The 72,089-nt window shown below is 37.0% G+C and overlaps 1 long non-coding RNA gene and 1 pseudogene across 2 annotated transcripts; both read left to right on the top strand.

Moving 5' to 3' along the window:
* The first annotated feature begins 24,337 nt into the window (after positions 1 to 24,337).
* LOC132306386 (uncharacterized) lies at positions 24,338 to 32,829 on the top strand. Of its 2 annotated transcripts, XR_009481951.1 has the most exons (4): positions 24,338 to 24,719; positions 25,689 to 25,736; positions 31,871 to 31,918; positions 32,307 to 32,829. It is a non-coding gene; the product is annotated as an uncharacterized LOC132306386 (long non-coding RNA). The 2 variants fall into 2 exon arrangements; XR_009481952.1 differs by lacking the exons at positions 31,871 to 31,918; positions 32,307 to 32,829 and adding an exon at positions 26,388 to 26,522 and having other exon boundaries at positions 24,340 to 24,719.
* A 28,862-nt stretch (positions 32,830 to 61,691) lies between these two features.
* On the top strand, positions 61,692 to 61,790 carry LOC132310785 (small nucleolar RNA R71; annotated as a pseudogene).
* The last annotated feature ends 10,299 nt before the right edge of the window (positions 61,791 to 72,089 follow it).

The following is a 72,089-nucleotide window of genomic DNA, read 5'->3' as shown; positions in this document are numbered from 1 at the left end:
TTTGTTGGTTTTGGGCCATGGTGAGGTTATGGACCTCTTAGGATCTTTGTTTGTTCGAGAAGGTTCCTCTGAGATTGCAATTTTCGTGGGCGGGTGCATGGCACTGTCATGTTACCGTGCTGGCTAGCTACGAGATCAGTTCGGATGGAATCAATTTTGGCTTTTGTTCTGATAGGCATAGTCCTTTTGATCGATGATAATGATGGTTATTTTGAGGATTAGTCATAGTGATTGATTTGGTTATTGTTGGTATGGCAATGACAATAGTTGCCACTTTCTTTGAGTTCCCCTTGCATGATGACACTTTTAGGATCAAGTTGATTGATTGATGTTCAGGATTGGTGAGAGCATTGCACTGTTAGTGTCACTTGTAGTGTCACCTTTAGACTAGAGATGGATTATTAGAGTCTTGCCATTGTGGTAAGGGATCACATTTATTTTAAGACAGGTTGTTGTTACATTGGTTTTTGGAGTCAGATTATGGCTAGGATTGGTCCTTCCTTTTTATCTAGACATTCTAGGACACGATTTCCACAGGGTTTATTGTTGTATCATTCCATTTTCTGCAGCTTCATTTACTACCGTGTTAGTAATATGATCTGTGTTATTACGATGCATGAGTAGATAGAGGTCTATCCACATTTGCCTTCTATTGTGTGACATTAGAATGCCCTGCATATATGCTTAGAGATGACATGTTGTTGTTATGCCTTAATGACATGCTTTTATGTTACATGGAGACGTGCTACATGTACCTTCGATTTTATCTATGAGAGTAGATTTACTTATCTGGTAGTTCCATTTCTTTAAGGTGGGAAGAATGCTTCCTTTTTGTGTTCGTCGTGTTGACCCTTGTGGGAGAATGGGATTCCTCTTCTTTCTTGGTTCGTGGTTGGGACTTCACAAGGAGTGAGTCTTTTCTCTTCGTCGCCTTATGCGTAGTTTGGGGTTGGTTGGTCCGTGAGGATCATCGTTGTCGTTTTGAGTCTTTAGTGAGGATTTGTTGGATTTTAGCCGACTTACTTCTATGTAGGGGATGAATTCTTTGACCTTATTTGTGACGGCCTAAGTTTTTCAACCCGGTGCGTTAGTGATGAACCGAAAGATGACTTGATAACGGATCCGAAATACGTAAGCAAAAGACAAACAATGGTCTCTAGAGATACAACATGACTCTAAGACCCCAATGTGACCTTCAACGAGGTCACGGAACCCATAGGAATCAAATGTGGAAGCAACGTTTCAAAAACGAACAAGAATGAACCTAGGGGCAAAAATGTCATTTCCAACCTAAAAGTGGGTGCCACCGAGCACACCATTGGAAAGACAATGAAAAATTAATGAACTTAGACTAAAAAATTACTTGATTTAGAGTCCGGATGAAGAAGAAATGGCTAATAGAAGAGGAAGGGGCAAAACGGTCAAAAAGTGCCAACCCAAGAACATCTAACCGGTTACCAAGCCTTCCTAACCGGTTAGGAGACCAAAAAATTTGACCAAAACACTGCCCATGTACATATAACCGGTTACGAGGCCCTATCTAAACGTTTACATGTGAAGGAGGCAGAATGGGCAGCCCAAAAACCTGGAAGCAGGGGTTTTCCGGGAAAAAATGAAAATTTGAGGCCTTAGATGAAATTTTCTGGAAAATCACAAAGCATAAACCCCCCTCAAAATCGAGTTTTCTATGTGCACTTTAAGAAAAATTGAAAAATACACACTGTGAAATACCGAAAATGCCCTCCCAAGAAAATTGGTCCAGAGGGTCCAAAAAGCTGCTAAATTGAAAAACAGAAGCTGAACTTCGGGATCGATTTCCAATGCCAAGATAACATTTTCTGGAAAAAAACGAAGAAGAAACCCCCCCAAAAATCATGTTTTCTATTCAACTGCATGAAGAACGGAATTTATTTCCCAAAGAAAATTCCCAAAATACCCTTAGGTCAGATTATGCAACAAAAGTGTAAAATGAGTCCGTTGGAGGCTCACAACACAAACGATGAGGTTTTGCCCGGAAACGACTATGCATGCGAACATAACTTACCTATTTAGACGTGTTACAATGGTCCATGGCTTAAAAATATAGCCGATGCAAAATTCGACCCCCCAACGGGCAAAAAGGCAAAAAATGGAACTTGGAACGAAAACTCGGAATTCAAAATTATGAAATGGTTCCAAAATACTGTTTCACCCTTAGCCAGACTTCATACAAGATGAACAAGACCCTAAGGAAGAATCAAAATAGAATTCCCACACCCAATGCAAACATGGTGAAGCAATAACTCAACATTTTTTAATATTTTCATAATATTCCATGAAGTCAAAAATTACATAGGATACAAATTACATGTCATTGGCCTCCGGCCTCGTCTCATACATGTCAAATACATTGTAAAGAGTGTACTCATGTACAAACTACATATATGGAATCAAATAATACATATTTTGATACATAAGGTTACAAAGAGGCATTTTATGCTAACACTTGCATAAAATGGAAACTTAAAAACTATAAGCCATCCAAGGAGCAATGAGTACTACATATTTTGATACATAAGGTTACAAAGAGGCATTTTATGCTAACACTTGCATAAAATGGAAACTTAAAAACTATAAGCCATCCAAGGAGCAATGAGCACCACGAGCCAAGTCTTCATACCTGAAAAATGTCCCCACTATGTGGGTGAGTAACATAAAGCTGCTCGTAGGAAGTGAGCATGCATCGACCTAGCATTTTACAAATTATCACCTTATGGTAAACATGTTAAAGGGCTCATGCCACCTAACGTCTATATCAATGTGTGACTCGGGGAGCATCCTAAGCTACCTAAGATCATTTCTAGCATGAAACACATCATTCATGCAATTCAAGCAACATGGAAGCATGTTATACAAAGCAACAAGACATAGATTTTCAAAGTTATGAACTCGAAATCTAAAACATAAGAATTACCAAAATGGGTCATGCCACCTAACGTCTATGTTCCAAATGAAATTATAGGATCATTCCTAAGCCATATTTGAACATCAAAATACGAATCATGATATCAATACACTTTAACCAACATTGGAACTTCCAATAGAACGCATAAAGCATGATTTCACAAAGTTAACATCCTGCAACAAAATATGGAGAATAAAATAAGAAACAATAAGTTATAACATCATATAGTTATCAACTTGAAACGAAATGTGAAATCAACCAAAGTGGATACTTGGACGTCACGCCAGATCAGACCGACACCATAGTTACTTTAGGGTTACTAGCCCATGGGTAACCTCCCTATGTGCGCACTAGACTATATAGAGGGATAATCCCCTATACCAGAACCAAGTCCTAGCCGTAGCCAAACAACGACATCCCTAAGTTTCCAAAATCAACAAGTTGTGCAACAACGTATATATCAACATGTATATACAAGATATCAACTATCTACCAAGCACAACCAAATTTGGAAACATATACAATACATGCACAAAGTCCACAACTACTATGGCATGAAAAATGTCCAATACAAAGAGTGCAATTTCTTACATAAGGCAACAACATATTCATTAAGGAAAACACATTCTCATGAATATTAATATAACAACTATGTTATCCAATGCTCAAAATATAACCAAGTGAACTTATAAGAAGTCTAAGTCCATGATTTAAACATAGAAACAACTTCCAAAACGTAATAAAATCCATGGAGCAAATATATAGAATTTAATTAAGCAAAAATAATCAAATTCTCTAGATTCTAAATTAATTCCAAATAACCCCAAATTAATATATGTTGAAGGACATGTCATGGTCATCACATATATAACTCCAAACGACCAATTAAGTGATTAAAACATTTAAAACAAAATTAATTAAGCTAATTAATTAATTTCCTCTAGATTTTTAAACAATTCCAAATACTCTCAATTTAAGATATGTTAGAGAACATGCCAAGGCCTATCTAAATATCACATTACAACTTGATTTCATGCTTGTTATGACCATGTGAATTAAACTTTAACCAAAGATAAATATTAAATAAAATTTGTAATTCTTAACCAAATGATCCAAATTTAATATATGTCAACAACCATACCAAAGCCAAATTTCTAGCATGTCACAATCTAATTCCAATTTACATATCATCATGGAAATTAAACCTTAAACAAAGAAATTAATTAAATTAATTTCTAGATCTTGAACTAAAGCATGCATACAAGTTGTATAAGCTCATATAATCATCAATACAACACAAATATAATCCTAAGACACCCCCTACCTCCATTTAAGATGAAATCTCAAATCCCCACTAAAATAAATCGGCTTCGAATCCGACGAAACTCTTAGGTTTTGTCGGGGACAACACCACGAACATGAATCCCAAGGAAGCCCCATCAAAAAAACAACTTGATTTCAAACCCAAACTCAAGAAACGGCCAAAACAAGATTCCAATCGGTTGGAATCGAAGGCCTCGCTGAGGGGAACAATAAACACAAAGGCATCACCACTTTTTAATGAAGGGAAGAAGTCCAAAAGAGGAGAGAGAAGATGGCAGTTATGAATGGAGCTTGGACCGGCCATGAGAGAGGAGAGAGAGAGAAAAATCTGATCTTTCTTTCTAAGACCTCCTATTTATAGAAAAACTCAAAAAGTGCCCCGAACGGGCCCCGCCGGGTCCGAAAAAGTGGAATTCACGCAGATGCACTCAAATGGAAAAACTCTGTGAATGAAAAAGATTTCAAATGATAAAATATGAACAACAGAAGAAACGGCGTCGAAAACCGAGTCCCGAGCAGAGAGTTATGCCGAAAACAAGTTTGGCACAAACCGAGGCCAGAAACCCTAAAACTGGAAAACATCATCCAGGAGGAAATTCTAAGAGTCCACGACTCGACAAAATATGAAAATGAATCCCATACGAGGATCCAGGCTCAAAATAAGGCATTGAGCAATAACTTTCATTAATTGAACAATAACCCCTCCAAAAAGTGAAAACTGCGAAACTGCCCCAGAATGAAAATATCTTCCAAAATATATTTTCTTAGTTACCCCTGAAATAAAATATCTTCAAAAGGTATTTATGAAAAACACCCCAAGAAAAGAAAAGGTTTCCAAAGAACTTTGCATTTATGCCCTTTTGGACTCCGGGAGCAACCAGAGTACTTTCTCACGAAAGTAAAGATACGTATCTCATAGAAATAATTGGGAATGAAGATACGTGAAGTCAGAAACCAACTCTGAACACAAGAAGTGTGGTTACGCAAACAGAGTGACCAATGAGGAAAAGACGGAATAGGGAAAAAGACAAAAAATGAATAGTGTCGAAAAATGAAAAATGTGGGAATGACTTGGTCCTCAAAGGAAGTTGTCAGTCCACAGAAAAGAGTCTCGAAAATCACTCCAGAGCACTTGAGACGACACTAATCGACAAGAACCCAAACTCAGAAGGGAAAAGACAATGGAAAAAAAAATTTATCCGAAAAATTCGGGTCATTACATTATTGTCATTCGTTTCAGAGGTGGAGTCGTGGTGTTATCCTTCTTAGGACTGGTGGTTTCCTTTCCTTTGTGTCTTTCCTTGGGGAGTTTTGCCATGGTTGTTGAAGGAGTTGTGGTGCTTAAAGTGAGTTGATTGGTGTGAGATCATTTTTCGGGGACTTGCATCCAATTGATTGAGGATTTATTTAATTCGTGAGGTGAACTCACTACTCTTTTGAGAATGTCCTTTGGAGACTTGTTATGGTTTTTGGGAGACCTAGATGTGGTTGACTCTTAGGAGAAGTTTTAGAAGATCGCCATTGGATTTGGCTTGTTTATGGAGTTTTCTCATCCTAGCTATGGCTAGGCATAGTTTTGAGAAATTGTAGATTCGATGATTGATTGTGAATTAAAATTAAAGGATTTTGATTTAGCTTGGTGATGCCAAGCACAGTTTTGAGAGATTCGTTTTGTGACTTTGGTTGTTAGGACTTGATGTGTATACCACTTAGTGGACTTTTATTTCGAGGATTTGGTCATCCATAGTAGGGATTTTGATCTGATGTTTGATTTCAGTGTGGTTTCATAGTTAATCTATTTCAGGATGATATTTGGGATTTCGGAGATGATTTTTTTTTTTGTTAGGCTTTGTATTCGTGATTTAGGTTGTTAACAGGAGTATTTTGAGGCATTGGAGTTGTTGGTTTTGTTGTATTGAGGACTTAGGACCTTAAGCTTAGCAGTGCCTATGACATTGTTGTCAGAGTTTTGGGATTAGCTACCCCAACTCTCACAAGATGCCTGGTTCCCGTAGTGCTTTTGGTAATGATGATTCATGACATTGATATCATTTATATCGAGAGGTTTCATGGGTAGACCTAGTGGGGGGCAGGTTATGAATTAGTGCCTTATACTGTCATGGTACCTTACTGACGAGTAAGTGTGGGCGAGTTCTGGTCGCTATTCGTACTGCCACGTTGTCTTTAATTTGTACTTTGATTTGATCTGTGATGATCTTGGAGTTCTTTTTTGGGTTGTTTTTGGATCGGTATGATGGTTCATCAGGATAAATGCTTACGGTTGTTGTCTTCCATTCCTTTGCCTGGTGTTGGGTTCTGTGAGTGACCTTTAACTTGTTGTGTGGCCGTGCGGTCATTTTTCTTTTGAGATGTTGTCCTATTGTAAGCACGTGGGTGCAAATGTAGTTGGCTTGAGCGTTGTCTTTCAGTCTTGTGATTGTTTTTGTTGCATGTTGTTTGGGGTACTCGGAGATATACTCCGTAGTTATCCTAGTTTCGCCTTTTGTTTTGTTGGGGCTGGATTTCAGGGACAAAATCACTTTAAGGTGGGAAGGTTGTAATGACCCGGTCATTTTCTTCCTTTTCTTTTTTCCTCAAATTTTGCGGATAAATTTTTTCCATTGTCTTTTCTTTTCTATGGATGGTTTTTCGTCACTTAGTGTCACCTTGAGTGCTCGAAAATGGTTTCTGAGACTCTTTTCCGTGGATTGACAACTTCGTTTGAGGACCGAGTCATTTGCACAATTTTCGTTTTTCGACACTATTCACCTTTTCGTCCTTATTCCTATTTCGTCCCTTTCCCTATTTCGTCTTTTCCCCGTTTGTCACTTTGTTGGCAAAACCTCACTTCTTGTGCTCGAAGTTAGTTTTTGACTTCACGTATCTTCGTCTTGAGTGGTTTCCACGAAGTATGTATCTTTACATTTTTAGAAAAGTACTATGGTTGCTCCCGGTGTCCATAGGGGCATGAATGCATAATTCTTTGAAATTAATTTCTTTTCTTGGGGTGTTTTTCGTAAATATCTTTTGAAGATATTTTATTTCAGGGGTCTAAGAAAATACTTTTTTGGAAGATATTTTCATTCTGGGGCAGTTTTGCAGTTAACCCTTTTTATAGGGGCCATTGTGCAATTAATGAAAGTTATTGCAAAATGTGTCGTCTAGATCCTTGATCCTCGTACGGGATTCATTTTCACTTTTTGTTGACTTATGAATTCATAGAATTCCGGTCTGGTCGTTTTTCTCCAGTTTTAGAGTTTTTGGACCGGTTGCCGCCGAACTTGCTCGGGGCATAACTTTCTGGTCAGGACTCGGTTTTTGACGCCGTTTGTTCTGTTGTTCATATTTTCTTATTGTGAATCTTTTTCATTCATAGAGTTTTGACATTTGAGCACGTTTCCTCAAATTTTTCTTTTCCAGACCCGGCAAGGCCTATTCGGGGCACTTTTTGGATTTTCCTATAAAAGGGAAGTGAGATATTTCATTTTTGGCCATCTCCTTCCTTGATGCATGACCAGCAGCTCCCATGGCTTCCAAAAGGGGCTGCCACCCTTCTTCTTCCATTTAAACCCTCTTCCCTTTGTTAAAAAGTTGAAGTGGCTTTGCGTTTTGTGTTCGTGTTGACTACGCGCTTCTTTTACCCTTATTAGAACCCATTTCCGACCAAATTTTGAGTTTGGATTTGAGTTCAAGTAGTGATTTTCATGGGGCTTCTTTGGGATTCTTGTTCATGGCGTTGTCCCAGACAAAACCCTGAAGTATTGTCGGATTCAGAGCCGTTTCGTTTGATGGCTTTTGAGATTTTCATCTCAAATTGAGGTAGGAGGTGTCTTAGGATTATATTTATATTGTATTGATTGTTATATAAGCATATACAATTTGTGAGCATGTTTTGTTTAAGATTTAGAATTTAATTTAATTAATTTCTATATTTGAGATTTAATTCATATGGCTTTGTGTATAACATGTTTCCATGTTGTTTGAATTGCATGAACAATGTGATTATGCTAGAAATGTTTTAAGAAAGCTTAGGATGGTTCCTGAGTCTCATTTTTACATAGACGTTAGGTGGCATGAACCCCTTCGATATGTTTCACCTTAAGGTGATAAAATTGTAAAATGCTAGGTCGATGCATGCTCATCTCCTACGAGTAGCTTTATGTTACTCAACCCTACGATATTGGGGCATATTTTAGGTACAGGACTCAAGACTTGAAGATTTCATTGCCTTGGATCGTTTGGTAGCTTTATGTATCAAACTTGTATTCTTTGATTCTACGTATGTAAAGTGTACATAAGTACACTCCTTTTAATGTATTTTACATGTATGACATGAGGCCAAGGGCCATTAACTTGAAAGGTTACAAGTATGTTTCCTCTAAAACTCAAGTATTGCCATTGTAGCTTATTTGTGAGAAATGGAGGCTTTGTATGTTAAAACTTGTTAATGGAATATAAAGAGGCTTTAGGACATGTTGGTACATCTAATTTATCATATTGCATGCACTTGCATACTCACTTTGGCAAACAACACCATCCTTGATGAGACAAAAACTCTAAGTAGCATTTTTAGGGAGTTTTACCCTATACTATTCCAGGGGTATTTTGGGTATTTCAAAATACATTTTTTTCATTTTTCCTCATGAGACACATAGAAAACTCAATTTTGAGGGGGGTTTCTTCTTTGTGTTTTTCCAGAAAATGCCATCTTGGCCCTCAAAAATCCATATTTGTCCGGAAAATCCTTATTGCCAGGTTTTGCAGATTTTTAGTGCAAATGTACTTGGTACTATTCATCGACTTTTTTTTGAAAAGTGTGACGACCGATCCGAAACTTCTGGGAGTCTTGTGGGTGTATTTTAAGATTGCATTTTCAATTTAGGCAATTTAAAAACCTCCTGAAGCCCTATTTCCTTTCCTTGGGCAGCAACTCGGAGAAATTTTTACCCCCTGACCAGATTTTCTTGGGGGCATTCTAGGCATTTTACAATGCATATTTTTTTGTTTCCATCCATGATTGGGGTAGGAAACTCGATTTTAGGGGGTTTTCTTCTTTGAGTTTTTTCAGAAAAGTCCGTTTAGATGCCCGTTTTTACTCTCAGTTGCAGTAGTAGTGGGCTGTCCTCGTCGGGCCGCCATGACATCATTTTTATTTTTGACCTTTCTCCTTTGTCCGGACTCCAACTAATGAAATTCTTGAGTGCATTATGTTAAATTTTTCATTGTCTTCCCAACGGTGTGCTCGATAGCACTTGAATCCACTTTTGCAAAATGACCATTTTGCCCCTAGGTTCCTTTTTGTCCGTTTTGAAACGACACTTCCGCATTTGTTTTCCTTTGGGTTCCATGACCTCATTGAGGGTCACATTGGTGTCTTGGAGATGCATTGTATCTCTAGAGACCGTTGTTTCACCTTTCACTTTCGCATTTCGGATCTGTTATTGGGTCATCTTTTGGTCATCACTGAGGCACCGGGTTTACAAAACTTGGGCCGTCATAGATGGTGGGCCAAAATAGCCCACTTTGAAGAACCTTCAAGGCAGTCTTCTTTGCACTAAAATGCCTACCACATGCAAGGGTATGACAAAACATAAAGACACTTGGAACCTTACTCTCCAGAATACATCTTCTTATAATTTGATCCAGACAATATCGAAACAAAATGGGATCTTCCCAATAATATTTTTGGATGTTCGCAAAGAATCAGTTTTTTTCTTGCCTTGACCAATTAGTTAGAAGCTTGCCAATTGCGAGAAAATTCACAATGTCGGCAAACCAAGGCATTTTTCCATTAGAAATTTGGAAGAGTTGTTCATCCGGAAAAGAATTAGGAATTGATGGGCTTGGGGAAGATTCTACCATCAACCTTAAAAGATGATCAGCAACCAGATTTTCGGTGCATTTCTTATCTTTGATCTTGGAATCAAATTCTCGAAGAAGCAAAATCCATCTCATAAAACAAGGTTTTGTTTCTTTCTTAGTCTAAAGATACCTCAAAGCGGCATGATCAGAATAGACAATGACTATTGGCCCTAAGAGATAGGACTGGAATTTATCAAGAGCATACACTATGGCAAGTAATTCTTTCTTGGTTGTGGAGTAATTTAATTGAGCTCATGAGAAAATCTTGCTTGCATAGTATATAGCGTATGGAAGTTTTCCTACCCGTTGTCCCAAAACTTCTTCCATGGCATAATCAAAGGCATCACACATGATTTCAAACGGTAATGACCAATTGGGAGGTTGCATAATAGCGGTAGATGACAATAAACCATGGAGTGCATGAAAAACATCTAGGTATACTTGATCAAAGACAAAAGAGGTCTCCTTGGAGAGAAGATTACACACGGGTCTAGCAATTTTGCTAAAGTCTTTGATGAAACGGCGATAAAATCCGGCATGACCTAGAAAGGAGCGAACCTCTCTCACCATAGAAGGTGGAGGCAATTCAGAAATGAGCTCAACTTTTACTTTATCAACCTCGATACCCCTTTTTGAGATGACATGACCCAAAACAATACCTTCTTGAACCATGAAAAGGCTCTTTTCCCAACTAAGAACAAAGTTTGTTTCACGACATCTTTTAAGCACCAAAGATAGGTTTTTAAGGCATACATCAAATGAAGACCCAAAAATTGAAAAATCATCCATAAAAACCTATAGATACTCTTCCACCATGTCTGAGAAAATATACATCATACACCCCTTTAGAATGTGGTTGGAGCATTGCACAAAGCAAATGGCATCTGTCTATAGGCAAATGTGCCAAAAGAATAAGTAAAGGTGGTTTTCTCTTGGTCTAAAGGGTCAAGGGCTACTTGATTGTAACCCGAATAGCCATCAAGAAAGCAATAATATTGTTGCCCGGCCAATCTTTCTAGAATTTGGTCAATAAATGGCAAAGGAAAGTGATCTTTTCTAGTGACGGCATTTAACTTTCGGTAATCTATGCATACACGCCATGAATTGGCGGTACGCATAGAAATTACCTCACTTTTTGAGTTTTCAACCACCGTAATCCCTGATTTCTTGGGAACTACTTGAGTTGGACTCACCTATTTGTTATCAGAGATTGGATAAATTATACCAACATCTAAAAGCTTGACAACTTTTTTTTTAACTACTTCTTTCATGTTTGGGTTCAATCTCTTTTAGGTATCTCTAAAAGGTTTCTCATCCTCTTCCATAAGAATGCGGTGCATACAAATGGAAGGGTCAATTCCCTTTAGATCGGATATGCTCCTCCAATAGCTTCCTTATTTTCCTTAAGCACATTCAAGAGATCATTCTCTTTGTCTTTTTCAAGACTTGAAAAAATGATGATCGGGAGAGTCTCTTCCTAGCCTAAGAAGGCATACTTAAGATTAAAAGGAAGAGTTTTAAGCTCAAGAGTGAGTGGAGAGATTAAAGATGGAATAGGTAGAGTACTAGAAAGTGAAGGAAGAGGTTCTTTTGGAGCTTTCCAAGGTGGAAAATCCAAGCTCGCAACGAATTCCATTAAATTGCTTACTTCACTAATTGATCCCTCATTGTCAAACCCATAATTCCCATACATTTCAAGAAGATAAGATGCAAGAGGGTCCTTGGAGAAAAGAGATGAAAGATTGTCCTTGGTTGGCTTTTTCATAATCATAGAAGGAAAGGACTCTTCAACAACCTCATTTAAGACATCTGTAAGACAACACTCATCTTCATTGATAGGATATCGACTTGCATTGAAAATATTAAGCTTAACCATCATATTACCAAAAGAAAGGTCCATAACCCCAGATCTACAATTATTGGTAGCATTTGCAGTGGCAAGAAATGGCCTTCCTAAGATGATTGGGATGTGGTTGGTAGGATTGGCAACTGGTTCGGTATCAAGAACCACGAAATCAACTGGGAAATAGAACTTATCAACTTTGATGGGTATGTCCCCAACCATGTCCCAAGGTGTTTTGATGGATCTATCGGCTAATTGAAGCACCACCAAGGTTGGCTTCAAATCATTCAAACCTAGTTGGACATACACGGAGTAGGGAATAAAATTAACACTCACTCCTAAGTCAAGAAGACCTCTACGAACTTCATGGTTTCCAATCACAAATGAGATAGTCGGAGCACCGGGATCTTTAAACTCTGGTAGAGTGTTATGTTGAATGATGGAACTCACTTGCTCCATGAAGAACACTTTTTTAGGGCTTTGTCCCTTGTTCTTTCTCTTTTGTGTGCAAAGGTCTTGCAAAATTTTTACATAAGGCAGAATTTGCCTAATTGCATCCAAGAGAGGAAGATTTATGTTAACTTGTTTTAACACTTCCATCATGTCATGGATTTTTCCTTCTTGCCTTCCAAAAGGTGAAGTTTCTCTCAAAGCATATGGAAATAGAGCTTTTGGCTCATAAGTTTTTTCAACTTAGGGAGATGATGAAGAAGATTGAGAATTCTTAATGGGAACATTTTCTTCCAAGGAAGTAGGAATAGGATTGGAAACGGGATAGGTATTAACTTTGGGTTGCACCGGTTCACTATCTTCACTTGGTTTTGCAACCCTATTGTCAATTTGCCTACCACTTCTCAAAGTGGTAATGACTTGCACTTGCTCTTGGAAAGAGCACCCTGATGTAGGGTTTGCTTCCACAAAGTATTGGACATTTTGATTCCTTTTGGGTTGGCTAGGTAGTTTACCAATTTCCATTGGACTTTCAATTTGGCACACTTTCAAGCTTTTCTTTTTTTCATTATAATCATGACTCACTCGAGAAGTGTGATATTTATGCAATGAATTTTCACTCATTTTTTAAAAAATGTGCCAAACATCATCTTTATGCTTTCCAAAATATAAACCTCCACATGATATATCAACTATGTCCTTATGAGTGTCAGATAGGTTTTCATAGAAATATTGGACCATTTGCCATTTTGGGATGCCATGGTGTGGATATTTCCTCAACAAGTCATTTAATCTTTCTCAAGCCTCATGCAAAAGTTCTCCTTCCCTATAAGAAAATTCTCTAATGGCGGTTCTCATTGAATTGGTCAAACTTATGGGATAAATTTTTTTAAAAAACTCATTTTGCATTTGTATCCAAGAAGTTATTGAATTTGCCCCCAAATTGTTGAACCAATGCTTCGCCTTATTTTTAAGAGTAAAGGGGAAGAGGAGTAACCTAAGAACTTCTTCCAGGACATTCATGTATTTTACGGTAAAACATATTTCCAGAAATTCATTAAGATGTTTATATGGTTCTTGATCATTTATGCCATAGAAAAGTTGACATATTTGAATAGTCTCGGACTTAATTTCATATTGATCGGCCCCAAAGTTAGGGAGCATGATACAAGTTGGTGCATGGTACTCATGGAAATTGTAATAATCATGAAGGATCATTGGAGGAATTGGAGCTTGAGGAGGATGTTTCATGAAATTCGGGTCTAGATAACCAAAATGACCCTCTAGATTTTCCATTGATGCGGCTATAATGAAAGGTGGGCTAGGACCGCACAAAATTCAAGCAACATACCAACAAAAACAAGCATTTCTCCTTCACAACAAGTCAATCAACAACAATCCTCCACATACATTGATCCCATACTCCCATGCTTTCAACAACATGTAAGAAAAATTAATTGCCTCCATGCGGGCTCACGATCTATCTAAGAAAATAAAAAACTTGCCACCACGTGGGCCGACGATTTAACTAGGGAGAGAGTCAGAAAAGCTCACAAAGGGTCCTTAGCAACTTCAAGTTATTTTTCAATTTTTTCTTTGCCTTGCTTTGCTTTGCAAATTTTTTATTTTTCGCTTTTTATCCTTTTGCTTAGCTTTGCTTAGCTTGCTTCTTTTGCTTTAGAATTTCCCTTTGCTTCACTTCCTTTGGCTCAATGCACCTAGCCAATCAAGAACAAACGCAATAAGTAACCAAAATAAAATAAAAATCAAAATAAAGATAAGATCAAAATAGTACTAATTCCTAATTGATTTCCAAAATACGATGTTGCCAAATTCTCGGCAACGGCGCCAAAACTTGGTGTGGTCGCGCAGCCAAAGCACAAAAAGTGTGTAGCGTAAGTTTAAATTTATAGAATGCCACTACCACTACTAATTATTAATGTAGCTAGAGTAAGTTGGGATCGTCCCAAGGGAAATGGAGCATATTTTTGGTTGGAAATCAGTATTGGATTAGTAGGTCGAATGATCAAAAGATGGTTTGATTGATTAATTAAACTAAGGTTCAATTAAAACAATGCAAGTAAGTAATAATCTAGAAATTATAGAAAGATATAGGAGAGAGAGGTCTTGAGGCTTAGAGTTCACCACTAAGCTTCACTTCACCAAACACTAGCAATTGTAAATTAATGGGAAAATTTAAGTTGTAACTTATGTGTGTGTGCCAATAATTGAAAACTAAGCATGAATGACAAATAAGCATAAATTGTCTAATCATTCTAGTGAGCAGCACAAACTATCAAATAAGGCCATTAACCATTCAATTAAACTACAATTAATACACATACAAATATATAGAGAAATGTACTATTTGCATTCATAAGTATGGAATATCAAACAACAAGAATGAATTGTCCACCTACCTAAGAACTTAAAGCAATTACACTACAACTAAGCTAGTGATTTTAAAATTAAACTAATTAAACTAAAGGTGTGACACAATCCATCAAGAAATAAGTATGAACCATCAAATAAACCACAAAAGTGTTCAATTAAGCACCATGTCTTGACCATCACTAGATTAACAATATCAACACACATTGACATGCATCAATTTTATTAAATCTAAAGACAAAAACATGAACATCAATTATAGCATACATAGACATATGGATAGAACTAAATGATTAGTTGAAAGCATTAATCCATACAAATCAAGTAAAAATTATAAGATCTATATTTATTCATGATCAAAACATCTATTATAATTAAAATCCCCAAAAATACAAAAAAGCTAGGTTTAAGAAGCAAGCCTAAGGGCTATCTCTAGCCCTAAGAGAAGGATTTAGCCACTCTTTATAGTGGTCATGGAACCCTCAAGGGATAGCTTGGAGGTTGGCATCATCATTTTCATCCTTGCTTTCTCCCCAAAACCCTCGTTCTAGAGAGAGAAATATTTCTATATTTGGTAATGTTTTCTATGATGATATTTTTACAATAATGGTTCAATGAATCAATTACATTATACTTTGAGTAGGCACCAAGTCAAAAAATAGCCTATAATTAGAGGAAATTCACAGTTACACAAGTTAGGTAGAAATCGGCGTGCTCGGGAATCAGACAGCTCACTGCTTGTAGCATTCTCGATCGATCAAAGATTCTTGATCGATCAAACACTTAGCTTCGATCGATCGAAGCTGACGTGGCATCAAAAATATCTTCTGGCCTTATTCACTTTGCTAAGCTGGCACCGCCTCATTTCGATCGATTATAGACATCTTCAATCAATCGGGATTCCCTTTGATCGATCGAAGCTCCTCTGGTGTATTTTCTTGGCTTCTTTCCAACTTTGCTCCTTAGCTCTAAATTTGAGCTAAATGGCTCTTATTAGCCTGTTTGAACTTTATTGACCTGAAATATGCAAAAACACAAATAAGTATCTAAGACATGAAAGTCAAATAGATGAATGGACTAAAATACCCTAGCTTAGGTGCTAAAATGCGTCACATTTGAGCACTTATCAACAGTGATCGGATTCCATTTATAGCTTCAAGATCTGGTATTAGCATAGTAAGTAAGCCTGTTTTTAAATCTTTGATTCGTCAAAAAATATGATTTGATCTCTCATGAAATTTTGATTTTTGCCTATTTTCTATCGCTCTTTCTGTAATCTGGGTTTGTTGGCATTTGCTTCATTTTTCTACCCATTATATGATCATCATTATTGGAATTATATATATTTTTTTGGTGTCTCTCTCTATTTTTCAATCTGATTTGAATTTTCTACATTAGTTATTTGAAAAGTTTGCTGAATTCAACTGAGTAATTTATAAAATTTCAAATATGAACTTTCTATGATAGTGCTAAATTTAGTAATAAGAAAATTTCAGATGCCCTATAGAAATAAAAATTAAAAACATCATTGTGAAGGGAAAAAAAACCATTGTAAGAACTTGGTGGATACCACTACTTCTAATTATTTTGTTTCAATTTTCACTAATTCTAATTATTTTGTTTTTCCATACACCAGTTTTACTTTCAGCCTCTACTGCTACCGCTTTTCTACTTTCTAAGGCATATGTTTCATTCTTCTTCTTTTTTTATTTTTTTATTTTTTTTTCTTAATTGATTAGTTCACATCTTGAATTAATACACTTATACAATGTCTAAGAATTATTTTGAAACAATGGTAATATTTCATTATATGCCTCTTATATCTTAATTTTTTGTTTTGATTACAGGATATTTAAATTGGATAATTGGCTCGATAAAAGGTATGTCTTATTCCCCTTGAAACTTGAATTTACCTTGTGTAATTTTTATTGTTCATTATCAATTGGTCTCGCCTTGTATCAAGTGTTTAGTTGTATATGAAACAATTACTTAATTTTCTGAGAAATCTGTGTATGAGTTTTCTATATGAAGTCATTCTCTATTCAAATTACAAAGTCCATGCATAGCCAACAATATCAATATTTATTGAGTTTCTGGATACAAGCCTGCCGATACTAAGTAGTCATGAAATTTTAGGAGTAATGTCTCTCTGCATCCTCAAAGTAGGACTTTATATGTGAACCAAGTTCTTTGTCCTTCAACTCCTCTTCTTTTTATTAACAGTTATGCATGCCTAATTCTGTTTTGAGTTATTGATAGACTTTGAAAACTTTGAGCTCTTAATAGGGAGTTCGTAAAATTTAATATTAATATACTTGTAACTTATTTATAAAGATATAACATTTTTAAGTTAGGTTTTGACTATAAAGTATTTTGGTGAACATAATTTATGGGACCATTGTTGTTAATGACCCTTTTAACCCATTCTTATTAAAACTATGTAATTAGATGGATATCAATGGTGACAATGTGGTGGGAGAAGAAATAGAGGACCTTACAGACAATACCGATGATGGAAAACTAGTATGGGATGATTTTCAGCTCGAAGCTTTCATCATCTGAATGGAGGAAGAAGTGAGGGCTAGTAATCGGAATAACACAACTTTTAGTCCAACTGGTTGGAAGAATATACTAAAAGGCATGACGGTCTATACAGGGAAGAAATATGCACTGAAACAACTTAGGACCAAATTCAACCATGTGAGGGTAGAGTATAAAGCCTTTGTGAGTTTGATAGCAGAAACAGGCGTGGGATACAATGGTGAGATGGGCATGGTTATAGTTGAAAAAGAAATATGGCCTAGATTGATCAAGGTTAGTTATTCAAATAATTGTATGTTGATTTTACAAACCTATACTTAACTTAATATTAATAGCACTTTAATAATTTGTAGGTGAATGCCCATTATGGTAAGTATCGAAAAAAGCCATGCAACTATTTTGACAAGCTTACCACCATATTTGGAGGCACACTCGCTACAGGTGCACATGTCCATACTTCGACTAATCCACCCATTATCAACCAAGCCCCGCACACCATGCAACCATACATAGGTCATTTGAAATTGATGATTTAGCTGAGTTAGGCAATCATGAGATAAGTCCCTCTCCTGAACCTCGTGGTAAGAAACCAAAGAAAGAAAGTTTTGCCTCCACAACGAGCGATGTCATGCGTGAAATGAAAGACACTGCTAGAGAGAAATGTGATCGAATTGAAAGGGCCATAAAAGAAGCTTCATCATTTAATATGAAAACAGTCCCTGAAGAATGTCAGGTTGAAGTAAATTCTCCGGACAAGACAAAAGGTGATTTTAAGTTATGTTATAGTATTTTGAATAAGTTGGAGGGTGTTGAGATGAAACAATATGCTAAGGTCACCTAGATGTTATGTAATGATAAAGTTTGGAGGGATTTCTTTCTGAATGACCTTCATAATGATAAGAGGGTTGGTTGGATCAATGGAATTTGATTTAGTATATTGCTTTTATTATGACTTTGGATGACTGTACTATTAAGTATACTTTATTTGGTGTGTTGCTTTTATTACTTATTTGTTTTGTTATGATTTTGGATGATTGTAATATTAAGTACACTAGTATTTATGTTATTTGGTTTGATTGTAATGACAATATCACTATTTGGCTTGGGATGATTTTATTTGTTGTCTTGCTTTTATTTATTATTTAGTATTTGTCTTGGGATGATTGTAATTTATGTCGTTTATTACATTTTGTATTATATAGATGGATATTAGAACAATAATTGAGTTGTATGATGATGATGATGACAAGAATGAATGTGTCACATAATGGCATATATGTTGGATTATTATATGAAACATTACTATAAACAACCTTATAGGGATTATCTTTTAACCGGGGACGCATATATAATGGAGATCTTGCATGGGCATAGAAGTAGATGTTTTGAAAACTTCAAGATGTCCACCCTTGTTTTTTTTAAGTTGTGTGGGGAGCTTAGGTCATTAGGGTTGAAAGACTCTACAAGTGTAAGTGTTTATAAACAAGTTGGCAAATTCTTACTTACTTTAGCTCATAATGAAAGGAATCGTGTGGTCGTAGAAAGATTTCAACACTCTACCTATATAATTTCAAAACACTTTCCATTCGGTTTTACAAAAAGTGTGTGATTTAGGGAAAAAGATTATTGTCCCCCCAAATTTAACCAAAGTTCCAAACCATATAAGGAAGTAAAAAAAGTACCCTTTTTTTAGGAATTACGTATGAGCAATTGATGGAACTCATATCCCTGCGAACGTGCCTGTGGACCAGCAAATACCATTTCGTGGTAGGAAGGGGGATACCACACAAAATGTAATGGATGTTTGTGATTTTGATATGATGTTCACGTACGTCGTAGCAGGATGGGAGGGGTCTACTAATGATTCTAAGATATTGAACGAGACCATTAATAATGAGGATATGCATTTCCCAAAGCCTCCAAATGGTAAATGTCATACTTCCTACAATTTTGCAATAGTTATTTTAAATATCATGGCACAATTGTTTATAGTTTGTAAAATGCCAGGAAAATATTATTTGGTGGACTCCGGATATGCCAAACAACCGGGTTTCTTAGCTCCCTACAGGGCCAACGATACAACTTCTAAGAGTACCATACTTGTCTTTGCGAAATATCATTGAACGTTATTTTGGGATGCTTAAGATGATATTCCCCATCTTGAAGCAAATGCCCCCATATAAGTTTGAAGCTCAGGTTGTTATTGTTTTAGCCTGCTGCACACTTCACAACTTTATAAAAAAGGAGGCGCATGTAGATGCAACTGTGAAGGCGATGATAGATAAACTATTTGAAGATGGTAATGATGATGTTCAGGCTAATGTGTCACTATCTCGGTCATGACCAATGGATATTTTACGTGATCATATTGCTAATAATATATAGAATGCAATTCAGCACCCTTGAAATTGCATTTAGATGTTTATCATGTTTGGATAACTGTAATAACTACTTTATTATAATTATTTGTTAGTATTTGGAGAACTGTAATAACTACTTTATTTTAACTATTTGTTAGAATTTGGATAATTGTAATAAGTTATGGTAACTATATTTTGCACATTTCTTTATGATTTAGATAACTATAATAACTTGTATATGCAGTCATGTAAAAGATACAAGGTGACAAGCCACTTTATGCATGTGGAAGGGGTCAAATGAATCTTTATACGGTTGGAACTTCAAAGAATTATGGACGTTCATTCTATAAATGTCCAGCTTGGGGGGTTTACAATTTTCTTTGCATTAATAATTTTTTTTACGTACATCTTATTGTCACAGGGACATTATAATAATATACAAGTCTTTGATGTTTTAGTCACATACTCGTGCATTTATATGGTTGGATGACATGCACCAACGTCTGCAAGTGGGTGGCCATGTGGAGCAAGAGTTGGAGGATGTAGTTGCTATTATGCAAGCTCAACAAAATCGGCAAAACTACATTATCTATGGTTGCTGTTGTTGTCTTACTATAACTATATTATTTACGTTATTCCTTATGTTGTTGTTATCGGTTATTGTGGCTGTTGATAAATGATGTAATATATTAGTTCAATTTTACTTGATGAACTTTATTGTGCCTGTTGACGAATGATGTAATATTTATGAAACTCGTGTCTGTAATATTTTTAAACTCATGTAATGTGTAATATGTTGAAAGTTTATTTCAGTTCGATAGTGAAACAATGTTTTCTACAACTGTTAAAACAATATACAGCATTCATAGGTTTTACAATTTAGAATATATTTTATTGGTTTTTATAATAAACTAAGATAAACTTTTAACAATACATATATTAAAATTTAAATTAATTGTATACTAAAATTATACAATAATTAAATTTGACTTTATATTTAATAAAGTTATAAATAATGTATTGATGAAAACATTATTTAAAAACACTCTTTACCAAACATATTTCATATTTTTATTTTACTTATTTTGGTTACACTTTCACTCTGTCAAATATGTTTTGTTCTCATATTTCTTGGAACGAAATACCTTGCCAAACATGTTCTACCATGTTTCTGTTCCAAAATTCTCACCGCAAATTTTCATCGCCAAACATGTTTTGTTCTCATTTCAGGACACCACATTACAAAACACTTGTTTTGTTCTAGGCTAAAACAAAACACAACACTTAGTTCATTAAAATGCATTTGAAGTGGTCTTAAAATTTGATTATACAAAATATCACATTCTTTGAGAAGTGATAGCATTAGGAAAATGTATATTTTATACTCATCTAATTACAACTGCATTACACTTCCGAGTCTGTACATTACAAAATTCATATCATTATTGTTATATATCCTACTTGATACATTACATAAGCCAGAATGAGTTCTTTCTATGATCTTTCTATACTTAATTAGTTTTCTGCTGAGATAATGAGTCCTCTATATATTAAGAAGATGATGACTCAGGTGGATAAGGTTGATAGCTGTTACAACTCACTATCTGACTTTTTTTGAGGTTTTACGTTGCTGATGAAAAGGGAGCCTCTCTCTCTCTCTCTCTTTAGTATTTTGGCGGCATTAAAGATATGACATAAGGGCCCTAGTGAGTTCAAATTCTGCTTTAGCACAGAGAGGACTATAAAGACATTCTCCAATGATTGGAGCACTCTAGAACTAATGACACATGGCAGAGCACGTGAGTGTAAACCTGGGCTTACAAACACAAAGATTAAAATGCCCTTGAAGGGCTGTTAGTGCATACTTGCTTATGTAATGTATCAAGTAGGATATGTAATAGTGATGCTATGAATTCTATAATGTAAGGACTCAGAAGTGTAATGCAGTTATAATTAGATGAGTATAAACTATACATTTTCCTAATGCTATCATTTCTCAAAGAATGTGACATTTTGTATAATCAAATTTTAAGACCACTTCAAATGCATTGTAATGAACTATGTATCAAGCATTCAAGTCCACTGAAATGAGCATTGTAATGAAGTAACTTCAGATACACTATAATTAGCAATGTAAAAATCAAAATTCACACATGATTAAGCCCTTTTGCACTTGACATTAAAACAGCAAACAAAGCCTACACGAGGCAAAGATCAACAATTACAGTATCAGTTGAGACCTCTTCAGTTAGACTCACTCCTAGGCTATCTAATAAAATATTTTTTTCTTAGAATCAAAATTAGGGTACTGAAAAAACTTAACTCCATTTTTACTTAATTGTTTGATCCACCGGTGGAAAAGTTTTGAAGTGTTGGGAATTGATGAAACTACAACTTTAGGGTATATTTGGAGCTTTTGGGACTCCTTGTTGCCAATCGAGACACAAACCAAGGGTCCGATAATCCTAATCGATCCCAATTTGTGGGAAATATCACAATCTGGTGGCGGAACCTAACTTAGAATGATTAGGAGCAACAAAATCCACCTTTAGGGTGAACATAGAGCCTTTGGGATACAGATTGATGGACTTTATGAAGTCAAAATATGATAGAAAATAGTGGAAGTAAGATTATATTGCTAGATGGGATACTGTCTTTGGGCATGCACCACCACCGAAGATTATTGCTGGAGGACAGAAGGAAGACCACATGCCACCGGAGCACATCAATTATATCCAGTATCCCAAGTCAATGAATCTTTTTTCAAATTCAAATGAGAGGTTAGTTCTTTTCCCGGTCTTGGGGGATTTGACCTGCACTTTACCTGCCATGACAGTGCACCCTAACCTAAGTACTAATGTATCAAGTCCAGCCAACAGCCTATCCTTTTCATTCCATTATAACCAGACAAGTTCCATGCCCCAAAGAACCCAACTAAGGGAAAATTATGACCAAGCAACCAAGTTTAACCTCAGTGAAAAACCATCATCTCTTCCATCACAACCAAACCAATTGGACCCCCCTACCAACCCGAACCTTATCCCTATTCCAACCATCCAAAACACATCCCAACCAAATATTACCTCTAACCCCATTTCACTATCTGTTTGTCACCCTAATCTAAACACCACCTCAACCACTGTCCCTAACTAACCTGAACCCACTCCAAAGACAACCACACAAGCTTCTCACCATAACCATGCTATCTCATCTCCCACTTGGGACTCTATTGTTAAAAAGCCAAAATGCACCCCATTGCAATTCATTCAACAAGCTGACAGTTCAAACACTATCATCTCTTCACCTTCTGATATTGAAAATGCCGGAATCCAACTAATAAGAACTAGCCTTCTTGGCTACTTTGTCCATAAATGCCTTCCATTTAGTATGGTTAAGGATTTATGCACTGACCTCTGGGTAAAAAAGGGTCTTATAAAAGTCACAAGCTTAGAGAAGGTCTCTTTGAGTTCCATTTCTCATCCATTGACCAATGTAACCAAGTTCTTACTAAATGGCCATGGTTTCTTTTTAACAAACCCCTGATTCTCCACCTCTGGGAACCAAATTTCCAAAAATATCAACACTCCTCCATTCCAATTTAGGTAAACTCTATGGTTTGCCACTGCATTACTGGACATGCTGGTTTAAGCTACATTGCAAGTAACATTGGTCAACCCCTCTTTGCTGATTCTTACATTGAATCTAGGCAAAAAACAAGGTTTGCAAAAGTTTGTATCAATGTCAAAACCTCTGATGACTTCCCTTCCACTCTTAAACTACACATGAGCAATGGAAAAATGCCTAATGTCAATGTGGAATACATAAACTGCCCTGTAATTTGTTATACCTGTATGAATTTTGGCCATACTTGTCATAACTCTTATCAACAGCTTCACTCTTCCAAATCTAAACATCCCTCTCCAAGTAAGGATTAACAAGCCATAACCCCCAAGAAAGTGACCATGTTCACTCAAACCCTACCCCCTAAATCAAATTTTCTCCCACCTTTACCCAATATTCCCCTTCACTCATGCCAAAATGTGATCACTCACTATGTGACAAGCTAGATTTTTTTTAGATTATAATTTTTTTCATTATATTTTTGGCTGTCATAATCAATTATTTAATTATGGTTGAAGATTTACCCACTTAAGATATTTAATGGGTTTTGATATGATCTGATTTTTATATGTGACATATTATATATATATATATATATATGTATGTATGTAGCAGCTGAAGGTGTATTGGTGGCTGCCGAAAATTAGAAGGTAAGAAAGAGATTGTTTGTCTATTGGTGATGTTATTTTCATGGGGCTCACTAGAGAGATATCTAAGGATTTAAGTTTTGTGCAAGCATATGATATATATATATGTATATATCTCGTCTATTGGAGAATGAAGAAGAGAGCAACAAAATTGAAAAGAGAAAAGTGATGGTGATGATTTGATAGGTCCTACTTGAATGATATTTTAATGGGATTTGAAAAGTATGTGCATATATATATATGATATATATATATATATATATGTTTTGTCTAATAAAAGGTGCAATAGCAGGTGGACGAAATTGAAGAGATAATGGAATAAAGAAATTGTAATGATATAGTGGGACCCATGGCTTAGATATTTGTTTGGCCAAAAATTCTTTGGCTTTGGCTTTTTGCATGTGGTGTTATCTTTTGGGTGAGCAGATTCAGATTTTGTATCGGTAGAGGCCTTTCTATATATCGGTATTTGTTTTATGACCTTGGTGTGAGTATTCGGTAAGAGAAAATTTTGATGAAAGACAAAGAGAGTTTTGGGGACAGAGACATAGAGCCGAGAGGATGGAGATTTGATATTCTAGTGATTTATTTTTTTTACAGTGGATTTAGACTTTGCCACATATGGCAAAATTGAAGAGCTCGTCGTGGACTTTATATTGATCGGAGTAATTTTCAGTTTGGAGCACTTGGGATTTCGAATTTTTTGGGCAGAATTGGGCATTTTTCTTCTCATTGAGGTAGGGGTGTTCTAATTCACAATTTCTTTAATTCTTTGTGAATTTTCCTTTCTAAAGTTGGCTATAAGCATGCTTAGTTTTGGTTATTTTAAATATGGTGATTGTATTTAGTTGTGTTCATGATGATAAGTGGTGTGGTGTGTTAATTGAGCCTATGAACATAATTAATTTGTTGTGATGAAAAGCATGCTCAATAATAAAAAGTTATATGTAAAATGTTTACGAATTGCTATGTAAATTTGGGATTATAGGTTGTGTAAATAAATGTTTAGAATTTCTTCTCAAAATGTGAATATGATGTTGATGGAATGTGTAGAATTTAATTGTGTGGAAATTCATGTTTTAAACTCGCTTAAATGATGTGGATGATATTTATGACATTTTTATATTGTCATGGCATTGAAGAAATTACATAATTCATGCATTGTCATTGGGAAAGTAAAGGGAAAAGTTTGTTTTAAAAACAAATGAAAATTATTTTTGGGAAATTTTTTTAAAAAGTGTTTACGAAAATCGGACGCCTAGGAGGTGCCTGGTGGTCCGTGGTGTTAGTGTAGTCTAGAGGGGATTAAGGAGAGACCCTAGCATGGTTGAGCTAACTAGGCCAGATACGACGCCTTGGAGGTGCCTTATGGTTGTGGATGGTTAGCCAATCCTCCTTTCGTGATGCCTTGGAGGTGCCTTGGGTCGGATTAGGCTAACGGTTTGGAAGGTGAAACGGTAGTGTTTCGGAAATGGGGAGCGACATTGCATGGCTTGCCATTTCATTGACATACATTGCACACTTGGTGATTGGACGACTTGCGTGTGTATTTGTTGGTGTTATCATTATTTTGCTTGTTTTCCTCGAGATATGATCCCGTTCTCTCATATCTTATTCGTTGTATGGATTCACAGTGTCGTAAAAGGTGTGTCTTAGATGCTTTCTACTGAGCTTTATGCTCACCCCATCATTTTAACATTTTTCAGGTCACGGGAAGGAAGTGGCGGACGACATTCCTCCATAGGTTTGAATGGGTTAGTGGACTATTTTATCATCTTTTATATTTATGATCTTACTTGTTTTGTTTAAACCGTGGGATGACACGTATATTATGCATTAACATAGGAAAGGTTGGTAGTCTCCATAATTGACCTTGGGTTCGGGTAAGGACCCGGTTAGTGATTCGGACCCTCGGGTTCGAGTCGTTACAAATATGGTATCAGAGCGATGGTTCGAATATCATTAGGACGAAGGGTAGAGGCCAACCTAGGATTGTGTGGGAAGTTGAATTGCATGTTTATATGCTTCTGTATTAAGGTGTTTAATTGTTTGAAAAACATGTATAACTGATTATTTGCTTTATATACTTGTGTGTTTATCGTTTTAAAAGGGCATGTTTTCTTGATAAGTGTTCACATGTTTACGTGTTTACATGCAAAAATTTGTGTTACATGGCCATGTATGTGGTATAATTGTATGAACCAACTAAGTAAATGAAATGTGAAAGTATTTGAAAGCATGTTATATATGATAAAGTGGAAAGTATGTGATACATGACGATGACAAGTAATAGGCACGGTTGGTGCAATTTTCTTTTATGATTAAGTGACAAGTAATGAACATGGTATTGTGGGTTTCATTTATTTTGTATATGTGTATATCTTTATTCTTATATATTTATGCAGTTGAGCATTGGGGTGGTTGCTAGTATGGCAGAGTACTTGTCACGGCATTGAAGGTTGTGTAAGTTTTCATCTGAGTAGGAAAGGAGCTCGGTTACTCCAGGGTTGTTGGGTACTAATTCTTATAGAACTACAAGTGTTGACTTCTAGCTCTTGGATTGAGCTATTTGGTGTGTATTCATTTCGATCTTCTTATTGCAATTTGTGCGGTTCTTAGAGCACGACTTTAGAAGGAGTTCATATTTCATGGCATGGTGTCTATGTTGTGTGTGAGTTTCATGTATCATTGTGTGGGTTCTTATAAACGTAGAGGCCAAGTGCACGAGAGAGGGTTTCGTTAGAGAAAAGTATAACCTTAAGAGGTTAGTGTCTGCGACTTGGGTCATGATTAAGTACTAAGGTTCTCTTCGAACCAATTTGTGGTGGGTGTGATAGAGATTGTTTGAGTCATTAATGTAGTCTACGGGTTGTAGAGGTGTATTTCGGGTATTCTGGTGCAGTCTAAGGAAACGTGTTGGTTATGATTGTTCAGGGGACCTACAGGAGTGTGTTGCGGGTAATTAACTCTCGGTGAGTCGATTGTATGGCTCGGTTGATGTTTAGGGCAAGAGATTGGCACAATTATCGAGAGAGTCTCGAGGTGATGTATAGTGGTAAGTTTTAGCCGTGTAGTGCAAGATTGCATAATAAGTCAAGTAATATGTGGTCATCGGTATGTTTGGTCGTCTACGGATGAGGTGATAGAGGGTAAGTACTGTGTTACCGTGCGCAATGTGTTTTAGAAATTGAAAGTTATGGACTGGAGTTGAATTTCATGCTACGTCTCGGGTAGGAAGAGATAGTGTTGGTTGTTTGAGGATCCAAAGAAATGGACTGTCGATTGGAATGATTGGGACGAGGGTGATCCCGTAGGTTTAGTTAGTAGCCCCATTAGACTTTTGTTGGGGGCAAGGGTATTCTGAGGAATGGTGAAGAGGGGAATGGATGATGTTTAGCCTAAAGTGTGAAGTTTTCTTGTTTAGGCACGTAGGTTATCTTGGGAAGAATGGTCGAAGTGACCAATTAAGTGTTATTGGGATTTGTCGACATGGTATTGCTATATAGAGATTTTTTTCTGGTGGCAAGTAGTGGTTGTTGTGGGAGGTATCGAGAGTAATGTTTATTCTTTTGTTATGATGGTGTCATCTTAGGGATGTTTAAGGAAGAATTGCTTGGTTGTGGCTTAGTGATCTGGTACGATGAGAGGTTTGAGTTGTCATTCGGCAAGAATGATAGTGGAAGCGTTATGACGTGATGTTTAGTATTGATGAGCAGAATGGTTTAAGGTATGATCCGAGGGTGGATTAGGGAGTATAAATTGTTTGTTGTGTGTTGTCAGGTAGGTGATGGGATTGTGCACCAGTCTAGCTGATTGTGGGCTGTTTAGTCTTTTAGAGTTAGTGAGGACGATGTTGCAGGACGATGTTGCTAGATAGGCACCTTTTTTTTTTTTTTTATGAGTAATGGGTTGCTGTGACTAAGGTCACGGGTCTTGTGTGCATGGTCTTTGAAAGAGTGTCGCTTAAAAAGGTAGAGATGGAATGGGTGATCATGTGTCGTTGTATAGCATAGAGGTTATCATTTGGGGGTGACTAATTCTAGGTAGAACGGGATGCGATGTCCAACTTACTGTGATCGTTCCAAGTATTAGTGCACTGTGAGCATTGACGCTCTTATCTGATGGTCATGTTGTGAACTATATCCTAGTACTCGACGAATGGGTGGTATGAATCCGATTTGTTTTGATTAGCATGAGTTTCGCGGTGTAGCGTATACGAGGTTCCGGTGTTAATATTGTGCAACGGTCTGTTAGTGGAAAAATTACCTAGATTTAGGTTCGTAGTTTATATGGGTATCCAGTTGGCTCTTCTCCTTGTATGTAAGGAGTTCAGTTCATCTCGGATGAGATTAGACGTCTACGGTTGGACGATTGGTGAGCAGCATGTGACAGGGTGTCAGGTGCAGTTAGGTACAAGTAATCAGTCTCTTATGAGAGCGGGGTTCGTTACCCTTTCCGTTTGTTCTAGTCCTGACAAAAACGTTGTTTGTTGTAAGTCTTGTTCTCTATTTAGGAGTTGTGCGTGTCTGCGGATGGATAAACCTATGGATGGTTTCTTACGCTGTTAGAGTTCACCGATAAATGTTTGGTTGTATGGGTCGACTTACTCCCACGAAGGGAGGTGGAGTCTTTGGTTTTAATGGTGTTTATTCTAAAAGTGGTTTTGACTAGTGGCGTATGAGACACGAGTTGTCAAATAAGGATTGTATGTTTCTAGTGTCTAGTACTAGTGGTGATGGCTAGGGGATGTGTTGTGAATGGTAAATTCGAGGATGGTTAGGTGATGTGATGAGAGTCATGTACTTAGATATTTTTATAGATGTTTGATTTGACCAGTGTTTTGAGGACTAGTGTCGGTATCGTCTCAGGATTATATGATTTGAAATGTGAGTGTATGATTCCTTTGAGGAGTAATCATAGTAATTTACTCTGGTTTCGAGATTTCAGGCATGAGATAGCCTTATGAAGTATTTTAATGAGACAAGAATTGGATTGAATGATATCATGGGGTTCATTTCTAGTACTGGTTGTTAGAAGCGGACTGGAAAGCTTTTAGGCTGGTCGATGATTGTGGTAATTGATGTTATGTTGCTTTTAGCTCTTTATGAGTTGTATGATTGAGGCATAATTGTGATTTTTAGAGTAGATATGTGACTGTATAGTTGTTAAGGATTATGTAGAGTGATGGATTATTAGTGAGTGGATCTCATGGTTGTTTTGTGGACTGTATGTGATTGTGTTTGAGGTTTGGACCTGAGGACAGGAACGATGATTGTGTTGAGACCGGATCGATGATGAGAATGGCCTGGACAACCATTTTTCCTGAATCAATCCCTCTTTAGCACGATGTCAGGTCAAAGGTTAATGATTGTTTCAACTTGTTAGCGATATGAGAGTAAGGTGTTGTGTGTTATGTCAGTATGATAGTGTGGATCTAGTTTGGGAAAGACCTTCATTTGAGATAATGGAATTTTATAAATTCAGATGATTTATCTTGAGTGACGATGTGTGTTAGGTAGGACCAAGTGTCTTATAGAGGGTTATGGTTTGAGAATTTAATTATCGAAGATCTCTTTTTGAGGATTTAGGTCCTGGGTACAGGACAATACGTTTTATTGTTTTGGTGGCTCATGATTATGTAGTCATTGGGAGATTTGTTATTAAGCCATCTTGTAGTTGTTTAATATGATGATTGTAGTATAGTGCGGTTGGTAGTTGCTGGTGCAATTATGCGATAGTGTAGCTATGCAGTAGATAACGAGTGCTTGGTCTGATAGGGATGTGTAGATTTGAGTTTAAGCTTGATTGTGCGACGGACGAGATTCTTTGTCTGGGGTTTTGTGTATCCTTTAAGGGAAAATTTGGGATTGGATGTTTTCGGATATGCGGAAACCGTTGGATCTGAATTTCGGGACAAAATTCTTCTTAAGTGGTGGAGATTATGACAACCCGGATTTTTTTTAGATCATAATTTTTTTCATTATATTTTTGGTTGTCATAAATAATTGTTTAATCATAGCTGGAGATTTACCCACTTAAGATATTTAATGGGTTTTGATACGATTTGATTTTTATGTGTAACATATTATATATATATATATATGTAGCAGCTGAAGGTGTATTGGTGGCTACCGAAAATTTGAAAGTAAGAAGAAGATTGTTTGTCTATAATGTGATGTTATTTTCATAGGGCCCATTAGAGAGATATTTAAGGATTTAAGTTTTGTGCATGCATATGATATATATATGTATATATCTTGTCTGTTGGAGAATGAAGAAGGGAGCAGCGAAATTGAAAAGAGAAAAGTGATGGTGATGATTTGTTGGTTCCCACTTGAATGATAATTTAATGGGATTTGAAAAGTATGTGCATATATATATATGTTTTTTTTTTTAATAAAATGAGCTATAATAGGTGGACGAAATGAAGAGATAATGGAATAAAGAAATTGAAATGATATGGTGGGACCCACGGCTTAGATATTTGTTTGGCCAAAATTTCTTTGGCTTTGGCTTTTTGCACGTGGTGTTATCTTTTGGGTGAGCAGATCAGATTTTGTGTCAGTAGAGGCCTTTATATATATCAATATTTGTTTTGTGACCTTGGTGTGAGTATTCAGTAAAAGAAAATTTTGATGAAAGACAAAGAGAGTTTTGAGGACAGAGACACAGAGCCAAGAGCATGGAGATTTGATATTCCAATGATTTATTTTTTTACAGTGGATTTAGACTTTGCCACTTAAGGCAAACTTGAAGAGCTCGTTGTGGACTTTGTATTAATCGGAGCAATTTTTAGTTTGGAGCACTTGCGATTTCAAATTTTTTGGGCTGAACTGGGCATTTTCTTCTTATTGAGTTAGGGGTGTTCTAATTCACAATTTCTTTGATTCTTTGTGAAATTTTCTTTCTAAAGTTCGTTATAAGCATGCTTAGTTTTGTTTATTTTAAATATGGTGATTGTATGTAGTTGTGTTCATGATGATAAGTGGTGTGGTGAGTTAATGGAGCCTATGAACTTAATTAATTTGTTATGATGAAAAACATGCCCAATAATAACAAGTTGTATGTAAAATGTTTGCCAATTGCTATGTAAATTTGGGATTATTAGTTGTACAAATAAATGTTTAGAATTTCTTCTCAAAATGCGAATATGACATTGATGGAATGTTTAGAATTTAATTGTTGGATTTGGGAATTTAAAGTATGTAAAATGCCATGATTCAGAAATATGAGAATGCGATATTGTGTGGAAATTCATGTTTTAAACATGCTTAAATGATGTGGATGATATGTATGACATTTCTATATTTTCATCACATTGAAGAAATTGCATAATTCATGCATTGCCATTGGGAAAGTAAAGGGAAAAGTTTGTTTTAAAAATAAATGAAAATTATTTTTGGCAAAAGTTTTTGAAAAATGTTTGCAAAAACTGGACGCCTAGGAGGTGCCTAGTGGTCCGTGGTGTTAGTGTGTTCTAGAGGGGACTAGGGAGAGACCCTAGCGTGGTTTAGCTAACTAGGCCGGATATGACGCCTTGGAGGTGCCTTATGGTCTTGGATAGTTAGCCAATCCTCCTTTTGTGACACCTTAGAGGTGCCCTGGGTTGGATTACGCTAATAGTTTGGAAGATGAAACGATAGTGTTTCAAAAATGAGGAGCGACATTGCATGGCATGGCATTTCATTGACATACTTTGCACACTTGGTGATTGGATGACTTGCGTGTGTATTTGTTGATATTATCGTTGTTTTGCTTGTTTTCCCCGAGATATGATCCTGTTCTCTCGTATCCTATTCATTGTATGGATTCATGGGGTCGTAAGAGATATGTCTTAGATGCTTCCTACTAAGCTTTATTCTCACCCCATGATTTTAACATTTTTTAGGTCATGGGAAGGAAGTGGTGGACGACGTTCCTCCATAGGTTTGAATGGGTTAGTGGACTATTTTATCATCTTTTATATTTTTGATCTCATTTGTTTTGTATAAACCCTTGGATGACACGTATATTATGTATTAACATAGGAAAGGACGGTAGTGTCTTTAGTTGACATTGGGTTCTGGTAAGGACTCGGTTAGCAATTCAAACCCTTTGGTTTGGGTCGATAGACACTACTTCAAGCCCAATGACAATTTCACCATTGACCTCAACCCTTACAAACTTACACTTTTGGATAACACTGAACCCTCTAGAACAAATTCAACACTTGCGATAATCGCCAAATATTACATATTCAAGCGCCCTTATTTGCATTAGTTAAGTTCATTAGTTGATCATATTGTGCATATTAGCTTCATTTGCGTGGTTTTGTTTACTTTCAGGTTGGTTCCCCAAAAATAGTTAAAAGTGCGGCTTTATTGAGTTTGTGAAGAATCAAAGCACACCGTTGCCTAGACCCTTCATTTTTGCCTAAGCCAGTGTTCCATTGAACTCCTGGTTATCCCTGGAAAAAGCATTAGCCGCGATCAACGCGTCAACGGACAGAGCCAAAAGCAGCCTGGCAGCAGTGAAGTTCGACTTTGTTCTTCATTTTTGACCCGCAACACTCCTATTAAAACATGACATACTTATATCTTTGAGTTAGCTTTCCAAATCATCAAACGGTTTGTTATTTAGAGTTCATAACATAGAGTTATGGCTTTTTTACCAAAAGTAGCCTGGCAACAGTGAAGTTTTGACTTTGTTTTTCATTTTCATACAACACACTTAAGAATTGGACTCCCATTAAAACATAACATACCTAGAACTTTGAGTTAGCTTTCTAAATCATCAAACGGTTCATCATTTGGAGTTCGGAGCAGAGAGTTATGGCCTTTTTACCAAAGGTGAGTAGAGCTAAGGACAACCTGCGGGCGCCCGCAAGAAAGCTGCAGGCACCTGCCAAAATGGGCAGCTGGCTCGTGAAGCCGCGGGCGCCGGCCAATTTTGGTAGTAGCTTTGTCACAGCACGAGCGCCCACCAATTTACAGAGATCTGCTCACCCACTCCATGATTTTGCTCAAAGTTGTCCCCTTTGACTGAATGAATGGCTAGGCTTCCTTTTAGGGATTTCTGAGCCACGAATTGGGGGAGATAGATAAGATTTTTAGGATATATTTGGTGGCTTGTATCATGTAATGGGGGACATCTCACAATTTGTAAGGTTTTAGAGAGAAAAAGAGGTGTTCTTGAGAGTTTTGGGTTGAAGCTTCCCTCTAGGTGCCATCACAACTCCTTCCTCCATTGCTTCTATGGATAACTAACTCCATTTCTAGGGAGATGATGAAACCCTCCCTTGTCCTCTTAATTTCTTACAATTTATGGTTTTATGTAATCTTTAATTCAAAGTCACCAAGTGACAAACCAAACAAAAACTCTTCACCTCTTTCATCAAACTAAAAGTAATTTTACAATCTTGGTTGCCATAAACTAGCAATCCCAGTGGTTCGACTTACCCATCCAATACCCTTATTTTACAATGATTTGTGCTATTGCAAATGGTTGATTATTATAAATTATGATAGTCGACAAAGACCGATCAATTTTTGGCGTCGTTACCAGGGATTGCAAACGATTTTGTAACCGAGGTTCAAAGATTAACTTTGGTTTAATTGTGAATATTGTGTCTTGTGAATATTTTCTTGTTGGTTTTGGTGGCAATGTGTTCTAAGTTTTCTTGTGAGATTCTAGGGACAGAAGGCTTGCCAAGGGAAAACTAAAAATATTATAAGTCTAGAGGACTTCAGGTAAGTTTTGGAAGTTCTAGTTTCAAAAATTGTGAATATCTTGCATGTGGTTAAATTAGAGATATTTAATTATGGAACCCTTGTCGAGGCTAATCTGTTTACCGTTTTACAAAGCATCGGTCCTTGTCGTGGCCATTTCTTTTCTGTCTTGTTGATAATTGAGGAGAACGGGAACATCGTATGTGGAGGTTACGGTGAAGAATTGTTGTGCTTGTTGTGAAGTGTGTTGTTGATGTTTGGCCATAGGTTATTGTCTTTACCAACTCTTGAATCTCCCATTTACATAAATTCGCTTGAAAGAACTCTTAGAAGAAACCTTAAGGAATCTATAAACATAAGAGGAATTGAACTTGAATTTAATACAATGGCTGGTAATGAAGAAAATGTTGGGAATGAGGGAATCAATAATGATAGGGCTGAAATTCCAAATGTAGTTCCTATGACTCTTAGGGACCATTTCATCCCTATAACTTATACCTCTCCTTCTTGCATATGATGCCAAACATCGAGATAGCCCAATATGAGATCAAATCTAGCACAATTAAAATGCTTATATCCTTTCATGGCTTTGAAAATGAAGACCCCTATAAGCATCTGGATGAATTCCTTGAAATATGTTCTACCATCAAGCTTAGGGGCTTCCCTGAAAATGCTCTCCATTTGCATCTCTTCCCATTCGCCTTAAAAGATAGGGCGAAATATTTGTTGAACTCCCTTGCTCCAAACTCCATCACTACATGGGCTCAATTGCAACAAGAATTCTTAAAAAAATACTATCCTGTGAGTAAAACCAACCAAATGAGGAGTTATATTCTTAGCTTTGCACAAATCGATGGGGAATAACTCCATGAGACTTGGGAAAGACTTCAAGACCTCCTTAGGAAATGTCCGCACCACCTATTTCCAAAATGACAATTGGTGCAAGCTTTCTATGCTAGTTTAACCGACCCCCATAGATTCATGGTTGACTCATCATGTGGAGGGATGTTCATGTCTAAGAATGCGGATGAGACTTGGACCTTACTCGAGAATTTGAGTGAAAACTCATTGCAACATAATTCTCGTAGTGCTCCAACCTCAACTAATACAAAGAACACCAATTTATGTCAACCAAAGACACTGAGGGAAGAATCTTCTTAAGTGGATGCCATAGCTCACAAATTCTATCAATTAATGGCACCACATCTCTCTCCTTCCTTGTCTCAAAATTTGGCAAGTGCGGTGTGTGCATCATGCACTAGCCCTTTTCATCTCTTGGAAGATTACCCCACACCGGACCAATTTCCTAATAGCAACCAAGAGCAAGCAAATGCTATGTTTTCCAGGCCCGGAAATAATCCTCACTCCAATACCTACAATCCGGGATGGAGAGATCATCCGAAATTTTCGTGGAGGCAACCCGCCCCACAAAATTTGAATTTTCAAAATCAAGGGCATCAAAATCAGCCCTCTTCTCAGTTTCAAAATAGGCAATTTCAGGCTTCTTCAAGTTACCATCCACCCTATAATTCAAATGCTTATACTCCACCTCCTATATTTCCAACTGATGAGATTTTGGCAACAAACAAGCAAATGATGGAATCCTTTAACAAGCAAATTTTGGAATTTAACAAGCAAATCTTGACATCATTGCAGCCCACTCTCCAAATGGTTCATTCACATACCCAGTCACTAGCTAAACTTGAGAATCAAATAGAACAAATAGCTAATTTAGTGAACCAACTTCTTGAAAGTGAAAAGGGAAAACTTCCTGCTCGACCATTTGAGAATCCTAGAAGTATGCATGTGATTGACGAAGCCCCTCCTCCGAGTGGGACTACTCATGAACAAGTTCAAGCAATCACCACCCTTTGGAGTGCTCGAATTGTGGACAATAAGGTTGATGGAGAAAAAGATGAACAACTTCTTCCTCCCAAGAATCCAAATCCTAGCTCATCTAATCCAAATTTCACTCTTGAAAATCCAAAGTCTAGCACTGAAAATTCCAAGCTTGTGACCCCAAATGTGGAGACTTCTTATGAGACTAAGGCTCTGTTTCCTCAACGTCTCCAGGAGTTGACACATTTTGGAAACAAAAGTTGTAAAACTCAGGACATGTGGGAGGTCTTTAGGCAAGTAAAGATTAACCTTCCGCTCTTGGATGCTATCAAGCAAATCCCTCCCTATGCAAAATTTCTCAAGGATTTGTGTACTAAAAAATGCACTTCCAAGAATCATTTACCAAAGAAGGTAAGACTAACTAAAAATGTGAGTGCAATCAATCAGTACAGCACTCCTCCAAAGTATAAGGATCCGGGCGCCCCAATAATCTCGTGTGTCATTGGTGACCACAAGATAGAGAGTGCCCTCCTTGACTTAGGAGCTAGTGTGAACTTGATTCCATATTCAGTTTACTTACAACTTGGGTTGGGTGATCTTAAACCAACTCCGATAGTGTTGCAACTTACTGATAGATCTATTAAGCAACCACGGGGAATCATTGAAGAGGTTATCATAAGGGTGGATAGGTTACACTTCCCAGTAGACTTCGTAGTTCTTGATACGGAACCAGTCCATGACCCAAGAAAACACATTCCCATAATTCTCGGACGCCCCTTCCTAGCTACAGCTAATGCTTCCATTAACTATAGGACAGAATTGATAGATATCTCTTTTGGGAATATGAATGTTAAGCTCAATATCTTCAATGCTGTGCAACTTCCTACGGATGACAGTGAGTATTTTGCAGTCACTATTGCTGATGAACTCATTCAAAATCCAATCCCACCTCCTTTAATGGAGGATCACCTACAAGCTTGCTTAGTCCACTTTGATTTTGAGGATTTTAATGTGGAGAAATCCATTCGAGAAGTCAACTCTTTGCTTAATATTCCATCACACTTTCCCTCTCCTTCATGGGAAGCACCGAATCCATCTATGTCTTGGGATTTTCCATCTCCTTCCCTTTCTTCACCAAAGTTACCTCAACATTTTGATAGTGAACCACCAGATAAGGGTAAGGAGAATGTTGATAGTTTGCTGGAAATTCTTCCTGTCATTCCGGCCCAATCTATAATCATTGTCAAAGCTACTCAACCTGAGAATGAACCATTTGAGTATAAGGAGGTATGTGAGTTGGAGATTGCAAATATGAAAGGTCATGATCCACCCGTTGTTATTCAAGACAATAACATTGAAAGAGACTCCATAATCTCGAACAAGCAACACTGTTGCTTAAATCTGGAAATGAAAAAAATGAGATTACAAGAGATACTCAAATCCTCTAAGGCCAAACTTGTTTCTCTTCGGAAGGATCAATATCCCTCACCATTCATTGATCCAAGTTTGAGACCATATGAAGGAGGAAAGTTGAAAAAGGAACGTTAAGGGACCATCTCCCCGATGGATCCCGATCTCGGTACGTCTAGCTATCGATATTAAATTTAGCACTCTTGGGAAGCAATTCTTTCAACTTCCAAGCTTCCCTCTTCCAAGTTGCCTTAGCCACGAATTTTCTGGAAATTAGTTAAGTATAGCCAAAATGTGACTTTCCCTAGAATTGTCTCGAATTGCGTTTCAAAAGTCACATTCGATTTTCTTAGTCATTTTAAGGTCTTGGTACCATTTTCAGAATTTTTCAAGGTCATTTCGGTAATTTTCTCAAAAAATCCAAAAATCACTGGAAATTTGGGCCTCTAAAATATCACTTTCGCAATTGAGCTCCGATTCTCGTTCCGGGGGTTATCCACGGTGTCTAGGGTCCATAAAAGCTTAAATTTCAAATTTGAAAATTTTTCAACCCCGGCCCGGCTTCCATTAGGCCAAAAATGAAAATCACTTCAAGAGGGAGGTTTATGCCCAGGAGCTTTGTGGGCGCCCGCCAAATCCTTGCGGGAGCCTGCCAAAACAGGCATAGAGTCTAAAATTCTGCGGGCCCCGCTGTGTCTCATGGGCCCCCGCCCTGTTCCTTCATCCATGCAACGGGGAACCTCTTCACACTCCGCGGGCCCCCGCCATGCTTCGCAGCCCCACTAAAAGGCCCCAATCTAGGCCCATTTCAAATGTATAACTCTCCCTCCTCTCTCTCCTTCGACCCAACCTCTCTCTTTCTCCTTCTTCCTCTTCTTCCATCTCCTTTTCTCCCTCCTAACCCTATTTCCATCATAAACCCTCATCTCCAGCATCCTTCCATCTCCATCATTCTCTCATCCATCTCCATTTCACTACAAGAGAAAAGGGGCCCTTTTGTTCTCCATTTTTGGTTAAGCTTCTTCTACTTTCTCTCTTTCTTTCAATTTTCAACTTAATGGAGGATGGGATTGATTATGTGGAGGTGTAGTATTTATTTGGGGTTGTGTATTGCATTTGCAGGGCCAAAAATTTTGGGATTCCGGATTTCTCATCTCTAATCATCCATTGGCCCTCTTCTTTTTGTCTTGCACACCAGGTGTTCGACGAATTGCCTAAACCAACTTCATCTCTCTAAATGGCACCACTTCTGGCATTATTTTGTTATCCGTTTTAAACTTGTGGCTGAATTTCTTTTTATGTGTGCGGATTTGTGTTTTGTGTGTATATTAGTTGTGTTTTGATACATCTTTATGTCCAAGTTTGGGGGAAACATTTGCTCATTCACATAGCTGGCACCCTTTACCTTCGTCACTCCACTTGGTATTATTGTTCTTTTACCCTCTTTGCTCTTATTTTGATTTACTTGTCTTCACACATTGATGATAATGTGACATTCAAGTTTTGGGGTATATTTTCGGTATGCTTTTTTTTTTTTTTGCATTGCATGTGCTAATTGCTCATGTATTTCACTAAAAAAATAATAATAAATAATGTTTTTGGGAAGCAATGATTCTGTAATCTTGGAACTTGTTGGAGATTGAACCATATATTTAATACTTTGTGTATTAAATAAAAAATATCTTTGGCATTGAATAAAAAATAAATAATTAAATATAAATAAAAAAAGAGAAGAAGAAGAAGAAGATAATGACTAGTTTAAGTTCGTAGCCTTGCTAACTCGAGTTATTAAGCCTTTGGAATGTCCTTATACTTAGCACCCTAAAGCAGTCCAGTTTGGGAGTTGCTGGCCTGACACTTGTTACATGGGTTAGTTAGAACGCTTAAGGGACTTAGGCATTGTAAGGTCACTCACAAAAATATAAATAAATAAATATGGTTCGTTGGAGTTCGTAGCCTTGCCAACTCAAGCTATTAAACCCTTGGAGTGTTTTTACACTTAGCACCCTAAAGCCGTCCGGTTTAGGAGTTGTTGGCCTAAAACTTGCTACATGGGTCGGTTAGAAAGCTTAAGGGACTTTGGCATTGCACGACCATAATATGTATCATATATATATATATAAAGAGTAACAAAAGTTGTGAACTGAATTAATTTATACCTTAGAGACCTTATTTAAAGGGAAATTTAATGATTTGAAGCTTGTGTTTTGAAATTGGAAAAAGAAGGAAAAAGTCACATATTGGGAATCTGGTTCACTTTCATTGAAGTCAGAGTTGATTTCTATTAAAGAGATGACAATTGAAGTATTTATATAGACTATGATGTTGATGCATGAGAATTTAAATGTGTTTAGCCATTGTGTTATATCAAGGCTTCATATACACAAGGTAGTCTTTATAATGATTCCATCTCCAATGTTCTCTATGTTCCAGGTTATCAAATGAGCTTTGTGCATCTTCATGCACCATGTTTGATGTTTGTGGGTAACATTTCTGTTAAACCCTCACGAGACTTCACTCATCCTCTAGGAATGCCTAGGGGTTTTAAAAGGCTTGTTGCATATGCTAAATGCAACCATCACTCCCACGAAAGAGGAGATTTGTTGTCATTTCATTAAGTGTCTTCATTTTGGTTTTGCTATGGGACTAGCAAAATGTAAGTTTCGGGGTGTGATAAGCGCTGAATATTACATATTCAAGCTCCCTTATTTGCATTAGTTAAGTCTATTAGTTGATCATATTGTACATACTAGCTTCATTTACGTGCTTTTGTTTACTTTCAGGTTGGTTCCCCAAAGATAGTTAAAAGTGCGGCTTTATTGAGTTTGTAAAGAATCAAAGCATGCTGTTGTCGGGAACCTTCATTTGTACCCAAGCCAGTGTCCCATTAAACTCCTAGTTATCCCTGCAAAAAGCGCTAGCTGCAACCAGCATGTCAACGGACTGAGCCAAAAGCAGCTTGGTAGTAATGAAGTTTGACTTTGTTCTTTATTTTTCACCCACCATACTTGAGAATTAGACTCCCATTAAAACATTACATACTTATATCTTTGAGTTAGCTTTCGAAATCATCAAACGGTTCTAAATTTGGAGTTCGGAGCAGAGAGTTATGGCCTTTTTACCAAAAGCAACCTAGCAGCAGTGAAGTTTGACTTTGTTCTTCATTTCGACCCACCATACTTGAGAATTGGACTCCCATTAAAACATAATGTACTTAGATCTTTGAGTTAGCTTTCCAAATCATCAAACAGTTTATCTTTTGGAGTTTAGAGTAGAGAGTTATAGCCTTTTTACCAAAGGTACGCAGAATTGAGGACAACCTGTAGGCGCCCGTAAGAAAGCTGTGGGCCCCTACCAAAAGGGGCATTGGTCTCGTGAAGCCACAAGCACCCACCAATTTTGGCAGTAGCTTCGTCATAGCGCCAGCGCCTACCCAGCACTGCGGGCGCCTGCTAATTTGCAGATATCTGCTCACCCACTCCATGATTTTGCTCAAAGTTATCCCCTTTGACTGAATGAATGGCTAGGCTTCCTTCTAAGGATTTTTGAGCCATGAATTGGGGGAGATAGATAAGATTTTTAGGATATATTTGGTGGCTTGTATCATGTATAAGGATATATATCATTTTGTAAGGTTTTAGAGAGAGAAATATTGGGTTCAAGAGGGTTTGTGTGTCTTGTGGCCTTGAGGTGCGAAAATGGTGGGGATGATGATCTCTTATCCTTCCTCCTTTGCTCCAATGGGTAACTAACTCCCTTTCTAGGGAGGTAATGAAGCCCTCTCTTGTAACCATGCCTTAGTTTTGGTTTATTTTAGGGGAATGATATATATATTTGGCCTTTCCATAATCTAGAGCTATACACATGTTGTAATGGATATTAATGTTTATAAATGATATTTTGAGTTTATTATCTTATCTTAGATTGTTTTCTCTCATGATCATATGGCTTGCATTTTCATACTTACAATGGAAATGAGATTGTAGAATGGTTTAATGGCATGTTGTTTAGGAAATTTGATAGTCCATAGCTTAGGGCCTTCCTTTAATGGACTATACTTGGTTTTTAACTTCATGGGCTCTTATCATTTGATTGAAGGTTTGATAATCTCTAGCTTAGTAAGCATGTCTAAGGCTACACCCTAGTTTAGGTAATTTAAGAATGTATAACTTTGATAGGTTATTCTTGCCTACTGATTTCATAAATTTCTTGAAGGTAATGTAGCAATTTTGTGTTGTTGCATTCCATGGTCACATATCTATCTTGTCTCCCCAAGTAATCATAATTTAGCATGTTTATAGGGTAGGTAGTGGATTCACTTCCTTAGTCCTCTCTACCTAAATTTCTTTCCTCCTAATTTCTTGCAATTTATGGTTTTATACAATCTTTAATTCAAAGTCACCAAGTGACAAACCAAACAAAAACTTTTCACCTCTTTCATCAAACTAAAAGTAATTTTGTAATCTTGGTTGCCATAAACTAGCAATCCCAGTGGTTCGACTTACCCATCCAATATCCCTATTTTACAATGATTTATGCTATTACAAATGGTTGATTATTATAAATTGTGATAGTCAACAAAGACCGATCAACATACCTCTCCAACCAAGCTTAACTGCACAATTATAGCTCAACACCTCCACACAGTTTAACCTGAAAGTTCATTCTCTAAAATTGAATCATCCACAAGCTTACCAGTAGACCTTAACAAGGTCAAATGTAAGAGTGGCAATAAGGGCAAAGGAAAGAAAAAAAATTCCAATCAAAAAACCTGCTGGCCCTCTGAAAGGTTGCCTTCTCCTTAGTGGCAGCTTCTTTAATACCATCAAATGGTATCAATAGCCATCTGGAATATAAGGGCTCTGGATGATCCTTGAAGCAAGCTAAAGTTAAGAAACTTCTTCGTGATCAGAGGGTGGACATTAATTGTTGCCATCATTGAGACTAAAATTCAGTCAATCAACATTGATGTGGTGGATAGGGCTATTGCACATAACTACCAGTTTTCTCAATTGGGCATGATTTGGGTCCTATGGAACCCCTAATGAGCATTGAATATTTGCATAGTCGAGCCCCTAAATATATATATATATGTTAAGGCCTAAAGTGATACGTTTATCCATTGTTAGACTGATTTATGTTTAATGTGTGTTTATAGGTACTTCCTCAGAGAAACAGTTAAAACCAGGATATTATAATGAAAAGACTGATATCAAAGCTTACAGAGTCATTGCCGGTCATTCAGAGTAAGCCAAGAGCTTAACTGGTGAAGTTTGGAGGAATTCAAGATCCAAAGCTCGAGCCCAAGTCTTGAGGCTCGAGCCTTACAAGTCAAAGAAGAAAAGTCAACAAGGCACTGAAGCTCGAGCCTTGCACCTTCAGGTTCAAGCCTTAACAAAAGATGCTCCAGCCTGACCATAGGGGGCTTGAGCCTTGACCCTTAAGCTCGAGCGCAAGGCGTCAGAATTTGAAGAGTTGATTTATTAGAAAACCAAGCTCCCAGGGCCTCGTGCCTCACCCCAAGGATCGAGCACCATTCCCCAAAGCTCGAGCCTTGAGTACCTAAAGATCAAGCTTGGTACCTAGTGCTCGAGCTCATGAAGCTTGGATCGAGAAATGTTAATAAAGATGAACCCCAAGAATATTCTAAGTGTTGAAGAAAAAGATGCTTCGGAAAATAGTTGAAGAAATTTGGCTAAGTGTCAAAGTGAAGATCGAGCACCAACCCTTAGAGCTCGAGCATCAATCCAGAGAAGCTCGTGCCTTGTTCCTTAAGCTCGATCCTAAACCTCAAAGCTTGATCCTTTGTTCCTACAACTCGAGCATTCCATGACATGTCAGATTAAGTTATGAGATTTCTCTCTTTTCAAGTTGTAACTCATTCCAGATGGGCCAGAAAGCCTAAAACCCCACCAAGCCTTTATTTTCTTCTATAAATGGAGGCATAAGCCTCGATAGAAGAGGTCCCTTTTTCTCGTGTTAATTTAGAAGGCTGATACTGTGGTGGCGGCTTTTAGGGTTTTCAAAACCTTAGAAGGTGAAGATCCTAAGAAGAGAAGTGCCGTCCGTGGCGATGGAGACAACTCCAACACAGATGACATCCAACATCATCATGAGTAGCTAATTCCTCTCTTAGGGCACTAATGTAACCCAATCTAGTATTATGGTTTGATTGTTCTTAACTCTTGGATTATTTTATTGTATATTATGTTTTGATTATATGACTACGAGCAATTGAGACAACTCAAATGGTTTTCATGCTTTAAATAGATTACAAACTATTATTACATTGTCTTAGATATAATTGTTTATTTTCTATTCTTAACCTATCTTATTGGACGGTATCTGGCAGAGCCCTGCCGGACATGAGAATAGAGGTCATATAATGGTGTTCTAATGTTTTTTATAAAAGAATGTTTTCATAGTCTATGCTTAGGAAAGATGGATTATTTACAAAGTAGTTAAAGTATTTAGAATAGTTAAGTAGGTAGGTGGATAGTCTATACTAACCGCAAATAGGTTATAGTTAACTGAATTTTATAAAATATCTTTCTTTAAAACACGAATTGAACGAATGTTATTGAGTTCAATACATTTAAAAACATAATTTGTTAAATTCCTAGAGTTGATGCAATTAACTACAGTATAATGATTGTGGTGAAGTCAAAGCCCTAAGATTTCTCTCTATGATCACTTAATTTAATTTCGTTTTAATTTTAGTTTATTTTTAATCGTGACAACCAAGCAAATTTTTAACCAATTACTTGTAAACCATTAGGACTAAAGTAAAAACTGAACATAAATCTTATCTCCCTATGGATTCGACATCTTCTTTACATAGAACTATCTTTCACGGTATCGTTCTATTGTGAGTGGTAAAATTACACACGACAATTTTTGGCATTATTGCAGGGGATATTTGTATTTATTTTAGTTTTTAATTAGTTATTTTTGGTTTACCAGTCTTCAAAATTTCTGATATCTCACTTTATGTCTTTTTCTTTTCAGGTACAGGAAATTAGTAGTGAGGACAAAGACGCTTAAGGGATAAAAAGCTTCGGTTTATTAAACCTTCTGTGAGTTTTTACTGTTTTCTTTTACTTGAAAATTTTATTTTTGTCACTGTTTAGAATTAGTGGAATGAATGCATGTTAACTCGTCATACTTGGTCAAAACCTTTAATGCATGATCCTGAAATAGAGAGGATTCTTAGTCAATTAAGAAAACTTAAAAAACATTTGAATACTATAGGAAGTTCCTCTGATAACATTGTTGATATTCGTGATGCACCGGATAATGGTAATAATAATGATAATAATAATGGCAATGGTAATGGAAGACAGATTCCACCTATTCATCCATAACCACAATTGAGGGACCATTTCATTCCTACCACATACACTTCTCTTTCGTGCTTTGTATTTTTGGATGCTAATGCAACCTATTTTGAGATCAAGCCTGCTATGATCTAAATGCTTCCTACTTTCCATGGGTATGCAACAGAGGATCCTTATACGCACTTGGATGTATTTTTGGAATTGTGTTCAACTACTAAGTTGACCACTCTTACCAATGATTCATTCAGGATGCAACTTTTCTAATTTTCTCTCAAGGACAAAGCAAGAACTTGGTTGCATTCCCTTCCTCCAAATTTTATATCTACATGGGAGATGTTGTAACAAAAGTTCTTGAAAAAGTACTACACAGTAGGTAAAACCTGTTAAATGAGAAGGGAAATCATGGCATTTTCCCAAATCCCGGGAGAACAGTTCCATAATGCCTAGAAAAGATATAGTGATATTCTAAGAAAGTGTCAACACCATGATATTGCTCAATGGCACTTAATACGTATTTTTCATGATAGTCTCTCAGATTCTTATAGAAACATGGTTGATGCTTCTAGTAATGGAGTTTTTTGCACAAGAGTCTAGCTAACGCTTAAGAACTGTTTGAAGTCCTAAGTGAAAATTCAATGCAACATGCGTTTTCCTCTTGGTCTAGGTCATCACCTAGAATGCATAAAGTTAAAAAAGTCTTTAAGATAGACAAATCTAGTGAGTTAGCTACTCAAATAGAAGCTTTGAACCGTAGGTTCAATCAAATTCTATCACCTGGCTTTGCTCCTGTTGTTAATCCATAAACTGCCTTGCCAAAGAAAGTTTGTTTAATCTGTGTTAATCCTTCCCATTTTACTGACTCTTGCCCTATGATGGGATAATTATCTGAGATCCCATAGAAGCAAGTGAATGATGCATTCTCTAGACCAGCATACAATCCATATGCTTCTACATATAATTCTAGCTGGAAAGATCATCCAAATCTGTCATTGCGTAATCAAAGCCAAGGAACTACTGTTCCTCAATCTCGGGGACAGTATCAAAATTCATCCAATCCTATGCCACAAATAATTCTTTCAACAAATCTGGTACCTATCGTCCACCTCAGTTTAGGAATCAACCTACTTAAGCTCCTAATCTTTCACCTCCTCCTAGAAATTCTGCTTTTGAGGATCAAGTACTCATTGCTCATGCTGATCTTAAAGCCAATACCGAACTTCTTAATTCTCATTCATAAGTCATAGCAAAGCTAGAGGCACAAGTTGGGCAGATAACGAGTACTCTATCTCGAATAGAGGATGGAAAGCTGCCTAGTCAGCCAATAACAAACCTGAAAGGCAGACTTACATGATTGATGAAACCAATTCCTTAGGTATTCATTATGAGCAAGTTCAGGCTATTACTACATTGAGGAGTCGTAGAGTGGTTGACAATCAAGTTGAAAAAGGATAGGAAGAGAAAGAAAGGCTTAGGGTTCCCATTGTTCCTATCATTCATAATCCACATCTCAAAGATGTTTCCTCAAGTACTACTCCACAATCCACCATAGGAGTAGAAGGTGGAGTCACTTCTTCATCAGCTCCTATTCCTGAGACAACTTATGAGCCAAGAGCGCCTTATCCTAAATGTCCAAGGAACCCTCCCACTTGGGTAAACAAGGGGAGAAAATTCAAGATATGATGGAGGTCTTTAAATAGGTCAAAATTAATCTTCCTCTGCTCGATGCTATAAAGCAAATTCCAGTATACTCTAAATTTTTAAAGGACTTATGCACTCTAAAAAGAAAATCCAAAAGCCAAGTTCCTAAGAAAATTTGTCTCACCAAGCAAGTCAGTGCTATTCTTAAGTATAACACTCCTCTTAAGGTTAAAGATCCTAGTGCCCCTATAATTTCTTGCATCATTGGAAACAATGTGATAAAGCGAGCATTTCTTGACCTTGGAGCAAGTGTTAATCTTATTCCTTACTCGGTTTACGAGAAGTTAGGTTTGGGTGAGTTAAAACCTACGTAGGTTGTTTTATAGCTTATTAGCCATTCTGTCAGACAACCACGAGGTATTGTTGAAGATGTACTCATAAAAGTGGACAAGTTCTTCTTTCTGGTCGATTTCTTAGTTCTTGATACAGAACCGATCCACGATGCTAAAAAGTGTACTCCTGTTATTCTTCGACGTCAATTTCTAGCCACAGCGAATGCTTGCATTACCTGTAGGACTGGAGCCATGGATTTATCTTTTGGGAATATGAAAGTCAACCTAAACATATTCAATGTTATTCATCATCCCCACGATGATAGTAAATGCTTCCTCCTTGATGTTATTTATGAGTTGGTTGAGGAATCACTCCCAACTATTTTATCCAAGGATCTTTTAGAAGCTTGTCTAAATCACTTCAATTATGAAGACTTCGATATCAAATCTTCAAATGCTGAAGTCGATGTTTTGCTCAATTCCACTCCTATCACAGATTTTCCTCCATGGAAATCTAGACTTGAGCCCCTTCCTCCACTTTCTAGTACTCCACCTATTCCTTCGTTAGAATCTCCACCTAAGCTTGAGCTTAAGCCACTTTCGACCAAGCTTAAGTATGCTTTCTTGGGTTTAAATGATACCCGTCTGGTGATTGTTGCTTCCAGTCTTACAAGTTCCCAAGAAAGTGGTGTCTTAAAAGTTCTTGAACAAAATAAAAAGGCTATTGGGTGGAGTGTGGCTGATTTCAAAGGGATTAGCACCACAATTTGTATGCATCAGATTCATTTGGAGAAGGATTCCCGAACATCTCGGGAACTCCAAAGAAGATTAATTCCTAATATGAAGGAGGTGGTGTTAGAGGAAGTTGTGAAGTTGCTAGATGCGGGAATAATCTACCCCATCTCAGATAACAAGTGGGTGAGTCCTACTCAGGTAGTACCTGATGAGCACTAAATATATGCATATTTGACCCCTAAATACGTATATGTTAAGGCCTAAAGTGATACTTCTATCCATAATTAGACTAATTTATGTTTAATGCATGTTTGTAGGTACTTTTCCAAATAAATGATTAAAACCGAGACTTTATGACGATATCGAAGCTTATAGAGTCATTGTTGATCATTCAGAGCAAGCCGAGAGCTTAAATGATGAAGTTTGAAGAAATTCAATCCTTAGAGCTCGAGCCCAAATGTTGAGGCTCGAGCCCAAGTGTTGAGGCTCGAGCATCACAACAAAGAAGAGAAAAAAAAAAGTCAACAAGGCCCAAATGCTTGGGCCTTGTACCTTAATGCTCGAGCCTTACCAAGGGGTGCTCGAGCCTTAATCAAGGGTGCTCAAGCCTTGACCCTCAAGCTCGAGCATGAGGCGTCGAAAATTAAAGAGTTGATTTTAATTGAAGGTTATGCTCCCAGGTCTCGTGCCTCACCCCCATGATCAAGCACCATCCACTAAGGATCGAGCACCATCCCTTGATACTTAAGCCTTAAGCCCAGATGCTCGAGCATAGTATTTAGTGCTCGAGCCCATGAAGCTTAGATCGAGCAATGTTAAAAGAGTTCAACCCTAAAAATATTGTAAGTGTTGAAGAAAAGGACGCTTCAGAAAATAGTTGAAGAAAATTGGCTAGGTGTCAGAGAAAGGATCGAGCACCATTTATTGAAGCTCGAGCATCCATCTAGAGAAGCTCGAGCCTTATTCCTTATACTCGAGCCTGAACCTTAAAGGTCGAGCCTCTATTCTTGAAGCTTGAGCATTCCATGACATGTCAGACAAATATTGAGTGATTGTTCTCTTTATAAACCCTATCTCATCCCAGTTGGGCTAGAAGACCTAAAAGCCAACCAAATACTTATTTTCTTCTATAAAAGAAGGCATAAGCCTTGATAGAAGAGGTCCAATATTTCAATCTCTTTTGATGGTGTTATTCAGAAGGCTGAAGGTATGGTGGCTTTTAGGGTTCCTACAACCTTAGAAGTGAAGATTCTGAGAAGAAAAGTGTCGCCCGTGACGATGGAGATGAACTCAACACAGATGATACCCATCCTCGTCATGAGTAGCTAATTCCTCTCTTAAGGCACTGATGTAACCCAACCTAATATTATGGTTTGATTGTTTTGACTCTGGGTTTATTTTAATAAATGATTATGTTCTTAAATTATATGACTATGAGCACTTGAGACAACTCAAGTGGTTTTCATGTTTTAATAGATTATAAATTGTTATTCCCTTATCTTAGATATAATAGTTTATTCTCTATTCCCAACCTATCTTGTTGTACGGCATCTGGCGGAGCCCTGCCGGACACAAGAATAGAGGTCATATAATTGTACTTTCATGTTTTTTTTACAAATGAATGTTTTCATAATCTATGCTTAGGAAAGGTGGTTCATTCGCAAAGTAGTTAAAGTAGGTAGAGTAGGTAAGCTTATAGTCCACGTAACCGCAGATAGGTTATAGTTAGCTAATCTTGTAAAACATCTTTCTTTTAAAACCCGAATTGAACTAATGTTATTGAGTTCAATTCTTTTAAAAAATATCATTGTCAAATTCCCAGAGTTAGTATAATTAATCATAATATGATGGTTGTGGTTAAGTCAAAGCCCTAAGACTCTCTCTCTCTCTGATCATTTAAATTAGTTTAATTCGCTCTAGTTAAATATTTTGTTTTATTTTTTAAAATCGTGACAACCAACAAACTTTCCAACCAAGTTATTGTAAACTATAAAACGAAATTAAAGACTAATGCAAATCTCATCTCTCTGTGGGTTCGACATCCTCTTTACATAGAGCTATCCTACACGATATCGTTCTATTGTGAGCAGGTATTTTATTATTGCGAGATACACGAATAGTACCTAAGAAGACAGGTATAACAGTAGTTGAGAATTCCAAGGGAGACTTAGTTCCACAATGCACCACAACTGGATGGCGTATGTGTATTGATTACCAAAAACTCAACTCAGCTACTAGAAAAGATCATTTTCCTCTTCCATTCATTGATCAAATTCTAGAACGATTGGCTAGCCAGAGCTTTTATTGCTTTTTAGACGAATATTCCGGCTATAATCAGGTGGCCATTGATCCTAAGGATCAAGAGAAAACTACTTTCACTAGTCCATTCGGTACATTTACATATAGACAGATGCCTTTCGGATTGTGTAATACGCAGTAACATTCCAGAGGTGTATGATGTTTATCTTTTCAGACATGGTTGAAAAGTTTCTCGAGGTATTTATGGATGACTTCTCTGTTTTTGTATCCACATTTGAGAACTGTCTCCAAAATCTGTCCCTAGTACTTCAACGTTATAAGGAAACCAATCTTATTCTTAGTTGGGAGAAGAGCCATTTTATGGTTCAAGAGGGGATTGTTTTAGGACATATCATTTCAGAGAGAGGTATTAAAGTTGATAAAGCCAAAGTAGATTTGATCTCCAAATTGCCTCCTCCTACCGGGTTTTATCGACGTTTCATTAAAGATTTTAGCAAAATTTCTCGTCCTTTGTGTAATCTACTTGCAAAGGACATTCTTTTTGTCTTTGATAAGTAGTGCCTAGAAGATTTCCAAAAGCTTCGTTTTCTTCTTTCTTCAGCTCTTATCATGAATCCTCCAAATTGGGCTCTTCCATTTGAGATCATATATGATGCATCTAATTACGCTATAGGTGCTATTTTAGGATAACAAGTAGATAAGCTTCCTCGTGTTATCTACTATGTGAGCAAAACTCTTTCAGAAGCACAATTAAATTATACCACCACTGAAAAAGAGTTGCTTACAGTTGTCTTTGCTTTAGACAAATTCAGATCCTATCTATTGGGTTCTAAAGTAGTGGTCTATTTTGATCATTCTGCTTTGAGACATCTTCTTTCCAAAAAGGAAACCAATCCTCATTTGATTTGTTGGATCCTCTTGCTTCAAGAGTTTGATTATGAGATTTGGGATAAGAAAGGGTCATTAAATGTGGTAGTTGACCATCTTTCTAGAATTCATATTAAGGATACCTCACCTTCACTTCCAGTTTGTGATTCCTTCCCGAATGAACAACTATTTGGGGTTTCTCATACGGATTTGCCTTGGTTTGCTGATATTGTGAATTACCTCATAATAGGCAAAATTCCTTTATCTTGGTCAAAGTAAGAAAAAGATTGATTCTTCTCTCAGATTAAGATGTGCTATTGGGAAGATCCTTAGCTATTTAAATATTGTGTTGATCAAATCATTCGTATATGTGTTCCTGAGACTGAGTTTCATAGTATTCTGACCTTTTGTCACAGTTTAGCTTGTGGAGGTCATTTCAGTGCAAAGAAAACTGCAACTAAAATTCTTCAATGCAGTTTCTTTTGGCCATCACTCTTTCGGGATGCATACTTGTTCTGTAGGTCATTCCTTCGATGTCAGCAGTTAGGATCAATTTCCAGAAGAGACATGATGCCCTTAAATCCAATGTCAGTCATTGAGGTCTTTGATGTCCGGGGTATAGATTTCATGGGTCTTTTTGTTCAGTCAAACAAAAATGAATATATCCTTGTGGCTGTAGATTATATGTCTAAATGGGTTGAAGCAGTTGCTACTAAAACCGCCAATCACGCAATCGTGGTTGAGTTCATTCAAATGAACATTTTTATTCGGTTTGGTATGCCACGAGCTATTATTAGTGATAGAGGTGCTCACTTCTGTAATAGGTATTTTTGTACCTTGGTATAAAGATACTCCATCACTCATAAAGTTGCTACTCCCTATCATCCCCAAACAAGTGGCCAAGTTGAATTATCTAATCGTGAAATTAAGAGAATTCTTAAAAAAATAGTTAAGCCAAATTGTAAAGACTGGTCTTTAAGACTGAATGATGCTTTGTGGGCTTACCGAACAGCTTTTAAGACTCCAATTGGTATGTCACCTTACCGTCTCATTTATGGTAAAGGGTGTAGAATTAGAACACAGAGCTTTCTGGGCATAAAAAAGCTCAAGTTTGACATGAACTCTATTGGATCTAATAGGTAGCTCTAACTAATAGAGCTCGAAGAATTGCGTAATGATGTTTATGAGAGTGCTAAGGTTTACAAATCAAAGACTAAGGCATTTATGACAAGTATATCTTGCGTAAGACTTTTGAGCCTAGGAAGAAAGTTTGGTTGTTCAATACAAGACTTAAACTTTTTCCTGGCAAACTGAAGTCACGGTGGAAAGGCCTATATACGTTTATTTTTGCTATAACTTATGGTGCGATTGAGATACAAAATTGTAAGACTGGACAACTGTCCAAGGTCAATAGATAGAGGCTGAAGCCCTGCATAGAGGGTAGTGTGCAGAGAGGCACAGTTGAGTTAGTAGAACTTCATGATCCTATTTACTTTGACTAGAGAGGTCAAGTTTTCATTAAGCTATCGACATTAAACTTAGCATGTTGTCGAGTTATCGATGTTAAACTTAACATTTGTATGTTGTACCGTAGTTTTATTTTATTTATTTTATTTTGTAACTTATTTATTTTATTTTAGGTTTTAGGTTTAATTTTATGTTTATTTTATACTTAGATTAATTTAGGTTTAAATAAAATAGAAAAAGAAAATAAAAATGGAAAAAATGGAAAAAAAATCCAAAAATATGTCTCAATGCTCGAGCCTGAACTTTGATGCTCGAGCATCAGCTACTTAAGGCTCGAGCCTACAAATGCTAAGCTCAAGCCCTCCCTCATCGCTTACTTAAGGGTTTTTGGTAAAAGGCTCAAGCTATTAAGTATTAAAGCTCAAGCCCAAGGTTTTAAGTGCATAAAAGGGCCCAGTTCTCATTATTTCACTCTACCATAATCTCTCTCGAAGTTTCTCTCCTGGCATATCTTCTACATCTTGATTCTCAATGCCTTTCGATAATTTCTTTTTCATGTTGCAAATACTAATTAGGTAAACTCTTTATCATCTTCTTCTTCTCATTGCTTCCTTCTTCATTGCTTTTAGTTTCAGATCTAGGTTAGGGAAGCATGAGTTTCATGAGTATGTGAATCTTGTAATGAATGATTAATTAGTTTTCGCAACTTATTTCCATAGAATGGTGATTTGTAGTTGATCTATTGCATTTTTGAGATTGTTTTGGAATAAGTTTCAGGTGAAGATCGAGCTCTGCAATTTCAAGCTCGAGCATTGATTCAGGCTCAAGCCTAGAAGCTCAAGCTCGAGCCTCAGTTCTCAGATTGTAGGATTTGGAAAATTTTGGGATTTTTATCAAAGAATACCATTAGGTGAGACTAGAGATGGTTCGTCCTACTCCTTCTAAGCGTCCTAGGGTGGCTAAAGATGTTTTGCCCAGTGCTTGGAAAAAAATTCTAATTTCTTATGAGATGACCATTGATTATCAGGCGTTCATCACTGATCCTCGCACTAGATAGGCTATGAAATCATTCAGTTACAGGCATCTTTTACATCTTATGGTCCCTGTAACTAACATTGCCTATCCTCATCTTGTTCACTTGTTTTATCTCAATCTTGTTTATAGTGATGATGACCCTTGGGAACTTAGGACTAAGATTGATGGGCATGAGTTGATTATTAATCCTGATCCTATTGTTGCAGCTCTAAAATGTTATCATACGCTTCCTGAGGTGGTTGATGAGAGGCATAGCTGTCCTACTTTCACACCTTTTTACTAGAGTACCAATTGCTAAGAATTTAATTCAAAAGCTATGTGATGGTTGATTTGCAAGGAGAAAATGTAGCAGCACTACCAAAGCCAAAATTCCTAAAATGTTATAGATTTTAGATTCTATTATCTCTGCTAATGTCCGTCCTCTTGGACATAAGAATATTAGGAATATTGATTTTCTCTAGGCACTATATGCTATTCAGTTTGAGCATTGGTATTCATTTCTTAGGATGATTTTCTATCAGCTATAGGAGTTTTGGTCAGAAATTAAAACACATAAGACTGTTCCAACTCATATACTACCCTTTCCATAAATGATTACCAGACAGATAGAGTTGCAGGGCTTTGTGGTGAGTCCAAAAAAGGAGTCATGTGTTGAATCTCCAAAGTTTGGAATGAAAGAATGGAATAAAGAGTGGACACATATGCCGGCACATCGCCGTGATGCAATAGAGTTTGGTGATGAGGGATATGTCGCAGTTGCTGCTAGGAGGGCAGATGATGAGGATACAATTATGTGAATTAATCTTTCATAAAAGATAAATATTAAATAAGTTTTACAATTCTTACTTAAATGCTCGAAATTTAATATATGTTACACAACTCACCAAGGCCTAATTTACTAGCATGCCACAATTTAATTCTAAACTATATATCATCATTAGAATTAAATCCTAAATAAAGAAAATAAATAAATTAAATTCTAAAAACTTGAACAAGGCATGCTCACAAGTTATATATGCTTATAAAACAATCAATACAACAATAATATAAACCTAAGACACCCCCTACCTCAATTTGAGATGAAAATCTTAATAGCCATCAAAACGAAACGGCTCCGAATCTAACAATACTTCGGGGTTTCATCAGGGACAACGCCATGAATGTTAAACTCCATAGAGGACCCACAAAAATCACAACTTGACTTCAAAACCAAACTCAAAATTTGGCCAGAAATGGGTTCTAATAAGGGTGTAAGAAGCGCGTAGTCAACACAAACACAAAATGCAAAGGCCCTACTATGTTCTGACAATGAAATAAAGTTCAAATGAGGAGAGAGAAGGTGGCAGCCTCCCTTGGGCTGCCATGGAAGTTTCAGGTCATGCAAGAGAGTGGGGAAGATGAAAAAATAAAATATCTCATCCCTCTTTCATAGAAATCTCGAAAAGTGCCCCGAACGAGCCCCGCCGGGTCCGAAAAAGTGAAATTTGAGCAGACGTACTCAAATGATGAAACTCTATGAACAAAAAAGATTCAAAATGAGAAAATAAGACTAACGGAAGAAACGGCGTCAAAAACTGAGTCTCAAGAAGAAAGTTATGCCCCAAACAAGTTTAGCGCAAATTGGGGCCAGAACCCCTGAAACTGGAAAACAACGACCAAAAGGGACTTCTAAGAGTTTACGACTCGACGAAAAGTGAAAATAAATCCCGTACGAGGATCCAGGCTCAAAACAAGATAATTTGCAACAACTTTCATTAATTGCACAATGGTCCCCCACAAAAATGGTTAACTGCAAAACTACCCCAGAATGAAAATATCTTCCAAAAGATATTTTCTTGGATACCACTGAAATAAAATATCTTCAAAAGATATTTACGAAAAACACCCTAAGAAAAGAAATTAATTTCAAAGAATTATGCATCCATGCCCCTATGGACACTGAGAGCAACCAGACTACTTTCCTACAAAAGTAAAGGTACGTATTTCGTGAAAACCACTCACGATAAAGATACGTGAAGTCAAAAACCAATCCGAGCACAAGAAGTGAGGTTTTGCCAACAAAGTGACAAACGGGGAAAAGACGAAATAAGGAAATGGACGAAATAGGAATAAGGACAAAAAAGTGAATAGTGTCGAAAAACGAAAATTGTGGAAATGACTCGGTCCTCAAAGGAAGTGGTCAATCCACGGAAAAGAGTCTGAGTAACCATTTTTGAGCACTCAAGACGGCACTAAGTGACGAAAAACCATCCACATAAAAGAAAAGACAACGGAAAAAATTTATCCGCAAAATTTGAAGAAAAAGGAAGAGGAAGAAAATGACCGGGTCTTTACAATATTAGCCTCCTTTGTAAAAAGCAATCCTTATCCTTATCTAGGTAGGTCAAATGACACCCAAAATGAGCTAAGGTCATGCACACAATATTCCCTAATGATTGGATAAAGGACAACTTTCAATAAGCTGGAAATTTAACTTTTTCGCACTGGCGGAAGTTCGATCGATCGAACCTTGGACTTGGATCGATCGAACATTGCTGAGATCCATCGAACTTATGCTGGATCGATCCAACTGGTTAAGCTTTTTGGGAAAAGACAAATCCGAGGTATTTTGGGAGATATTTTTGGGAAAAGGACAAAAGTGGTTAGTGGGTGGTACAGCTGTGGATAAGATCAATCATTTGAATAAGGACAAAAGTGTTTGATCAATCGAAGAGTGGTGTTGGATTGATCGAACTTTAGACTTTCTACTTTGGGTCAAGGTTTGGATCTGTCTTAAAGTATTGAGATCGATTAGTGTTCGATCAATCGAACCTTGAAGTTGGATCGATCAACCTTTGCTGCTTCCCTCCTTTGGCTTCATTTGCTTCTTTCTTTCTCCACTTTGCTCCTTTCTTTGTTTAATCCCAGAGTTGTTTTAATTAAGCTCTTATTTGGCTGAGTTAGCTTATTTTTGGGATAAGGGCTTGAAAATGGAGATATTACGAAATAAATCTAAAATGGTAAAGTAAGATAGATAAAGTACTAGAATGCTTAAGCTTAAGGGGTTTAAATACGCACTTTTCAGTGCTCATCACACCCCCAAACTTAAATATTGCTAGACCCTAGCAATGAACTAAGAAGTAAAGGAATGAAATGAACAACTATACAAATATGAATCAAGAAAATAATAAATGGATAACGCCACTTTCGTAGGGAACACGATTGCACTTAGCATATGCAACAAGCCTTTTAAACCCCTAGGTTACCCCTAGTGGATGAGTGATGTCTCGTGAGGGTTTCCAGAAATGGTACCCACAAACATTAAGCTCATTCTTTCAAAAGAGGCACCAACATTGCAAACAAGCATTGGGAGAAAACTACCTCAAGTATGCAATTTTCCAAACATTTCCAAGCAATCTCCCAAAATCTCAACATCTAGCAAGCAAGTATGGTCCTCCACACATCAAGAAAATGATCATGCAAATCAAAACAACTCTAGAATCCTTTTTGAGTGGACCGGCATCAAATGTGTTGCTATCTTAGCCAACTAAAGAATTAATCACATCCTTACTCTCAAACTAGCATACAAATCTAGTACCGATCATCAAGACAAAAAGTGGACATTTTATTAAAGCTTTATTGTTCTAGGTGTGCTTATTCTTTTCACTCGATTTTTTTTTTTTTTTTTTTTTTTTTTTTAAGGATCAAAGATGGAAGCATGGTGCAATGTGTTGATCTATTAAGCTTTCTAGTGATCCATGAGGTCGAGCGTTAGGTCAATGACTCCCAGACCAGACGGCTTTAGGCACTAGGCATTCAAACACCCCTACGGACTTACAAGCTTAAATCAACTAGGCTATAAATCAAGACAACAACCATTTAATCATTTTCCCCTTCTCGCCTTTTGGGAGAACTCCTTACTTTTTTATTACTTTTTTTTTTTTTTTTTTTAACCTAGAGTTTGAGCCCTCGACCTTTCGGCGCGAGAAGTTCAGTGCTTGATGAGACTAGAATCCCGGCTACTTAGTCAAAAGGGATTGTTATCCACCTATATCAAGAATGAAAGCTTTCAATGCACTACCAGCCCAATTGGGATATAACCAATTCAATAGTCAACAAAGCATGTACGCCATAAATGAATGCTAGTGTGCACCGGTGCTAGTGTAGAATACTAGAGTGAATCTCAAAACAATCACAAAATCAAGATGATGTGGACCACAAGTGCAAGCAAGATATCAATCTTTCAAAAAATTTACTCCTAAATGGCATCCATAAGGCATACAAGGAGTATTGGACTCTCAAGTCAAGCAATTTTTAAATTTTAAGCAATATAGTCCTCAAAAGATCAAAATCATTGCTAGATATGGACCAATCATATAAATATCCCCCAAATACACAAGTTATGCTCAAAATTTTGAAATTTTAAAGCTAACACTGCAAAACACTATTCCCCACAAACTTAAATGGCACAATGTCCTCAATATGCAAGAGAACAAAGGAAAAAGTATACCAGTGCAACTAAGCAAGAATGATCGGGACTGAAGTATCCGAAGTGGGTGGCATGGCCCCCCCAAACTTGGGATGAACTGTGGTCCTGAAAATTGGCACTTGGATAAACTCATCAGATAACAAAACGGGATAATTAGTGCACAGTGGACATGCAAGTGTAAATAGGACAAACAGATAAAGAGATGAGAGAGGTATAAGGGTGGTCCTAAAAATCGGGTAGTTCATATACAGATTTGAGAATATAATAATATGACATTTATAGCAAAAACAGATATATAAAATAGATAAAGTACAAGTACAATAGAAATATCAAAGTCGACAGATCGGCTGCAAAAATAATAGTACTGTACAATGACAAAAATATAGATCAGAGATCAGAGAGCAAAGAGGGATCAAAAGATAGAAGGAATTGGGAACTCAAGACGATGAGGTAGGATGGGCAGGTCGGGCTCCGCGGATATCTCTGGATAGATCTCGGAACATAGTCGCAACATCTGTACGGAAGGTAGCAAAATCAGCTCTGTGGGCTGTAAGATTAGCTCGTATAGCAACAACAGCATCCTCAAAAGTCTGCAGGCGTACTCCAAAGCCAGGGGTCAGATCTAGAGCCTCAGGTATAGATAAATCAGAAGAAAACTCCTGAGTCTGCTCCTGGTCGTGAATGGGCGACCCAGCTGAAGAGTACTGCTATGTGGCATCTGCAGGGCGCTCTAAATCGATGTCTATATGCTCATCAGCTGGATCGACTGGTGCGTCGTCTGCTACGGGATTTGCTGCCTGAGCTGCTGCCTCTGCCTCCTCCTCAGCCTCTAGCTCCTCTGCAGCCACTACTGCATGGTCCTGCAGTCTAGTAATAATGGCGTTATAGCTCTTGTTCTAGTCCTTCTTCAAGAAGCGACCGGAACCTCTCTCTGGGTACTCCTGAGGATGAATAGGGTAGCGCTGGTCGATAAGAATCTGGGTAATGAGGTGGCTGAATGGGAGAGACTTAGCCCATCTGGGTGTCTCCTTGCTAATATACTCATCAAATAGCTTCCTCATCACGCTCCAGATGAATGCGGGAATAGATACTTTGTGGCCTGTGTATAAGGCGTAAAGGGCTGTCAAATAGTCTCCCCTCCTCTGAATCTTGTGCCCTGCCATGTAGATGTTCCGGAAGAGCACGGAATCAATGAACCATAGGTCATCTAGAAGGAATGTCCGGGTTGTGAAGGTCTCGCCACCGGCATGGTGACCTGTAAGAAAGACTGCCATGTCGGCATAAGAAGGCTTGTATAGCCTCGGATATGTCTCCTGAAGCTCTGGAGGACAACGGTGTGGGTAGTGGCAAGAGCGGGCTAGCGAGTCCACTGTGATAGTGATTTGATGGCCATCTATAGAAGTGACCAGCTCTGCTGTGGTACGCAGGGATGGTCAGAGGTTCTGGAAGAACAACCATACCAGCCGGGGGTAGACTGGCTCTGTGACTACGGCAAGAATAGCTGCAAGGTCCCTCTGAATGATATCGTGGTAAGCTGATTGGGTCAGCACTGATATGGAGAAAAAGGCTGTGTCGAACACTGACTCATGGTCGACTGCCATATGCACATATCTAGGCGCGGGCCTATCAAGCTCTTGAGCTGGCTAAGCTGACTGGCGTGGTGGAGATGGTGCTGGTGAATGCTCAGCTCCAGCATGTAGTGGAGATGGTGATGGTGTAAATGCAGGCGGAGCTGCAGAGGTGGATGGAGTATGATCATCCTCAGCCCCATGAGCAAGTGACTGAGGTGGTGTAGGCTGTACTGGCTCCTCCTGTGCATGAGAGGGCTCTGCTGGCTCCTCTATCCATGGTCTAATATGTCTCTGAGGCCCGTGTTGCCTCTTGGCAACGGTCTTGCGCTTAGTCATAGCCTGTAAAATAATTTAAAAACTTTCAAGGGGAGTTAGTACCAGAATTAAGAATTGAAGGCACGAAATAGAAACATGCATGTCAAATAAGATAGAAAAATCATATAGATGACATGAATCTATGCAAGTGATTAGATATGAAACATGCTAAACAATGTAAGTATGAAATGCATCCAATGTGGAATATCACAAGCATTGGGCAAATATAAGATAGCATGAACACAAGATATGAAGAATGAAATGTGTGTGTGAGATCTGTGAAATTCGATCGATCAAAAAAAGAAGTGAGATCGATCACAAAAGTTGGATCGATCAAAAATAAGTGAGATCAATCTCACTACTTTGATTGATCTGAGACACAAGTTTGATCGATCGAACTGTGCTCTGTGAAAAATGAGAAGTCACAGATCTATAACCTTGGAAGCACAGGGCCCACAAGAACGTGTTCGTAGGCCCATCAACACAACAAATCAACAATAATCATCACCCAGTCATGGCCTATCCTCCCAAAAATAGATCAAACACATATATATACATACGAAGCATATACACATGTAATGCATCCCCTCCCTATTGGGGTAATAGATGCTTTGAACTCCACCCAACAAATGGTTATTTGAAGAACTTGTTGAATTAAGCTCAAAAGAAACCTTTGATCCTTTGTCTATGCAATCACAACCTTTGGGCTTCCATGCCCTTTCAAAGCAAGAATTTGAAACAAGACTTTTAGAATGCAAGGTTGAAGATGATTCTTTGGAAGTTTTGGTCTTACACAAAAGCTCACTTCCTTGACATTGAACATTATGACATTTATCTACAACATTAACCTCTCCTTTATATTTGTCAAATGAATTGGATATGGGATTGAAGATATTCAACTTCACCTTCATGTGGCCAATTGAGATCTTTATTATCCCCATCCTACAATTAATGTTGGCATTAGCGGTTGCCAAGAAAGGACGGCCAAGGATAACGGGAATTTGGCTCTTAGGATTGGGGATCGGTTCCGTGTCTATGCCAACGAAATCAACCGGGAACAAGATTTATCAATTTTTATCAAAACATCCTCAATGATAACCCTAGGCTTCTTGATGGATCGGTCGGTAAGTTGCAAAACTACCGACGTCGGTTTCAATTCACCTAGGCCCAATTTGACATAAACTGAGTATGGAAGAAGGTTAACACTTGCTCCTAAGTCAAGAAGCACCCAATTAATGATATGATCACCAATAATGCATGAAGTAGTAGGTGAACCAGGGTCCTTAAACTTTGGCAAAGTGTTATGTTGTAAAATTGAGCTTACTTGCTCGGTCAAAACCATTTTTCTTGGTGCTTGGCTCTTGTTCTTCCGCTTTTGGGTGCACAAGTCTTTCAAGAATTTGGCATAAGCTGGAATTTGCTTGATTGCATCCAGAAGTGGAAGATTAACTTTCACTTGCCTTTTGCTTGTCTTTTGAAATGGATCCTTTTAAGGCATCCGGAAATGAAACTTTTGATTCAAACACTTTTTCAGAATTTTCTTTTGAACTCTCTTCAACACAAGAAGTTTTAAATCATTTTGTTTCAAATCTTTTTTCAACAAAACTTTTTCAACATCATTTTTTGAAACTTCTTTTTCAAAGACATTTTTCAAGACTTTCTCATTCACAAGATCATGTATATGCAATGAAGGAGAAATGGGATGTGAAACGGGACGGGTGACAACTTAAGGTTGCACCGGTTCACTCTCTTCATTGGACATTTCAACTTGATTGTCCACAATCCTACCACTCCGCAAGGTAGTCACCGCATTAACATGTTCAGTGGTGTGGCCTTCCGATGAGGAATGGGTTTCCACAACACATTATTGCTTAGGTGAGGCATTTATAGGCATTTTTCCCTTCTCTCTTGCATTGAGAGTGCTTGCTATTTGCCCTACTTAGGTTTCTAGCTTCGCAATAGATTGAGAGTGAGAATGAAGCAATTGTGTGTTAGCCTCTAAAGTGCCCAAAGCATTCAAAACTTTTTCTTCAAAGGCAGGACTTTTAGTATTTCCTTGGGAAAAAGATTGGTTGGGAAAATGAGAATTAGTAAATTGATTCCCTTGTGATTGATAAGGTCTATAACCTTAGGATCCTTGGTTTTGAAGTGGAGGTGGAATGTACTTCCCTTGAAAACCGCCTTGGGAAGGGTTTGAGCCATCTCCTTGGTTTTTCTAAGAGAAATTCGGATGATTCCTCCAACTTGGATTATAATGAGTACCATAAAGATTGTTCCCTTGGTTCACAAAAGCTGCATTGACTTGTTCATTAGGTTCATTTTGCACTTGTCCGTAAGGACAATGAGAAGTAGAATGAAGAACACTAGAACAAGTCATACATGTTTCATTTGAGGCCCGATGAGAATGGTTAGGGAAGGAAGATACTTGGTTCGCTGAGTTTTGGTTAATAAAAAATTGATCAAACCTTTGAGATAAAAACTTCATTTCGGCGGCTATTTCATTTGAATAGTTGACTCGATGTAAGCCAACACTCTTCCTACCTTGTGAATTTCTACCATTCTTGGATGATAATGTTCTATGCAAAGAATTTTCACTCATGCTTTCATAAAGATGCCACACGTCATCCTCATGCCTATCAATGTATGAGCCACCCATGGAAGCATCAACCATGCCTTTATAATTGTCTGATAAGCTCTCAAAGAAATATTGAACTAATTACCATTTGGGCATGTCATGATGTGGACACTTCCTAAGCAACTCATTGAAGCATTCCCATGCCTCATGAAACGTTTCTCCATCCCCATGTGAAAATTCTCGAATTGAGGTTCCCATGGCATTGGTCTTAGAAACCAGATAGTACTTCTTCACGAACTCTTGTTGCATTTCTGCCCAAGAAATGATTGAAAAAGGCCTAAGATTGTTAAACCAATACTTTGTCTTGTCTTTTAAGGTGAATAGAAAAAGTTTGAGTCTTAAAACCTCTTCTGGCATGTCCGTATATTTTAAGGTGGAACATACTTCAAATGTTTGAATGGTTTGTGGCTTAATTTCATAATGATGTGCTCTAAATGGAGGCAATTGGATGCATGTAGGTGCATTATACTCATTAGGCACATAATGGTCTCTTAAAGCAAGAGGTGAATTAGCTACTTGAGGTGCAACATGAACACCTTGGTTTTGAATTCCTTGATTGATGATGGGAAGTTATGGAGCATACATTGGCCTTGGCATTCCATATGGAACTTGGCTTTGTTGTTGTGGTGGTGGTTGGTGAATGAATGGCCTAGGCATGCCTAATGGTACTTGTATGTTCTCATTGTGCACATTTGGATGAAGGATACCTTGTTGGTCTATGTGACCAAGGTCCTCAACATGATCATTATTATGGTCATCCATTGATAGATTGGTTCGATTTGAACTTCCTCTACCCCTATGATTTCTAACGATGGATTCAAGATGCAAATCAAGAGGGACAATAGTTGGTCTCAATAAATGACGACCATGTATGCATAATGCAAAACACAACAATGCAATTAGACTTCTTGCATAAACACTTAATTCATACTCCCATGCTTTAACAATAATGATGCAAAGAACAATTAAAAACAAGCCTCCACGCAGGCCGACAATTTAACTAAGGGATTGAGTAAAGAAAGTCTCACAAAGGTCCTTTAGCACTTCAACTCCAAATTTAAAGCTTAGCTTAGCAAAAAAAATTTAAATTTTTAGCTTTTTACTTTCTTTGCTTTGCTTGAATGCTCATTTGCTTGCTTCCTTTCTAACAATGCACATAGTCAAGTAAGAACAACACAATAAGTAACTAAAAAGAAAAATTAAAATTAAGTAAAGACACGATCAAAAGAGTATTAATCCTAATTGATTCCACAAATCCAACGTTACCTAACCAAATCAATCCCCGATAACGATGCCAAAAACTTGTTGGGGTCTGCCGCACTATCGTCAAGTTTGGAGAGTGTGCATTAAGGCGAGGGCCAAGAGTTTTACATTTATAAAAGCCACTACTACCTTCCACTATAAATATAGCGAAGGTGAGTAGGGATTGTCCCAAGGGATTATGAGGGTCGAACAAGGTTGTGGAATTGCTATTAGGGCTAGTAGGTCGAGTGATCAAACAATTGGTTGGTTGGTTGATTAGACTATAGAGCAACTAAATTAAACTAAGTGATAACAAAAGAATGCAACTAGGAGTAAGTAAGAGAGAGAAGAGTCTTGGGGTTTAGAGATCACCACCAAGCAATGCATTTCTATACCATTGACAAGTGATTAATGAGGGTAAATGGTGTGTTGTAATATTGGTATGTGTGTGTGTTTGGTTGGTTCAACAAGCATGGACGACTAGTTAAGCATGTATTGTCTAAACATCATGTGAAAGGCACAATATATCTAAGCAATGAAGCATATACTGTCTAAACAACATGTGGAAGGCACAATAGATCAAAACAAGTCATTAATCCTTTCATTAAGCTCACAATCCAAATACAACACAGGGTTAGAGACATATGTACTTGCATTCAAAAGTTTGGATTATCAAACAACAAGCATGGACTGTCCTCCCATTTAACACTACACTATAATTGCACTACATCTACACTACTAGCATGAAAATAAACTAAGGGAGAGGCACAATCCATCAAGGAATAAGTATGAACCATCAAGAAAATCACAAGAGCATTCCATTAAGCACTATGTTTTGACAATCTCTAAATCTATAGCATCAATACACATAGACATGCATCAATAACACAAAATCTAGAGACAAGCACATGAACATCTATTCTAACATACATAGACATATGGGTAGAATGAAATGATCAATTGAAAGTATTTAACCACATAAATCATTGAATGATCAAGATCTACATATATCAAAGTGTCAAAACATTAATTACAACACTAATCCCTCAATAATACACAAGATTTAGATATAGAACGTATGCTTGGGGCTAACTCTAGCCCCAAGAGGATGTCTAGCCACTCATGGTGATGTTGCTCCAACCCTCAAAAGCTAACTCCATGGAAGAAATCTGCTCCTGGTTGATGAAGAACTCCAATGGTGTCTCTAACCTCCTCCTCCTCTAAGCTTGCCTCATTTTTTAATAATCCCTAGAATTGTTTATGTCAAATGCTAAGTCTTCCTCAAAAAGTGCATCATATTCCTTTTATAGGTAGGTCAAGTGACACACCAAATGAGCTGGGGTCGTGCAAAGAATATTCTCTAATGATTGGATAGAGGACGGATTGAACAAGCTGGCTTTTTAACTTTTTCGCACTGGAGGAAGTTCGATCTATCGAACCTTGGACTTGGATCGATCGAACTTGGCTGAGATCTATCGAATTGAGGCTGGATCGATCCAACTGGTTGAGCTTTTTGGGAAAAGACAAATCCGAGATATTTTGGGAGATATTTTTGGGAAAAGGACAAAAGTGGTTAGTGGGTGGTACAGTTGTGGATAAGATCAATCATTTGAGTAAGGACAAAAGTGTTCGATCAATCGAAGGGTGGTGTTGGATCAATCGAACTTTGCTACTTTCTGCTTTGGGTCAAGGTTTGGATCTATCTTGAAGTATTGAGATCGATCAGTGTTCGATCGATTGAACTTTGTTGCTTCCCACCTTTGGCTTCATTTGCTTCTTTCTTTCTCCACTTTGCTCCTTTCTTTGTTTAATCCCAGAATAGCTTCAATTAAGCTCTTATTTGGCTGAGTTAGCTTATTTTCGGGATAAGTGCCTAAAAATGGAAATATTACGAAATCAATCTAAAACGGTAAGGTAAGATAGATAAAGGTACTAAAATGTCTAAGTTTAAGGGGTTTAAATACGCACTTTTCAGTGCTCATCACAAATCCACCAAAGCCAATAGAATCAAATAGAGAATAAGTGTTTTGAATCAACTCTTCACTTTCACTTCCATTGAAAAATTTGCTCTTTGTAACTATCTTACGAAGGAATTCGGTTTCATATGTTTCTCTGAAGTGTGGTTCCTTGAAAAGACGCATGGCTGGGGTAGGATAGGGTGGCTCAAACCCTCCGGCATCAAGGTCATGAGCATGCTTGGTGCATTTTTCTAAGCCTCTTGCTAACCTAGATTGATCCTTCCTAGAAGCAGTAAAAGGGGTTTTTGAGATAAGAGGGATTAAATAGTGAAGATGAACAGAAGCTTTTTATAATGATAAAATCTAAGCACCAAGAATAGCTACTAATGAAGAGATAACAGGAAGATTTGAGAGGAAGTATGGATCTTACCTTAGATAAGAAGAGGAGAGAGGGAGGAAGCTTTGCAGTCGCATTTCGAGAGAGAGAGAGAGAGATGGTGTATGAGTTTGGAAAGAAAATGGTTCGCGGGTTACTTAAAGTCAAACTTAGGCTTTTAAGTCTGTGGGCCGCGAAGAATTGGTCGACTGAAATGACTTTATCGGTCGGCCGGCTTGCATCTGAAACAATCTTAACTTGCTTATTTCGGTCTGTAAAAATACTTATTTCGGTTGGCCGAAATAGTATTTCGGTCTGCCAAAATGCTTGTTTCGGACGGCCGAAGTGATATTTCGGTCTGCCGAAGTAAGTACTGAAGCAAACTTTTGAGGGATTTATCAGTTTATAGAATCTCGCTTTCCATGGTCATTCCGATTTCCCGTCAAAGAGTGCAAAATCTATTTTCTTGAAGTGGCTTCGTGAGAATGTCGGCTAATTGATTTTCAGTGCTGATGAACATCAATTCAATATCTCCTTTTAATACATGATCCCTTAAGAAATGATATCTAATTTCAATATGTTTTGTCTTAGAGTGCTGAATGGGATTTTTTTGATATACTAGTGGCGTTGGTGTTGTCACATTTGATAGGGATTTTGTTGTAAAACAGTGCAAAATCCTCAAGTTGCTGTTTGATATATAAGATTTGTGCACAGCAGTTACCAGCAGCTACATATTTAGCTTCAACAGTGGATAATGCAACTGAATTTTGTTTCTTGCATGACCAAGACACAAGGGACTGACCTATAAAGTGACAGGCACCGCTTGTACTTTTTCTATCAACTTTACACCCGGCAAAATCCGCATCAATAAAACCTACAAGCTCAAAAGATATATGCCTAGGATACCATAGTCCTAAGTTAATAGTGCCATTTAAATATTTGAATATACGTTTGACAGCATTTAAATGAGGCTCTTTGGGACAAGATTAAAATCTAGTGCATAAACACACACTAAACATAATGTCCAACCTACTAGCCGTTAAATATAGAAGACTTCTAATCATCCCTCTATATTTTTTAATATCAGCATCTTTCCCTTTCTCATCCTTATCAACCTTTAACATGGGAGTTTTAGCATGTTTGGCGTCCTCCGAGCCAAATTTCTTTAGCAAATCTTTAGTATACTTTGATTGGCAAACAAAATTACCATCAAGAGTTTGTTTAATTTGCAGCCCTAAAAAGAAGTTGAGTTCACCCATCATACTCATTTCAAACTCGTTTTGCATGGAGGAGGCGAACTCTTTGCTTAACAAGTCATTAGTTGATCCAAATATAAAATCATCAACATAAATTTGAATGATCAACAAATTGCCATCAAAGATTTTGGTAAAAAGTGTATTGTCAATTTTTCCTCTACCAAAATCGTTTAAAAGTAAAAACCCACTAAGTCTTTCATACCAAGCTCTAGGAGCTTGTTTCAAACCATATAAAGTTTTAGACAATTTATAAACATGGTTTGGACTTTCAAAACTTTCAAAGCTTGGTGGTTATTTTACAAATACTTTTTCATCTATAAAACCATTTAAGAAAATACTTTTTACATCCATTTGAAATAATTTAAAATTTTTGTGAGATACAAATGCGAGTAACATTCTTATAGCCTCAAGTCTAGCAACAGGAGCAAAAGTCTCTTCATAATCTATACATTCTTCTTGGTTATAGCCTTTTGCAACAAGTCTAGCCTTGTTCCTAACAATAGTTCCCGATTCATCCTTTTTGTTCCCAAAAACCCATTTTGTGCCTATGATTGTTTTATTTTGAGGTCTAGGGATAGGATGCCAAACCTTGTTTCTTTTAAATTGAATGAGTTCTTCTTGCAGTACCAAAAGCCAAGATTCATCATTTTCAGCCTCATGTATATTTTTAGGCTCGAATTGAGAATCAAATGCCACAAAGTTGCATACATTTCTTAATTGTAACCTTATATTAACACATTTGGATGGATCACCAATAACTTGATCTAATGGATGATTATGAACTAACTTTCATTCATGTGGAGTTGTTTTATTTTGAGAGATGTCATCACTTGAATTGGTGTTTTGAGAGATATTAATAAGAGACTCATTTACATTGAGTTCATTGATACTCTTCTCAAGCTCAATAGGGGACCCATTTACATTGAGTTCATTGGTACCTTTTTCAAGTTCAATTTTTTCATCATTGTCCATCACACTTTTTATAGGAGGAGTTAGGGATTTATCAAATACAACATATATAGATTCAACCACAACCAAGGTCCTCTTATTATAGACTCTAAATGCTTTGCTTCTAGAAGAATAACCAAGAAAAATGTCTTCATTGGATTTATCATCAAATTTTCCTAGATTATCCTTGTCGTTAAGAACAAAACATTTCCACCCAAAAACTTTGAAATAACCTATATTAGGTTTTCTTTTGTTCCATAATTCATAAGGTGTTTTGTTGAGAATTTTTCTAATGCCAACTCTATTTATGACATAGCACAAGGTATTAACGGCTTCGGCTCATAAAGATCTAGGTGAATTGTGCTCATTTAGCATGGTTCTAGCCATCTCTTGAAGAGACCTATTTTTCCTTTCAACAACTCCATGTTGTTGAGGAGTCCTAGGTGCCGAAAGATTGTGGTTATAGCCATTTTCATCACAAAATCTTTCTACATCTTGATTATCAAACTCTCTACTCCTATCACTTCTAAAAGTCTTAATCTTACACTCCTTTTCGTTTTCGACTCTTTTACAAAATTTTGAAAGAATTGAATGAGCCTCATTTTTATGTGCAAGAAAGAATACCCAAATGAATCTAGAGTAGTCATCAATAATTACAAAAGCATAGAGTTTACCACTAAGACTAGCAATTTTCTCTAGCCCAAATAAATCCATATGAATTAATTCAAGTGGCTTTGAAGACGTTATATCCTTTTTCCTTTTGAAAGAAGATTTAACTTGCTTACCTATTTGACAAGCACTACAAAGTTTATCTTTTGAAAAATTTGTCTTTGGGAGACCTTTGACTAATTCATTTTTAGACAATCTTGAAATTAAATCCATACTAGCATGACCTAACTTTCTATGCCACAACCAACTATGTTCATTTGATGACAAAACATTTAACATCTTGATTATGAAGTTCACCTAAGAGCAAAGTATGCATATTACCACTTCTAGGAACACAAAATATTTGAGTTTTATTTCTTTTAACGATGCATTTATCCATTTTAAAGATCACATCAAATCCCTTGTCATAAAGTTGACTAATACTGAACAAATTATGCTTTAACTCTTCAACAAGAAAAACATTATCAATAGACAAGGAGGAAGAGATACCTATGGTTCTGATGCCAATTACCTTGCTTTTGGAATTGTCTCCAAATGTGACGCTTCCTCCGTTGTATGATTTTAGAGAAGAGAATTTTGAGTAGTAGCCCGTCATATGTCTTGAACATCCGCTATCTAGAAAGCACTTATCTTTAAAGGATGAGGATGCCTTCAAACAATCCTACAAAAGAGATTTTAAATAATCTTCACTTGGTACCCAAATTTTGTTGGGTCCGTAAGAGTTAGGAAGAGGCATGTATGTTCCTTTAGAAACCCATTTCTTTATGATTTTCAGCCTTTTTTTTTTAGCAATCTTGGATAAGATGACCTATTCTTTTACAATAGTTACATCTAATATTCTTGACTTCACTTTTAACAAAATAGTTAACCAAAGGCTCTCTCTTTTTCAATAGGCATGCATTTTTGTCAAAATGATCGTATTCTAATCCATGTTTATGAAAAACACTTCTTTGGTTACCTAGCATAAGTTTCAGATTTTTTATACCTTGAGTAAACTTTGCTAGACCATCAATTTGGTCTTCAATAATTAATTTCAAGGATTCATTTTCAGAAGTAAGATCATGTGATTCTGATTCTTTTAGTAAGATGCATTCCTTTTTCAAGTAATCATTTTGATTTTGAATAGTTTGAAGTTTGTTATCAATGATGAGTTTTTCTCTTTTTAGAGAAGCACATTTTTTTTACTAGTTTACCTAGTTCATCATTTAATTCTTTAAAAGCACCAAGTAGTCTATTATAAGCATCAACCAAATGATCATAAGATATTTCACATTCAGCTGAAGAGTCAAGGTTAGAGTTTACCTCATCTTCATTTGCCATGAGACAGAGAATAGCCTTTTAATTATCGCTCTTGGAACCATTTGAGTCATCATTTTCCCAAGTGGCTTGCATTGCTCTTCTCTTTTTCTTCTCCTCTTTATAAATAAGACAATCGGCTTTGAAATGCCCTGGTTTTTCGCAATGAAAACACGTATGGGTGTCTCATTTGCCATGTTCATTGGATGATTCACCCTTTTTGAATCTACCCTTGTTGAATTTCTTCCTTTGAAGAAATCTTTTGAAGGATTGAGTAATAAGGGCCAGATCATCATTTTCACTTTCATTGCCAGCAGCTTCCTTTTCCATTTGAAAGGATTTGAGAGCAGTTTCTTTCTTTCGATGATGGTCTCCTTCTCTATCTTTAAGGGTGATCTCCCATGTAAGAAGGGAGCCAAGAAGTTCATCAGGCTCAAGTGTGTTGAGATTGTGAGCCTCCTTAATTGTGGTAGCCTTTGCATCCCATTTTTCAGGTAAGTTTCTTAGAATTTTCCTTACAAGATCAGAATTAGTAATAGTTCTACCAAGATGCTTTAATCCATTTATAATGTCAGTAAATCTCACAAACATTTCACTAATAGACTCATTTTCATTCATGCAAAATAATTCATATTGATGCATAAGAATATCAATTTTGGATTCCCGAACTTGTGACGTTCCTTCATAGGTAATATGAAGTTTATCCCAAATTTATTTAGCTGTAGTACATGTAGAGACTCTATTATACTCACTGGAGCTTATGGCATAATTCAGATTTACTTTGGCTTTAGCATTTAGGGAAATGAGTTTATAATCCTCGGTGTCCCATTCTCTTTCAGTTTTAGGGACTTTTCTTGTGTCAACTTCTTTCAATGGAACAAATGGTCCATTGACTATGACCAACCAAATTTGATAGTCTACGGATTGAAGGAAGTCTATCATTCTATTTTTTCAATAACCAAAGTTTGTTCCATCGAACTAAGGAGGTCTATAATTAGATTGACCTTCTTGATGAAGGTGACCATTTAAGTTTGCCATGATCATTATCTAATACACTTAAGCCTTTTCAATAGAGATTAGACTCTGATACCAATTATTGCCCAAGTAATGACTCTAGAGAGGGGTGAATAGAGTCTTAGCAAACAATGGTCAATTTTTAATTTCAATTAATATGCAAGTACTAAGCTAACTTTCTCAGCAAATGTTTAATAAAGCAATCTGAATTTTAAACCTTAACTAACGACATTTATCAAAAGATTAATCATACTAAACTTAAAGCAATAAATGTAAGAGATAAAGAGAGATTGTAAACAACTATTCAGTGATTTTAACGTGGTTTGGAAACTCCTACTCCTCGGCTCAAGACCCCTCTTGAGACTTCCCAATCCACTATGACCTCTCCTTACAGGTGGAGAGCAAACCTTTTACAAAAAGCACCTCATTGCTTCAAAGTGCTAAGAGAAACACCTTCTCTTTGTCTTCCATGGGCCACACCATCCCTTACAAAGTTTGAAGAAGATAAATGAAGTACACAATAATCTTTCTCAGATTTGTAGTACAAAATTCAGCTCACTCAAGAGTATGTATGAATATATTGAAGCTCAATACTCTTTAAAGATATAAAATGTGTGAATGATGGTATAAAGGCTCTATGATTGCATAAATATGATTCTCAGTTGTTGCAATGCCTTTTTATGAAGAAAACAATTCATTATATAGAGTTTTAGACGTATCTAATCTATATTCTAGCTATTGGGCACACACTTCGAGGTAAAATAGCTGTTCAAATTTGAATCTGCACAGGTTCGGTCGACCAAAATGAAGCACCATTTTGTTTCGGTCGTCTGAAATGACCTGAGGCTAACTTTTACCTTTTTACTTCGGTCGGCCAAAATGGATTAGGCTTTTATTTCGGTCATCTGAAATAACCTAGGGCCTTTTAGCAAAGCTACTGTAAGAATCGGTCGACCGATTCATATGATCATTCTATTTCGGTCGTCCGAAATAGCCATGTGATCTTGTTGCTAAGCTACTTCCCAAAATGGTCGTCCGATTCAAATTGTTATTCCATTTCGGTTGACTGAAATGGAACTTCAGTTTTAAGAACATGTTTTGATGATATTTATACTTTGTCTAATGTTCCTTGATATTGATGAATGGGATTTTGTGCATGATCCTAGATATATAAGCTTCAAAATGTTCATACATGTTTTGACAAAGGGTCATATTCACTCACCAACTTATCTACCCCTTTTTCATTGGTATTTGTATGATCGTTTGATTGCTTGACTGATCTTGATAGCTTCCTTTTAGATCTTAAATCCTTTGCGACCTTTTCTCATATCTTCATGATGCTCCTTTTCATTTGTGCTTTACATGTAATGTCTTGACTTGATGAATGCTTAGATCTGTAATTTTGCTCAAGGTAGACATTAAAACACATAGAACATCATTAATGAATTATAATCATCAAAAGCCTTAGATTCAAGGTCAACAACATCCACTATTCATCAATTTAAAACTTGATGATAACTAATTAAATCCTTTGGTAAAAGATTTTTTTCATATTTATATATAAAATAAAATAATAAAATAAAAACATTTTAGTTAAGACTTTACTAATAACCCGTCTCTAGTTCTGGTGGTTAAACTTCATTATGAAATGGTTTGGGCTTTTTTTTCTTTTTTTTTTTTTTCCATAAGTAACTTAATTATTAAACGACTTCAAGTGGATAACGTTTTACTAA

The sequence above is a fragment of the Cornus florida genome, unplaced genomic scaffold, assembly GCF_030987335.1.
Source record: "Cornus florida cultivar Cherokee Brave unplaced genomic scaffold, ASM3098733v1 CherokeeBrave_3.0.0_Hap2_Chr05, whole genome shotgun sequence".
In the NCBI taxonomy this organism is placed as follows: Eukaryota; Viridiplantae; Streptophyta; class Magnoliopsida; order Cornales; family Cornaceae; genus Cornus; species Cornus florida.
Note: the sequence above shows the minus strand (reverse complement) of the source record. Positions and strands in the feature narration are given on the sequence as shown.